General features: G+C 47.7%; 1 protein-coding gene and 1 long non-coding RNA gene across 4 annotated transcripts; one reads left to right on the forward strand and one right to left on the reverse strand.

The window, feature by feature from the left end:
- Window positions 1-4,519: 4,519 nt before the first annotated feature.
- LOC144169042 (E3 SUMO-protein ligase PIAS2-like) lies at window positions 4,520-17,367 on the reverse strand. 2 transcript variants are annotated; one of them, XM_077698048.1, is made up of 3 exons: window positions 17,120-17,365; window positions 16,929-17,079; window positions 4,520-5,545 (listed from the first exon to the last, which is right to left on the reverse strand). In XM_077698048.1, exons 2-3 carry the CDS (start codon window positions 16,971-16,973, stop codon window positions 5,216-5,218), a joined length of 375 nt encoding a protein of 124 aa, XP_077554174.1. In that variant the 5' UTR covers window positions 16,974-17,079; window positions 17,120-17,365; the 3' UTR covers window positions 4,520-5,215. The 2 variants fall into 2 exon arrangements, with proteins under 2 accessions (XP_077554174.1, XP_077554167.1); XM_077698041.1 differs by having other exon boundaries at window positions 16,929-17,367.
- Window positions 17,368-20,534: 3,167 nt separating this feature from the next.
- LOC144169057 (uncharacterized) lies at window positions 20,535-59,829 on the forward strand. 2 transcript variants are annotated; one of them, XR_013322351.1, is made up of 7 exons: window positions 20,535-20,617; window positions 20,684-20,890; window positions 21,992-22,109; window positions 22,745-22,859; window positions 39,889-40,047; window positions 45,195-45,468; window positions 59,624-59,829. It is a non-coding gene; the product is annotated as an uncharacterized LOC144169057 (long non-coding RNA). The 2 variants fall into 2 exon arrangements; XR_013322352.1 differs by having other exon boundaries at window positions 21,992-22,105.
- Window positions 59,830-71,933: the final 12,104 nt, after the last annotated feature.

The raw sequence follows: 71,933 nt of genomic DNA on the forward strand, positions 1-71,933 counted from the left end.
GCTCTTTCTTGCGCTCGGTGCAGATGACAGACAAGAACAGGCTTTTGACGGACTTCCCCTGCGGGTCTTGAGAGGGGGAGCAAGCCCCCACTCACCGCGCGCACCCGCATGAAACACGCCTTGCAAAACGAGGGGAGGGGCGGTGGGCAACAATAGGACTGGTCATGAATAGGACCGGTTGTTGACGGAGCTATTCGGGTCCTTCAATGTCTGATTGAACTGAGGGAACAAAGGCAACTGAGGGGAAAGTCGCCTTCCCTGGGAAATGTTTAGCGCGGACTCGCAGCGGCCAAAAACCACAAGTGGTGCCCGATTGGGGCTGTAATTTATCCTCGTCAACATGCTGGCGGCTGGGCTCATAACACAAAATAAACACGTGTGCATACACACTTACAATATTTGCCTCAGCGCATCTCCGGCGTCAAAATGCAGTCAAGCACTGAAACAATGCGGCTGCGATTTTTAAAAGCATTGGCGTAGCCAGGATTTTATACCGTGGGGAAGGGGGTGGGGGGGGGAAGGTGTTAGCCTCCCTTTCCGCCCTCACCCGTGAAGCTTACCCACTAAACTGCCTTTCTGTCTCTTCGTCACGATGTCTGCTAAGAACAGACAGTTGGTTTATTCGCCTAGAGCGTCCTTTTTATTTATTTCAAGCTTAATTCGAGATATCAACCAATTTAACAATAGCGGGGACTTTATTTCAGGTCATAACATATAAGTTACGCCAGGGCTCGCCAGTCTCTCCAGTCTCTCCAGTCATCGACCAAGGCTTGTGACACTTTATCGAACCTAGTTTCCATGGCGCAACGCATGCTTTAGGAGCTGTGACGGGAGGTAACGGAGGTTGCGTGAAGGCTGCGGAAAAGATTAATGAAAAGCTGAGAGAGGCACGCGTCGATCGCGGGAAAGAAGATAAAAAGGTGGCCTCTTTGGTAAAAATATATATATATATATATATATACGTGACTGGCTGAACGAGCATGTGGCTTCCAGTGGTCTGTCAGCTTAAGACTGATAATATGCTATTAGAAATTGTTGGCCCAAGCTGCCAGAGCTACTCAAACGAGCCGGAAGTTGGCCGCGGAAGACACGCCAGAGATAGCAGAATCGGTGCCGACACGCCGACGGCACGAGATGCAAAGTTCCATATATGTGAAATAAGGAAACAACCCGAAATATCCTTATCCTTTTAGTATGTCAAAATGGTGAAGAGGGAGCCAGAAGAACCGAGCGGTACGCGCTGGAGCCTGGAAGCGTTATCTGGCGCGTGCGATTCACGTTTACACGAAATACCCGTCCTAGATGACACCCCCCACCCCGCTCTACCTCCCTCACGAGAAATTTCGTGGGGAGGGCGTGTTTTGACCACCTGTACCCCTGAGGACTTAGGTAAAAGCCAGTTGTCGTATTGAGCAATTAATTTGAAAATTTCTTTAATTCTTCAACCATAACATTACTCTGCCGTACCTTAAATGTTATGCTTATGTTCAGATTTATTATGTTACCTGACAGTATTACCTTGAGCATTTTAATAACGTTAAATTTCTAAAGTTACTTCAACGTTATGCCTTGAACACTGTAATAATGTTGCAATAAAGGTGTTACCTATAACGTTGCTGTGCGGTTGCTTCCTAACATTATAATAATATTTGCATTTTTACATCCCATTAATGTTCTGCCGTGAACATGCTCTGAACGTTATTATGTTTGAATTTTTACATTACTTTAATGTTGAGTCCTGAGCATTGTAATAACGTTACCATTTCTAACATTGGTCATAAGTTGTTTTCTGAACATGCCCTGAACGTTGTTATAATGTTTGTATATTTACATTACTTTAATGTTGAGTAGTAAGCATTGTAATAACATTAGCATTTCTAACATTGGTTTTAAGTTGTTTCCTAAACGTTAAATAAATGTTGGGAACAAAACGTTAACATACATGTTTGTTTTCAACGTAAAAATAACGTTTCTAACATAACATAAACATTGAATGTTTTTTTTTAACGTTACATAAACATTGCCACATAACATTTAACGTTATTTAAACTTTCGCAACTTCCAGATAACGTTATTCTAATGTTCTGTGCTACTTGGGCTTGGTTCAGTCATTGTACGGGGAGTGGCGATGGCGTACCGGAACTGCACTACAATAGTGAATAAGGAATTGGGAGCGGTCATCGAGGTGCAGCGTTCGGTGCGCGAGGGTTGCCCCCTAAGTCCTTTATTGTTTTGTGTATACATAGAAGCGCTGTGCCTCAGCATCATTCATAATGCTAAAATAAGCGGATTTAAATTACAGGAGACAGAGGTCAAACTTCTCGCCTATGCTGACGACATTGCCGTTGTTTGCTCGAACAAAGAAAGCGTGATGTTCGCTGTGGAAACAGTGAAGCATTTTGGGGAGGTCACGGGGAGTCTGGTAAATTGGGGAAAATGCCTGGGGTTTTGGCACGGTGAATGGATGTCAACGCCAGCGGTCTTTGCTAATGTAGCGTGGGTAACCACCCCAGTAAAGTACTTGGGAACCCCTCTGGAATACTATCGCGACAGTGAGCCCTACTGGCGGGGGCAGGTGCAATCACTGAAAGAGAAAGCGGAAAAAATGAAAGCAACTGGGCTGTCAGTGTTCGCGAGAGCCACGACTTGTAATCTTTTCTTCGTGGCAAAGCTTTGGTTCGTTATGCAAGTGCTGCATTGTTCGCGTTTGAATGTCCAGAAGCTGCATCGCGTATTTGCTGTTTTTGTGTGGGGGTCCACGTGGGAAAGGAGCAGTAGGACGAATTTGTTTCGGCGAATCCGTGAAGGCGGATTAGAACTGAATCATCTGTTTGTACGGCAACTCGTAAATCGATTTTTATTTCTACGCGATGTACAGGACCCTTTTCTACGCACTGTAATCCAAGTTCGGTTAATGCGTGCTTTGCCAGAATTTGTGGTTTCTTCAAGTTGCATGCCAGGTGGTGTCCATGGATATTTTAAAGAAATTGTTTTGTCATTCCGATTTTTATCAACGCGTTTTTCGATGCAATATCTGGCCAGTGTAACTAGGAAAAAATTATATAAGGATGTATGTGACGTAGTCTTCCCAGTGCCACTGTATAGAGCTCTGTACAGCAACGGTCCAGGACAAGATGTGTTAAAAAGAGTCAAGCGAATGAAAGTGTCACCTGGGGCAAAGACTTTCTTTTTTAAATTGCACACGGGTACACTTTCAGTCGCTACTTGGATGAATGAAAGGGGGCTCTCGGTTCCATGGGGAACCGACTGCCCCATTTGCAAACAACCCGAAACTGTGGAGCATGTTTTTCTGCATTGTTGGGCCGCAGTGTTCCTTTGGGATGTCCTCCAACGATCACTCCAGAAAGATTTTCCACTTAGTCCACACGGTATTCGTTTTTTGTGCATTGATAGAGAGGATGGTGTACCATTTGACAGTGTCATGTTGTTAGGTCTGCACAGCATTTGGCGTTCTCGCATGGCTTGGCTGCATTGCGATGTCGACGCGCGACCAACGAGACAGTATTTTAGGGAAAGTGTGTCACAGTTTGTTGAAGTTCAGAGAGCGAAGAACTCTCCGCTAGAGTGGTTGTCTAAAATTGAACCCCTGACTACGCTTAGGGAATTTTAAATGACAACACCGGCCCTGGGGGGCATGGCGGCATTACTTTGATTTTTTTCTTTGTCATTGTACCTGGTACCTTGTGTTGCTGTCCGAGATGGGCAATAAAGAAAAAAAAAAGCTTTTTGGCGTAGTGGGAAGCGCACCGTGTACATAGCGTTCTGCCCGCAGGGTCGAGGGATCGAAACCGGGCACCGGATAGTATTTTCTTTTTATATAGTAGGGAGGGGTGCGGTGCGGACTACGGACGCCAACGCGGGTGACATCGTGAGTTACTGAAATGCTCTGCATTTAAAAGACGAGGGCAAAAGAAGGCAACTAGGCACACAGGGTGCAGACTAGCGACTGATATTTGAGTTAACAAACGTATGAACGAAAATTTGTTCTTCGCATGTGCGAAAGCCAAGGGCAAGAAAAGAAGCAAAGAAGGAGCGCGATACAGTGAGAGCAAGGCATGCGAGGCAAAAACACGACAAACGCTTCTTTTCATTTGTTTGCCAGGCACGAGTTTACAGAATTCTCTTCTGTGGGCGAACTTGCATTGGCGCGACGGGCCGATGTATTAATGATCGGCTGAGGGGCCACGCTAACAGCCTACACACATTTCCCGGCAGCAATTTGGCCACCCACTGCAAAGACAACAGGCCTCGATTTGAATCACGCGATGTTATCGGACGTAACAGGGGTGCTCGCACGACAGAAATCTTGAAGCGTACGCAATCCTCAAGAAGGCGAAGCGCATGTCAGTTCCCCATCGGTGTCCCTACTACGCACAGAGGTTGCACTCCTGTGACTGTCTCGATTGCGGCGGCCCCTGCGTCAAAAGCGATACCCACTGTCGCATGCCGCATCGCGCCCGTGTTGCGCTCCGTGTTTGCTTTTCTTGCCATAGGTTCTCGCGCATGCTAAAACATCCGTGTAGTGAGATTTTGCCGCGCGTTGAAGATCCTCAGGGCATTGTGAATGTCACACCGGAAAAGAAAAACATTGAAGGAAGCAATCAGCCCTGAAGGGAGACCAACGTTTAGCAATGTCGAAAAACATAGGAACCTTAGACACCCAAGAACGATTCGAACCGATAGCGCTAGATGAACGAATTCGTGGTTCGCATGATTTTGCAGAATTTCCTTTTATTATCAATAAAACCACCGCCTACTGGAAGGTTGTGGCCACGCAGATGTTTCCAGCAAACCACATTTATATCACATTCTCAAGTTCCTCATCAGTGAAGGCCTGCGTGACTCGTCGCCTGCCACTTGCGGGCACCGGCGAGAACACGTTCTACAAACACGTACAACCGACATAACCTAGAAACACATCGGCGTAGCGCATGGGCCGCTACAACTTATCAAGGGCTATAAAAAAACGGCGAAATTTAATATAATAAATTAATATAATATAATAATTTAATATAATAAAAGCGAAATATAATAAACGGGCTATAATAAAACGGCGAAATAAAACGGCGAACGCACCGCAACCACGATGCGGTGCGCCATGCAGGATACTTCTCGTGAAGCGTCGTCCTGACTAAAATATTCTAAAAAATCCTCGTACTGCGCGTTCGGTGACCGACATGTCACACGGGCGTCTTCACAGGGCTGTCCTCGATGATGATGCGGTCCTGGTCGTCCTTCCTCCATGTCCTTGCCCGACGCCACGTTCTCCCACCGGCCGTGGGCGAAGAGTGACGTCATCGCAGTGTACTTGAGCCTCGCCGAGAATGTCCAGCATGAGCAGGTCGACGCGCATGTCTTCGACGGGCAGCTTGCGGTCGCACACGGGACAGAACCAGGACCGCTTGGGCGTGCTCTTGTTTAAGGAGAGGTACGTGTACGCGTCGAAGCACTGCACATGGCGGCAGCGTACTCGCCGGCAGGGAACGCTCATCCTCCTCCGCGACAGCGGGCACACAAGCGACACCTGCAAGCACGGCTTGAATCAGTTGAGCGATGACGTAACGGGAACAGGGGCACGTGCCCGCTCTTCCGAATTTAATTCCCCCTTCTACTTGCAGCGCCTGTGTTAATACATCTTGATGACGTATGGGCACCTACAAGTTGTAAAAGATCAGATCCATGGGGTAAAGCGAGCTCCGAGACCGTACGAATCGTGGGCGCTGACATGATACAATTCCCATGGTTGCCAGATCAATTGTAGTCAGCCTTCTAAAAAGTTGTTCCGTAATTATTTACCTCAAACAAAGAACTGAAGCAAAATAGTTACAAATAATTGCCTCAATAATTAAAACCAGCTCTCTAAAAAACTTCTAGTGTAATTAAGCTCTAATTAGCGAACAAAGAGTAAGTGCGCAGTTCAGTTTTGGTTTTCATTTTCTTTTGTGCTAGGAAGTGGCGAGGCCCTTGCGCCTTACGTGCGCAGTGTGTGTGTGTGTGCAGTCTCCCGCTCAGATCTGCGTGCGTACAAAATGCGCAAAACTCGTACAACTCGGATGCACGCTCTGAGCAAGTGCCTCCCCGGCGCTTGCGAGACTCATTCGTTTCTTCACGTTGATCACCCTATCTACTACATTGAAGGACTCTGCTATAGGCTACGGAGTGTCAGCCAGCCATCGTTCCCGTTGGAAGAGAAATAAAAGGAGCTTTTATAATTGTTCGGTTCCAGTTGTTTTATTCATTGAACTTCTTACAGCTCTTCGTGCTTCGAACTTTCGCGCAAACGTTCGTGCAGGTAGAACGAAAAAATAGGTAATGAAATGCGGTTTCTTTTTTAATCAGGCACAATAAGTCAATAAGTCAATGTTCTCTCCTCGCGCTCCCTGTGCGGCAAATTAGTGCCCATTTAATACTGCCCATTCAGTCCCGTAAGCTTTCCTTTTGAAGTGGTGGAAAGCAGCTAGAACTTGACGAACACAGACAGAAAGCAAAACGGGACACGCCGCTGACTGTATTTCGCATACTCCCTTGGCATGCATTCTTCCACTCCGTTGGCCTGCGATCGACCGCGCTCTTTCGTTCCTGTGCTTCAAAGGGCCGCGACTCACCGGCAATATCAGCGTTGGCCCATGCGATGACGCTTTTTTTGGTGTCGATAAAGGTTTTACATTCAGCTAAAGCCACAGTTCACTTCACTTCGTTTGAAAAGCATTGAGCGAGTCGCAAAATGTCACAGAATGGCAAATAAAGCGGCACAGCGCAAAAAATGGACAGAGATCATGACGGAGATTCATTTTTCTGCGCGGCCCAGTGCGGATCAGCTGATTCCTTGGCGTCCTCGCGCATGCAACCAGCCGCATTCGAGTTTGCGCGCAAGTGTTGTGTGAACGTTGCCACATCTTGCTCAAATAGTCTCAGTACATACAAGTCACGCTAAACCGAAAAAACGTCGGTTACCTACCCACAGGAGATAAACTCAATGCTGTCGACGGCGCCTAACAAAATCCGCCTGGCCAGCGGTCCGCCATGTTACAATTAATACCGGCATGCTTCGCTAGCCGGACGCGGAAACGCCACAGTAGCACGTTGCCAGATTACAACCCATCACTTTCGCTGTTTTTAGTAAGCAAAAGCTCAGCTGGCAACATTTAAATCGTTGTATCATGTCTGCCACTGTGTGTCGTACGGTTCCAATGCATTGGCTCAGCGGCGCGCTTTCCCTCTAGAGTCAGTATATTATATCTATGATCAGATCCCTTCCACCATGAAGATGGAAGGTCAGCGAAGTTGCATTCATGGATAACTATATTGGGTCATGTACAGTGATTTACGACGAATATTGATCGAAGAAAAACACAACTTCCAGAATTTTCATGCCCATCTTCAACAGCCTGCTGCAGGACGAAGGGCTCCCCGATTGACCTCCCCCTCTTCTGTGCTTCGCGTCCCGAGCACATTCTTTGAATTTAAATTCTTATTTTACTGAGCTAACGGCCCGCCCCTTAGTCCTTGTCTCTAATAGCATCCTCGATAAACACGCACCGGTGTTGCCCCCAAAACCGGCGCGGCGCACGGTGCCCAACGATGGTGCGCACCGGCACGGTGCATTGATCGAGGACAAAATGGGCGGTTCTACCCTAGCGCCATCTCTTAAACTGTGAAAGCAACTCATCAAAACGTTCACAAGTTGCTAAAAAGCTATATGACCCAGCGCCACTACAAAGTGATATTTATTGAAAGCTATTGATTATATGTACACCCAAGCCGGGAGGTTCCCGTTTGAACCCATTCCCATTTCACCCTTCCCACTTGTTCCGTCCCGTTTCAACCCGGCGCAAAACGACCTTCCCGTTTCGTCCTTTCCCACTTGGCCCGTTCCCATTTGAACCCGTTCCCATTTCAACCTTCCCGTTTGTTCCTTCCCATGTCAACCTGAGGCGAAAGAGCCTTCCCGTTTCGTATTTTCCTATTTAGCCCGTTCCCGGAATAACGTACCCAGTTTATGAAACGTTATAAAAAACATTTTCATATTGTTTTTCATTTATTTCCGTTTGTTCACAGCCGCTGCGATAGCATGCATATCCAGAGTCCTTGACTGCTTTTCAAACCTGGGCTTCACTTTTAGAATCTACAGACGACGACATTTGGTTACAATTCGTCATACCAATTAACAAATCTTTTAAATTAACAAAGCCTAACAAAAAATTAACAATTAACAAATTAAAAAATAAATCTTTTAAATTAACTAATAAGTCTTACATTAACAAACCAAAAAAGTGATATAATCAAAAAGCCCAGAAAAGCGCCGCGGAAGCACAAATAAACATCGCAAAAACGCCCTCACTTTGAAAGAAATCGTATTTGGTGGACTAACACATTCAATCGTTATAATAGCGCAAGTGTACATCAATGTCGGAAAGAAACAGATGAAAACTATAAAAGATAAAAAAGGTGTACAAAGATAAAGTAACCGTATGTATCTGGATAGATATGCCACATCTGGCTATAAAAAAATCGCAGTCATGAGAAGCGGCGAAAATTATAAACTTAGCTTTGCGTTTTATTGATTCTGTTCATTGCCGTCACTTTAGCGTACTCAATTTGCATAATAGGGCAAACCTTCAAAAACGTAAGCAGCGCAGGGTCGTCTCTAGCCTAAATTTTCTTTACTACAGAAACTTAAAATTGTCGTAGGAATACTACCTCCAAGGGCCTTTCAGACGTTCAGCGGGAAGACATTATAGTAAGACTATTAGGCAGCCAATCAGCTGAATTACTATTCGAAAGTTCTTTGTTTCCTCGTGCAATTTGTTACTGGAATAAGTTAACTGAACAAACAGTCAACTCGGTACCGTTAGAAGAATTTTCCCCACGTGTTGTAAATATGTGTTCTGGTTGAATCGTCGTATTTTAAAATTGGAATACATTACGAATGCATATCCTTGTTCGGACCCCTTTGCGTCTATTAGATATTTATGTCTTTTACTTAGTTGTGTGGGGCGTTTTTAAACTACGCCAACCAATACTGATGTGTTTTTATGTTCCCTCCGGCATGAGCCCGACCGGGCCGTAAAGTATTAGTAAATAAATAAAAATATCTGCCCAATTATTACCCACGTAGGAAAGGCATTTGTAGCCAATTCTCAGATTTCTGCACATGTTTTTGCCTTCTTTAAAGTCTCTCCTACGGACATCTTTGATCTATAGATCTCTCGAACCCGAAGACGAAGCTACGCTCCAAACAATGAGCATAAGAAATTTCAGCCGCACGTACGAACACCAACTGCAGAAAAATCCAGTGCGTGCATTCCTGAAGACATTGGGTATCTTTATAGTACACTTTCGGAAATATCGATCGATTCCGGAAAATTTGGTGCATATAAGATTTTAGTGCATGACCCGTTGCTTGTAAGCACATTTTGGGGAACAGTTTCGAAGACGGTAACGCATACTTTCAGAAATTCAACTGCGTTGCAACGATGCGGGTTCAAATGAGAAGGGCGCTTTGGGAGCGGGTTGTAACGGGAAGGGCATTTTGGGAACGGGCTGAAACAGGAAGCGCCCAAACGGGAAGGTCGTTTCGGGAACGGGCGCACACGGGACGGGTCAAGCGGGAAGGGCGTTTCGGGAATGGGTTCAAACGGGAAGGGGTCAAACGGGAATGGGTTCTTTCGGGCTACCCCACAAGCCATATCTGTCACACATGCGCGACAACGTACTTCACCGCTTCCCCTAAACAGCTACCTACAGGCCTACAAGCTGCTTCTCATCTTTCTGAGAGCCATAACGCGAGTGCCTGCTATGTTCCGCCCTTCCGACACTGCAAAGCATGTAGGTCTTTGTGGTCTAGGCACCGTAGGCACTCCAGTAACTGTTCGTGCAATTCAATCGAACGAAACGAATGCAAAGCTACAACTGATGATGATGATGATGACGATGATTGCTATTGGTTTCCCCTTTGAAGCGGGGCGATGACATGTCATCTTACCAAAAAGGACTAATACAACCATGTTTTACACTCTTGGTTTAATACTAGCGCTGCTTAGGGCAGGCACTAAAGCTTATTAGGCCCGAAATACTTTTTTTTCCCTGTTACAGGTGGTAACTGTCCTAGGCAATATTCCCCTCTGCTTTTCGTCCACCAGCATTCTAATCTTTTCGTCCCCTGGACAGCTTTGAAGTTAACTTCCTCTCTGATACCCTTAAATCCTAGGGCTTCTGGAAGCCCAATATTCCCTTCATGTAGATTTGGATGGATACCCTCGCATTCTAACACTATGTGCCGCTGGCCATGCATTCAGCCTTCTTTGCAGTACACGAAGTTCACGCCCTCATTTTCAATCTCCGGCCCTTATTAACGCCCGTTATGAGCCCGTCGCATCGCTGTCTGATTAATTCGCAAAAAATTCATGCTTGTCAGCCACAATATACAGCCCGTTCCGCCTTCACACGAGTGCACGCACCGATGCTACAATTCACTGTACCGATGCGCCGTCGCTGCAGCAGACGGCGGAGGAAGCCGCTTCGCTGGCGTCGTCCGCGATGCATCTCGGGATTGCACTCCGTCGCACCGTCAACTAGGGCACTGCACGGGCCTGATTTTAAGGCCCGAGCCCGGCCCGAGCCCGCTTTGTGAAGCCCGAGCCCGACCCGGGCCCGTAACACCGAGCCCGGGCCCGGCCCGGGCCCGGGCATTCATAAGTGAGCCTAGCCCGGGCCCGGCCCCGGCCCATCGTCTCAAGCCCAGGCCCGGCCCGGGCCCGTCGTCTCAAGCCCAGGCCCGGCCCGGTCTTTTTTTTTTTTTTTTTTTTTTAGCCTACGGAGGGCCCGCATGTGTGTGACCAGGCCTGGTCTAAGACGTTGAAGAAAATTAGTTTATTATATTTAGTCGAGTGTCTTCGTAGCGAGAAATCACACGGAGCATCTCCGTCTGTACAAGCACGCCCTGAATTGTAACGCAAAAAAAAAGGGTTTAAAAGTAAACGTGGTTTAGATCACACCGTCTGCAGTTCACGCCACATGAGCGTAATAATATTCTTATACGAGAGACACCATCCCCTTTGATGACCAGACTCTTCGCAACTTCATGTGGTTGTTTCGGTCACAAGTTGGTATTAATGATATTTCTTGCTCTCCATTTGAATCCACTAGTATGTGCGTGCGTTGAAATATTTTCCCTGGAGTGGTTGCTAAGCGGTGGCGCTTCTCTAGCACGCGAGTTTGATTTCCAGCCACGGCAGCCGCATTTAGATTGGTTCGACATCTAAAACACACGTACATAGACATAGGTGCACAGCTCCACGGTGGCTTAATTAATTCCTTCCCCTCTAGGGCATTCCTTGTAACCGTATCTGATATGTTATACACCAAAATATAAAATCTTGATGCAGTACATGAAATGTCATTAATGTTACAGTATAGTGACTATCAGCTAGCCCTAGCAAAACACGTTTTTAAAACAATGTGTACAACTAACACCAAGAAGCGCGTGAAAGTATACTCAGAATATTCAATTTTATGCTCTTTTCTACACTTCACGTCGGGACTATTAACGGCCGGGCCTATGAATTCAAGCCCGAGCCCGGCCCGGGCCCGCGGCACTGAGCCCGAGCCCAGCCCGGGTCCGCGGCACTGAGCCCGGGCCCGCCGATAATCGACTTTGGGCGGCCCGGCCCGACCCGCGGGCTGGGTCGGGCCCGGGCTTCCGGGCCGGCCCGGGCCCATGCAGTGCTCTACCGTCAACTCTCACGGTGCGCGAGGGGGCAACAAAAAACTGCCCCGCGACGGTGCGCCCCAGTTTATCGAGGACAGATGGTGCGCACCGGTGCCCACCGGTGCGGTTTATCGAGGATGCTAAGTGTCAATTCTGTTGCCAGCCAAAGTCCATTTCTTATTCCTAATTTTAACTATATTGTAAAATTTCTTTCAATATAGTTTCCACAAAACAAGAGTTACAGCCGTTTTTTATAACTCTGCATGTACAGTCGCAAGCTTTACGACAGTAAACACGGGAGCGTGCGTCTCTCAGTACATGCAGAGTAGTCTAGCGGCGGGACGGCGAACTGTCGTAGTTCGTACATTTGGCGGATCCACCCCCTGAACACGGCTGATAGCAACGTGACATACCAGGAAATGATTCCAGAGAATACATGTGCAGATGAGGGTCTTTTCGTAAAGCGCGAAACCCAGCGAACACATTCAAACGTTTGAGTTTCTTTGCTCGACTGGGTGATAAGAAATGCGTTATCACCACGTCTTCATATTTCCTGGCGCCGTAACATAACTAATGCAGCAGGCATCCCCGCTAAACGCACAACGTGCGAGAGCGTGCCAGCCTCTTATCAGCACTGCGTGCATTGAGCGGCACGCGCTCCCGTGCTTGTTGTCATAAAGCTTTCGACTGTACACTCCTTCCGTATGCGGCCAAGTATCGATAGCAGATGGGAATTCTACAACCCGTTCAACTTCAAAGTAAAAAAGCTACTAATGACAAGCTAATGAAACTCCGCGTATCTATAAAGTCGTCTTAGCGGCCAATTTCGGTATAAAGTTTTCCCAGGCACATTCCATTGAGAGCTGAGGAGCCTTTAACACTAGCTGTGAGGTGAGCGAGCGATTCCTTGTTGATGCGACCCGATAGACGCATGCAATTTTGATCAGAACCCAGCGCAAGATAGCTTCGCTGTAAAAAAAAAAAAATAAACCAACGAATTGAATCCACCACGAAGTTAAAAACGTGCCACAACACTACATAAGTCGCGGAAACTTTGAACACTTGAACAAAAACAGTGGACAGACGATCTGATAAGGTGCTCATTTAGGCGGTACTCACGGGCTAGAAAAATACCTTAAAACCCTTGAGTGGCTTCGTTCAGCGCGAAAAATTCAGGCACAGGAGACGTACGAGCATAGACAGGCATGAATATAAAATTCAATTCACTGCGTTTGTGTGTTGCAAATTGTGGCGTTATACAGTCACGCCTCGGTTTTTAAATTCGTGCATGTTTGACTAAACCTCAGTAAGAAGACGGCGCTTGCGCTAATTTGGCTCTTCTATTCGTATCTGTGGTTCTTGTATTAAACGAAGGCCGCTCTACCAAGTTTCAGACGGACTTTGCGAAAACCTCTGTCACATGCCCTCTCACTGTGGCCCTTGGGTTGCCTCCTCTCCACGTCGTTGAGCAGGAGACGTGGCTGCGTAATAGGCGACATTGGGCGATGAGGTGAGCGTGGTTTAAAAGCTATGACGGACACTGCGCAAAGCGTGTGGGCGCGTCAGGCTTGTCTATAGGCCAATCGGGCGCATAGTTCCGGAGCATGCTGGCGACATTTGCTGGTAGATGCCGGGTTGGAGATAGCTTCGCATTTCGCGTGCGCGGATCCCAGCCAGGGTCGGGTTAGTGTCACTAGATAAGATACAGAGTACCGTCACTGAGGCATGCAAGTGAGCAACGGCGGCCATTTTGATTTTATCAGTGTTAATAGATTGTCGTTTCTGCGGCCTCTAACTTTGACGAGGTAATTTGCAAACAGCACGGCTGAAGACGCAGCAACACGGCATCTTCGGACGCTGCTGAAATGCTGAAGCGCGTTATCTTTGATTCGCGTTCGGAACGACGCCAGTCACGCGCAGCTGCATAACAGGGACGACAAGGTGAGGTTACCCCCGTTGACCGACCGAAAACGCATGAACAACAAAACGGTGGTGCCCATGGATCGTCGCAGTGTAAACGAATGTCACGTGATGCGAACTGAACAATGATCACGGTGGCGGCACGGAACAATATAAGAAAAGAGTGCTGGTATTCTGTCTAACCTTATCTAGTGAAATTATAGGTCAGGACAGTTGTCGTTTCGCATGTACCACTCATTTCCAGACGCCACAACCTACTAGGGGAGTTTGTCTTGCACAGTGCCTAGGGTGCCTAGGGTGCCTCGATGCCAGCGCCGCTGAACAGGGTGGAGACACCCTTTGGACGCTCCCTTGCCGCCGCTATTGGGTCAAAGTGCTCAACGCGTGGTTTCCGTTTCCTACAAGACCTATGACGACTCAAACTTCGCGAGTAAATCCGTTGCGGCGAAAATAGTAGCACGGTCTTGCATCCGTGACTTGCTGCTGCGGCCAGCGAGTGACCCAAAATGGCGGCGCCAACGCATACGTGTCTCCACCCTGTACGGCGGATGCGCGTGGATCGAGGCCACCCTAACAGTGCCAGCCGTGCGCGTTGACAGGCCAGACAGACGCGTCCTTCCACGCAGTGCACCATCACCGCAGGCGGTTACGTAATCGCACAAAATTACCTGCACTAGCATTCTCAGTCTGACCTGTAGAAAACGAAACAAACGCATTAAAAGTTTACTGCAGCGCTATGGTTGTTAGCCAACATAGCAGCGCTTTCGGTCGAATTTTTTGTGCGATTATGTAACTGCTGCGATGATATGCACGGTGTCAGTCTGCGCTTATCTCCCATGTCACCGCTTAGGGCTGGCACTGCAGAACAGACGCGCCCCTTGGGTGTGGTGGCGTCTGCAGATTTGAGTGACCCATGCGAAACGACGACGAGCCTGTCCAAGGTCTGCGCATGCGTGATGGCAAGCTATCTCCAACCCAGCAGTCGTCAGCAGACGTCGCCAGCATGCTCCAAAGCCGCGCACTCGCTTGCCCTAGACAAGCATGACACGTACTGTACGAGTACAAAACATCGTTTCAGCGCCGTGTTACATTTTAAAGCAGAGACTCCGCGCAACCCGCGAGTGAGATGTTGTGCCGCAAACCATTATTGACGGATTCAGTTGCTGAAATTAGTTACCGTTCAGGGCAGTGGCCCTCCAACGCTTTCAAGGGAATTCTGAATAAGTCCATAATGCAGGGCAATAAATACGTATTCTGGAAGTCCTCACCCTTCGGTCATGTGGAACAGATAAACCGTGCCTTCTGAGTTTCTTCAACTACTTGGCGAGGTGGCGCGTCGACTGTGGCAGTGTCGTATATGCATCCGCCAGTCAAACAACCTTAAAAATGTTGGATGCAGTTCTGCACTTGGGGCTCCGCCCTGCGTCCGGGGCATTTCGGACAAACCTCATCCAAAGCTTGTACGCTGAGTGTGACCAGTGCTGTTTAGAGCACCGGCGCTCTCATACAGCAATGTTGTATGCTCTCAAGGTGGAGTCACTGACTAATCGTCCATGTAATTCTATCATGACGGACACGTCGGCAAGCAATCTCTCCCTTAAATTCCCATCCATCACCATGCCATTTCCCTTGCGAATGGGCAAGCAGACACAGGAACTCTATGTGACAATGAACATCTCATGTGACGTTCAACTGCTCCCACGGACTTTGCATGCCCCGGGATATATGTCCAGTGTCCAGATTTAAAGTAACTCACAAAAAAAAACGCACCGAGAGAAATTTCACAGCATTCTCTACACTTGCAACACACGTACCCATACACCAGCTTTTACACGGACGCCTCAAAGTCGGTTTCTGGTGTCTCATGCGCTGCACACGGTCCCAAATTGTATAGTACAAATAGTACAAAGACACTGAATGCAAAGTGCACTATTTTTACATCAGAAGTGCGCGAAATTTTAGTTGCGGTAAAACACATCATGGGAACGAACATACAAGTCGTATCTTAACAGATTATCTCAGTGTTGTGTGGAAATTAGGAAAACCAAGTAAAGTCCTGTTTTAAACCAACTAATTAAAAATATGTTGGCTTATATTTCAAATATCACGATTATAGGGGCTGGGTGCCGGGGCACAGCGGCCTTGGTGGAAACGAAATTGCCGACCATTATGGTGCGGCGTACGCTCTTCGCTGGCGTGAACGAACCTCTGGTGCCGTATCTAGACATGAAGCCTATACGACAGACTCCGAGAACGATATTGCAGCGTTAATGAAACAAAGATTCGCATAACAAACTACACTATAAAAAACATACATAAAAACATACCTCACTGTGAAACACGATAGGTGCACGGACGTGACCATTTGAAGATTTGAAGGCTCACGCCACTCACGCATATCTTTTGAATGGCACACTCCCATTTGTTTGTGACAAGCGTGGGGAGCGCCTTTCTGTGCTCCAGGTGCTGAGTGCACATTCTGCAATGCCGCGAGAAAACGAGACTTCCCTAAAATCTGCACATAATGCATTCCACTACACTCTTCACTTTCCTTAGGAGATGTACCAATGTTCATTTACGAATGTGTACAACTATCTTGCATATATCATGTTATTAAAACTCGTATCGTACGGGGCGGGACTTCAGACCCTCTCATACTTGAGGGAGATCCTGATGATTTTCGTGTGCACAGGGAGCCCACTAGCGCATCACGCTCGGAGGCTTGAAGCGATGTCACGTCTAAACCATAATCCCCTTCCATCCACCATTATGAGCATTTTCATGTTTTAGCCTACGGGGCCTCTACACCTATATATGCAGATTTTTTAAGCAGTACTATGCGCGTCTCATATTTTATGCTTGAACCTTAACTTGCGCCAATAAACACAAACATACTTTTATTACTACTAACCAGCACCAAGCCAAACGCGTGCGCGACATTTCCACCGAGATGAGGACCATGCCGCCACAAATGCCGGCCTTTCCCGCATCTTACAAGGGTCCCTGAACTGACTCAGCTAGCGATTTAGGTTAGATTTGCGAGACCAGCAGCATGCCGAAGCTCGAGCAAAAAGATTGATTGATTGATTGGCTGTTTATTGGAGGAGGTCATAAGACCCTGAAGGGGATGGGGGGGAGTGGGCAAAGCTTGCACCACGACATGTCCACTTGACCCGCCGAAGTGGCTCCTGACGAGATGTTTCGTGTCGGCCCGCTGGTGAACGTAAGAAACATTTTCGTCTAAGTAAAGGTAGAACAGCAGTTGCGCCTCGCTTACGTAGAAAGGGTGGCTGGCAGTCGTCCTGTGGAGAGCGCGAGCCATGGCGAAGGCGTGGGTAGTTGCGGCTGTGTCCCACGGTCTTGATGAGTCGAAGTGAAGCGACTGCCCGTGCTCAGTACTCGGCTGGTTTGTGTGTAGCTGACGACCGCTGTCGCACGAATTCAGTTAACGGCGGACGGTGTCGACACTGCGCACTGCAGGAGCTAAAACTAAAACTTCGCTTCCCTTCGCTACAAGATAAAATCAGGAATTGCGCGCGAAAACGGCTCTACATATTGACGTGATTGCTAGGGCGCCGGATGTAGGACGTGACCAGAGGAAACCGTTTTTTTGGGGGGTCACGTAAGCATGCGCGTGATGGGTTAGACGGCGTTGCACTTAGTGATAAGTGAACAGCATGAGCGATCAAGAGTTCGTTGTCTTAGACTGTGTGATAGTATGTTTGGCGTTATTGATAACATGGCTCCGTCCGGCGAGGGGTGGGGGGGAGGGGTAAGGAAAGAGCGAAATAGTTCTTAACATTCGAAATCTGGCGACCTGACACAATTCATGGCAGAATGCAGGCTCAAACATGGCGAAAGGTTTGTGCACGTCAAAGACAGGAGTGCTAATGTTTGGATCGGTGCTAAGTTTAGAGAAGGGCGAGAAGCAATGAAAGCACACGCTTAACCCTTGTTGTCCCGCGTCCACTTCGTGCTCTTTAGTCCCTGAATATGCTAGCAGAACAACTAAACACCTCCGGGGCAAGGCGCATGTTGCAGCGGCAGATTTAGCCATCGCAAAGGTCGATTGCACGCAATGTGTGTACTCTCGCAAGCTCAGGGATTGGCTGTGTCGTTTCGAACTGTTCAAACGATTGCTAAGAACTGTTAGGGAGATTGCTGATTGATTGATTTATTAATTGCTAGATTCATTGATTGATCGTGGTGTTTAGCACCCCGACGCTAAAAAAGCGATGAGGCGCGCGCCATAGTGGAGCGCTCCGGATTAATTTTGACAACCTGGGGATCTTTACGTGCGCCGAAATCTCGAACACACGGGCGTTTTCGGTTTTCGCCTCCGTCAGAAAAGCGACCGCCGTGGCCGGGAATTCAACCAGCGTCATTGGGTCAGCAGCACAGCGCCTTAGCCACCGAGCCACAGCCGCTATCCGCCGCCTTCCCAAGCAGTCAACGGGTGGCTAAGTGCGTTCGGTTGCTTTTTCGAGGAACTAAAAACGACAACGCCCGTGTGTCGACATTTCGGCACCCGTTAGAGATCCCCTGGTGGTAAATTAACCCGTAGCTAACCACTACGGCGGGCCCCACAGCCCAGATACCTTCGGCGTCAAAACAGCGAACATTTATTACTTCCATAAAAAGATACGGCCGAACTCTACAGAGTTCTGCCCGTTTCGTGCCCGCTTCAAATTGTAATGCATAGTTCCAGTTGCCGGGCATCCCTCGTGCATGCTAGAAAACCTTGGCTGTTTTTGATATCCATGCCGTCCGCCTTCGGACAACCCCCTGAACACGGACTCTTTTGAAGTGGACGCGTACACTTGGAGGGAGACACAGCAACTCAAAATTCCATCCCTAGAGTCTCTCGCTTGCTTAATATTGCCGTATTTGGGTCTTCCAAATGAGCTGATACATTTTCTCGTTCGTCTGAATGAGTCCGCAAGAATTGATTTCATTTGGTGGCGCATCATATATCACTGGCAGCGCCCTTGTCGACAAAAAAAGAAACAGTGCGTACGAGGAAATCTGTACGTACGTTCAAACAGCCTAAATAAGCAGAGCAAGCAGAGCACGGTGCAGGCGCTAAACTTCAAACACAGGATTTCTTGCAGGGATGGAGGTAAATGGAAAGCAATAACTGCCTTGTGTACAACGAACGTTCAATCATAGGCGTGCGCACAGGGGGGGCAGGGGGGGCGGTCGCCCCCCCTAATCATCTGAAGGGGGCGCCAAATTGGCCCATATTTTGCCAATGTAACACATTAAATTAAAAATTTCTGCTCAGAAATATTTTGCATGTGTTGCAATTCCATCGCATGAAATAAAAGTTTTATTACCATCCCTCTTTGCACTGCGCTCGGACCGCTAGGCCTTCAGTGGGAAGAGGTCGGGAGTTGCTGTAAGGGGGGGAGGGGGGGGGGCGCAGCGGTAAGACTTTGCCCCCTCTAATTGACAACTCTGCGCACGCCTATGCATTCGGCAACATTGTCACCACGTTGTGTAACGTTGCCTAACGTTACACAACATTGGCAACACGACAGAAACGTTGCGGCAACAATTTGAGGGCTACTTGGCCCTTCGAACTGCCGTGATCCATGCTTGCCGTGTTTCCTTTTAGTAAGCTTTTCGAGGGAATCTGTAGAATTTAACAAGTGGATTCTTATCCTTCGTCTTCGTGCTACTGTTGTGGCAGCCGACCACGCATATTGTGGGCGCTCCTTGGCTTTTAGTTTCACCACCTCAGGCATCGCGAAACGACTGCGTTTGGTGAACGGCTTCTCAGCTCCCAAAGGAGACGCCCGCCGGCCCGCTCCTCCGCGTCTGGCAAGTGCACGTGCAGCTCCGGGTGCACGCTGTCGCACATCCGGACCCAATTCTGTCCTTCCGCACCACCTGAGGCATCCAGCCCCCCATACTCAAGAATGCGAGCAAATTTCCGCCGGCCGCACGAGCCAGTACGTACAAAGGGCGGCGGGAACTCTCCTGACTCCCTCGAAACTAAAAGGACGCCGCTTCGCGATAGAATCAGCGCTGCCCTCGCCCCGCAAACTTTAGCTTCGCCTCCCTATGACGCGTGAGATATCGTGTTCCACGCCTGCGCCGCCGCCTCATCGGGGACCGGGGGGGTTTCACCATTTCTCTTCGCTTAATAAAGGCACTTGAGCTCCAGCAACCGATAGGTGTGTGCGCTTTTATCGTCGCTCGTCATCGGACGAGACACTGACCCCCCTCCCCCCTTTAATTTTAGCTCCAAGAAGCGATCTTTTCTGCTCTGGTTGACACATCCAAAACAGCGCATTATCAGTCAGTCAGTCAGTCAGTCAGTAAACTTTATTGATGGGAAAGGGGAGGAGGGAAGGGTAAGGTGGGGCTAGAGAAGTGAGTGGAGCCCTCTTTCCAGGGCCCCAGTTTCAGCTGCCCCGATCTTCGCTCTCCGGATCAGCTTTTGCTGAGTCCCCCGAGGGCTCTCAAGTGTGGGCGACTGGCAACAAAGAGCTCCGGAATTTAAAAGCAAAAAAATACTATATAACTCAACCATAACATACGTCGTACAAATTTCAAGCGTAATATAAAATTGTAAGTAAACCTAACCTTAACACCACAAGTGTTAGTTTTTGTTTGATTACGTAATTTGGGCAACAATGTCTAAATACTTATATTAAGTTCTGGCAACATGCAAATATATATTTCAAAATATAAGTTTGTTTATTTTATAACGTGTATATTATGTTAAAAAAATGATAAGTTCTGATAAACTAAACTAAACCGGGCCCGACATTGCACTTTTTGTTATGGCAACAGAAGTTCAGCCACTATGGCATGGTTTTGATTGTTAAAAATCTGGCAACACTGGAGTTGACAGTTTCAAATGTTTCAAACATTTCAAATATGCAGGCATGGTATGCAGGTAATACAGTCATTGTAGGCATTGTGAAGTTCCCACAGGCAACATTCACTACATATTGCGTGCGTGTTTCTTCACTAAAGCCTCGGCTCATTTCCTCAGCCAGTAAAATGTCCCCTTTCCCTCAGGAATCGGGGTCGGCCAGCCGTTTCAGCCATTGTGCCACCGGCCGTCTCTTGTTCCTTGATTGATCACCGAGGCTTGTCGCGCTCATCGTAGTACGAGCGAGAATGCGTTGACAAGACGTGCCAGGGACAAAAGGCGAGTGCGAGACACTCTGGCGAGTCCAGCCCCGACCACCAACGCCAGCGTGGCCTCAGATTTTCCCTAGCCTGGTGCGTTTCCCTTCTCGCACCACGCGCGCGTTGTTCAGCGTGGGCACCGTGCAAGAGGTGCTAACAAATTTATTTCGTCCCATAAGTCTTTACCCAACACCTTCCCAAAGAGTCTGAACTGGCCCGTCACTTCGCCTGTCAGTGGGGCTCTTCGATTTAGTCTCGGACTCACCGCGGACTCCCCGAGAAGCAGTCCGGCATTCGATTTTCCCATGTATCCATCCTCGGACTATCCGCGGTGAGTCCGAGACGGTAAACCGAAGGGCACCAGTATCAGGATGTTCGGAGCGGTCCAAAGCTCGATCTTGGCGGGAGCTGGTTCGCGGACGCATGTGATGTGGTTGCCGCATTCCAGGGCTGGGTCTTCGTCAACCTGTTTTTTCTCCCAGCAGTTTCATGCTTCACGCTTTGTGTGTGGGTGGACTGTTTCTACATCGGCGATTTACCACAGTAGGAATAAATATGCCATCCAGCACTTTATCAGTGCAGAAAGCGTTGGATCAAGCAAATTACCACAACACAGTCCTTTTTCTCAGTTCAACAGTGTCGTGTTTTGTCCGCTGTAGTAGCAGTTGCAAAGCGTACGGCGGGCATGCCAGCCGTGTATTTACTGTTTTATTGCCATTACGTGTAAACCCTAATTGTGGGATGCACTTTTTTTTAGGCTGTGGTGGATGAAATTCATATGCGGTAACAAACTGTGGCATGCCTGGCGCTAAAATTTTGGCGCAATGACGTAGGCGGCAATGCGCGGCAATCCATGACTTTAGTTTCGGGCCCGTGGGATAGTTTTGTGGCTAACTTTCCAAAATTAAATTGCTGCCAGACTTTAACATTCATTTATTTGCCAATGTAATGATCTACTATCAAGGTAATTTTCTGATTCTTATGATTCAGCGAGAGACAGAATTTGGTACTAGGTTGATGCCTCATTCCATCTGAACTGGCACTTCGGAGGGCACGTCGCTTGATGCTGATTATCGAAGTTTGTCCACTGGTGCGTATTGAAAACAACGCCCTGGGGGTATAAATTATCCTGCGCCCCTCCACTATGGCACACCTCACAGCCCAGGTGTGGCTTTGCTATTGTACGCTTTGCAGGCATGGGCCCATGTGTGCAGGGTTGGTGCAAGGAGGTGGTGGTGCCCATGCTCCAGGGGCATGCAGTCCTGCCATGGGTCATGGAGGAAGTGCAGAGGAGCGTGTTGTGCCAAGGTGGGTAAGTGCCTGATTCTCTATGTTAACCACTGTATTGACCTGTGGGAGATAGGCATCTCAGGAGGATTGACAATGAAAGCGCGTTTAGAATGGTCATGCTTTGTAGCGGACATCTGAGGCCAACAGTGTATGTACTCCGGTTCGTACTTTTGCAACTGCACCAGAAAGGCCAGGGTAGTGGATGAGTGGCCGTCTAGCTGACCATTATATGAAGGAAGCTTTGTTTTGGTTAACTTTGGCAGAAAGCTTAGTATGAGGCATTTTAGAATAACGAGCATGTCTATTTTCTCCTGTCTAACATGGTGCGCTCTCGTTTATTGTAACTAAGCGATAGAAATGAATAGCTGTTGCTTGTGCCTCATTATTCTGTGGTCTCTGCTCTGCCATGGTAGCTATGTTTAAACTGAATGCGTTATATGCATTTCCTTATTCCAGACAGAACCACTTTCTTTCTAGCAAGCTTGTAACAAGCAACGATGCCACGTTTGGCAAAAAATGAGAAGTAAATGTTAAAAATTGCCCATATTTATGAAGTAGTGCTGCAATCTTGTAAGCTGCTGTTGCTTATGTGATTCTGGTGATGTTAGGCTAATCTAGAGAAGCTGCCTTTCAGGAGCATTGCACTTCCTGCTGCAGGGTTTGCATGAGGAGAGAGCCAGCGGTTCTGCCTGTTTTGGAGGAGCGCCTGGTGCTATGTACTACTGGGGCGGCAGCTGACACCTTCCCCGAGAAGGTTGGATCTCCAAGGCAGGTGCGGAGAGAGCTGGGAGATGTCAGCGCAGTACTGTCATTTACTGTGTAATTTATTGCAGACGAGATTTGCATAACAATGCACAGACCCATAGCTGCAGGCTGGTTGTGAGTCCGGCAGTATAGATGCATGTAGGCCTGCCTTGATGCAGAATGTGAGTGTGATTGTCAGTACGTTGAGGAAGAAAAAAGCCAGATACAGACACAAGTGCACACAAGCATAAGTTATGAAACCAGCTGGGGCATAAGACAGGTACGAGAAACATAGCATATTATCAGTTCACATAATTAAATGGTACGATTGACATGTGGAGGGGGCAAACAAATTTGTTTGCTGGCTTTGCACCATAAAAATGCACATACTAATTAAACAGAACAGTGCACTATACCCTTATTTAATGGTGTTTGTGCTACAAATGACAAGATTATGTACAAAATATAGACAATGTGTGCTTCACTCTGCCATAACAAACATTTTTTACTCTACAAAGAAAACTTACCTTATCTTTTATTAGAAGGGGTATAGTGTCCCGTATTTTGATGAGACTATATAAATTGCCGTATATTGTGCACCATGCACATTGTTAGTTGGGGAAGACACAAATCACCCGGTGAGCAGCTTACAAAGGTGCGGAGCAGGCTTCAAACAGGAAATGGATGACCTTACTGATAATATTGAATTCGGTAGAGGTATGAAGGCAGAATTTGAAAGTTGTTGAAATTGTCTGCGCACCCCCGTCATGTTTCATCAAAAGTTTGCAAACTTTTTTGTTGAAGCAATAGCATGCCGTTCTGTCTACTGGAACTTGTCAAATTTGCGCTGGTGTTTGCTTTCTGTACATGCCTTTTTTTTCTTCTCTCTGTGTTACTTCCTTTTTTTTTTTGATATACTGTATCTTTATGTCACATCTGTAGTCGCACCTTTTTATTCCAAATTACTGCTAAAAAAATCGCAACCTCTCAGTTTCACAACTGTATTTGTATTCCTATTTGCTTCCCCCTCCCCCCTACACTAATGCCTTTGAGGGCGATGTAGGTATGTGTATAAATACATAAATAAATAAACAGTGGGTTATTGGCATAATGACGGTTAGAATAACTTGCAATTCTTAGTACTGGATTTTTCGATCACTTTATAGCAATGCAGGCAGGTTTCTCCTCAAGATTTAATACATACACTGGAAAATGGAATGCTGCATGAAATGAAAGTACAAAATTTGAAGTGTGGGTATGTCAGATTGCTCACAAGTGCTCACAAGCTTGATGCAGGGCGATGAAATGCAGCTTAGAAAGACACCAAACTGAGCGAGTTGGTCTTCTTCTACTGCGCAAGACACATACACTTTAGAAGAGAGAAAGGATGGCACGAGAGCTTATTTTGTCCTTTTCCTCTTCCAAAGTGTGTGTGTTTTGTGCAGTTTTTCACTATGGCATGCAGAGGAGAGTATTGAGCTCACTGCATCATGAATCTGGTCTTTGCCAGCCCAGTCAAAAAAGACCATTGGGTTTTCTAATGGGACTCAATTGTACCTAGTCTGATTGCGTTTTCGATCCCAATTGGACCGCAAAACGTCCCTTTGGTCTGCCAAAACCAATGAGGTCCCATTGGACCCCATAGGACCATTGAGGTCCCATTCAGATGATTACCCCCAAATGCACCCAACAGGAGTGAGACAGCTGCACATATTGCACAGTTTTGATACAAATTCATTTTCCTGCACCAGGCTGCTCTGAATGCTTGAAAATTTGGACAATTGCGCCAAGCTGCTCCAAAACGGTCCGAGAGCCAAGGATTTTAATGCTCCTGAGAGTTTCAGTGGGGCAAATGCTTCCTGACGGCATACTTTTCCAGCACCTCCAAGGTGATGCTGTTTGTAAAGGTTTAATTGATTGATCATTCAATAAAAAACCCGCACAAAATTGGCCCGAGGTAATGTTTTCGAAAGTCGCAATGTCGGGTTGCAAATGTTATATGATGCGAGTTTTTAAAGTTTTTCCATTGAAAACCATTGCAAGGTCCTGTAGAAAAAAATACTGCTGTGTACTGAGGCGGCAAACTACTTGTGCAAGTTGATGAAAAAACGTAATTTTTCGGAGCACCGTATCTCCGGAACGACATTACTGGGCACCGCCATCTTGGTGTGATGAAGATTGCAAAACATGGCCGCCGGGCAGAGCAGTTGCTCATGGTTCAGGTAGAGTGCTTTTCGCTGACTTCTACCGTGGTTTTGCTTATGGGAGTGGCTGGCTTTTCATTTAGTTGGATCTGTTGCGGGGAGTTGCGCGACTCGAAAGACGGGAGTTCATGAAAAACAACGTGGTGCCCGCGAATTCGCTGTGTTTCGGCCTTGAATGTGAGGCGCGGTGCGCTCTTAAAGAGAAATTTCGAACTCATTGCAGTGTTATAAAACGCCGAGTTATTGCTGCCTTTGACAGCAAGCTTGCGAGTGGCGGCAATGGGACGATCGACACTGCAGAAGCGGTGGCGCAGGCTACATCGCCGCAAAATGTTCGAGCAGTGTCCGATAGCGGGACGGGCTATTATCGCACCCTAGTAATAATGGTTCTTCTATCAGAAATTTAGTGCCAAAAGGGAGGTACGTGGCTAAACATACCAACGTTACTCAAATTACGATCGTAGTGAACGTGCACCTTGGGGATTGAAATGGGAGGGCTGGTGGGGTGCGACGACTGTTACCTCGTTTTGTGCAACTTTTGCTGTGGCTCTACACTTGTACGTAAAGCCAAGTCTGGGATTACAAAAATAATAATGTCGGTATTCACATAATAATAAAAGTGCCTTACGATTGCTTAGTTTTACAATTCGATATTTTCAACGGAACTCCACGCTCTCTATGCATAGAGGCTAATAATTGAAAAAATGCTTTGTATAAAGGTAATGCAGTTCGCGCCGCGTGATACTCTGGAAGAAAAAACCTTATTGAAAGGTTGTTTCAGCGTTAATATGTACATTAAAAACGTAAGGAAAAGTGCACTTTTCCCCCGAGTTGCCGAAACTTTGATTTTTAAGGCTCTAAGGTGATATTATAAATGTCGATCATCTGCTCCAAATCAAAGTTCTTCTGCTTCAAAATCAAGATTTTGCTGCTTCAGAAACTGCTCCCAAATCTGACTCAGCTGTCTTACCCCTGACCCAAGCTTGCTTTGAAACAGAGCTAAGTGGAATACTGCACAAAATTCGACAACATAATATGATTGTGCCTGTTTATTTCTGCTTATTCACAAGAGAAAAGCACCTGGGTGATGTTGCTCATCTTGCCACCTCCATCCGTAGGATTGCCAGTCGGTTTGGTCCTGCATGATAAAAAAGGGACACTATGAACACGTATCACCTGTTCACAGAGAAAAATTGTCCCTCATCAGAAACTGACATGATGCAACTAGCGCACTAAACCAAGCAAGAACTCTAAGACGTTGACAAACATACATCTTCGCCAAGTTTTAACGTAGGTAATCTTTTCGCTGACGTATCAGTTAAAATCTTTCATCTCAGTGGGCCAGAACAGTTCATTCAGGGCTTTCTGCAATCTGCAAACGAAAAAAATTACACCATCTTCCCGTGGGGAACCATGAGGAGGATGCGAAGCATCATGGGGGTTCTGTGTAGGTTCCATTGTGTTGCCGTTATGTTGTTTCATTTATCGGAGCACGAATGGGAACGTAGTGTGAACCTCCATGTAGAGACAGCGAAGAGACCGACACCGGCGTTACCGCGTGGCGCTTCCCGCCACAGCTTTCCCATGGCAAATTCAACATCCTCCTCTAAAGTTTTCAGTTCGTCGTTTCCGTTGACGTTCAGCTTCGCGTGCCTTCGTTGTATCAGTAGCGTCTTGGCGTAGTTTGAATGAGTGAAGGACATAAGGCGCGTTCGTAGCACATGCTCTCGTCTCGGTTTGTAGCGCAGTGGGAAGAGCGCCACGTACCTCCCATTGCGGCAAGAGAGTCGTGGGATCGAAACCGGGTGCCGCCTAACTATTTCTTTTTATAGTGGACTGCGCTGACGTCAGGCCAAACACTGAAGAGACGCGCATGCGCAGTAGAGTGCGGACGGCGGACAACAACGACAACAAGGGAGGGAGGGACACAGTCCCGAGCATGAGATGCTTTGCATCTAAAAAAAAGTTAAAAAGTCACTAGTTAATTGCCCGATAATTAATTTCTTGTGATGAATGGTTGTTTCCTGTTTAAAGGAGTAACAATGTATCACACCGATGCTTGGTTATCTCTCCATGCATAAACAGTGAATTTCAGATCTCAAGTATGCGCAGTAAATTACCTCTCAGCTAGCACACCTAACTTCCGTGGCGTCAAGGGATCCTTTTTCGGGTGGTCTGGGATCACAATGTTTTCCTGCAAATGAAAAGTAACGAAAGCCCATAGCAGAAATTCATGCTATGGATTATAGTTATAAAAGTGAGCCAAATAACATTTCAAAAAGATTGAGCCCTCAGTGTTACAGTTATAGCAAGAAGTGCAACAGCAAATCAAGGGATATAGTTGCAGCGAGGGGTAAAGCAGCAAATACCTTCCCGGATTTTCACAAGTAGGTTTTTGCGAAAATGATCTTTTTGTTGTTCTTAGACATGGGCCCATGTCTCTGCTGACATTAAAGGGACCCTGCAACACTCTTTGAGCAGTGCAAGTAAACCTGTGCGACATTTAGATAACACTCCCAGGAATACCTGAGCCAAATATTACACGTGTATGTGAAGCGGTAACCGCGCAAATCGCAGTGAAAGACGCGGAAAAACCAACCGCGCTCCTTTCTATTTTCCTCATTATGCAGCTCTGGCATGGCCTAAGGGACGTCACTCGGGCCGTGCTGTTGACGTGAGAGTTTAAAGGATCAAAATGACAAAAAAGATCTTTTCCCTTCGTGTTTCCGGTGCAATCCGCTGCCGTCGGTGGCGCTGTGCACTAAACTCATCTAGGCCCGCAACCTCTGGCAACCTCTGCCAAAATGGCGCACAGCGAGTCTGCGCGAGCGCTTGCGAGCGTAGAGTCGCCCTGTTTCGAAAAAACGGAGTTCCGTCGACGGCGCGCACTGTGGCTGCGAACGTTCCCGCGAGTGTCCCGCGAGTGCGCTTGCAATGAGCAGTGAAAAGGATGTCCGTCGTTCTGTCGCACTACCGCATTTCGTCGTCGGCCTGGTGGTGTGGCTCCGGGGGACCGCCGCCGGCTCTTTTCCTGACTTTGCGGCGAGGAGTGTCCACATACGGGTCGAAACCCATGTCTGCGCTCGCCGCTTCGAGCCGCGCTCGCAGAGCTGGGTCCACTGCACTACGAAACGCACGGTAGCGAAAGCAGGTATCCGAAAACACAACAGTCGGATAACCCACATGAAGGCAACTATGCCTGAATTGCCGCACCGCTCCTTCCGCACCGGAAACGAGCGACTCCGCGTTGCGGAGATAAATAGAAAACCTGCCGGCCCATGACATATCGAAGGCTCCCAAAGAGAACGTCACGAGGCTCCCCCTTCTCCGGGAGAGAGCATGCAGCCTTGGCCGCGTAGTCCATGCTGAGTTGAGAGGGAACGATTATGCGCGATTTTTCATCACGCGTATCTACGGTGATACTGAACGGATTTTAATAATTCTTGGGGGAGGAGATTCCTGCGACAATAGACTTTATCCTAACATGCATTCCAATAGCCACGTTCGCCTACAACACGGCAGTTCAGGAGACCACAGCAATTACTCCTTTCCAATTAGTTTACAGCCGCACTGTTACTACTACCTTAGATTCCATGCTACCGGTTCATGAAGATGAAGAGAACATCGACATTGATAACTTCGTGCAAAAAGCGGAGGAAGCACGCCAGCTAGCACGCCAGCGGATCCAACGTCAGCAGTGCGCCGACGCAGCTCGCTACAATCAGCACAGGCGGTTGGTGTTTTACGAGCCTGGAGACGCTGTCTGGGTTTGGACACCAGTGCGCGCGCGCGGACGTTCAGAAAAACTACTGCGTCGGTACTTTGGCCCATATAAGGTCGTGCGCCGCCTAAGTGACGTCAATTACGAAGTTATACCGGACAGTAGCGCTTCTTCCTCGCGACGCAGGACAACTTCCGAGGTTGTACACGTCGTGCGAATGAAGCCTTACTATGACAGAAACTGACTTCACCCTCATCAACAAGAGCGAGAAATTTTGGCTGACGCCAAAACTGTCGTGTTACCAGTTTGACGGCAACCCGCTGCGCCATCTCGTTTTGCTATGATCGTCTACAGCCACAACCTAGCATCGAGACGATGCTATCTTAGAAGAGGGGGCAATGCCACGGCCTATCGATTCAGCGACAGCCTAGAAAGGAGCTCTACACTGAAGACTATCAATGCCGCCAATCCCACCACAGCACGAAACCAGATGCGCGTGTTCTGGCGCATGGATGTGAAAGAAGACGAAACTCGTTTTGTGTGTCCCGCTCGGTACTGGCATCGCCATTAGCTCTGTGATTTAAGCCTAATTCTGGCATTAAACTAATTGCTTACGAGTAGCGAACCCCTACATAACGCTACAATATAATGAAAAAAAAAATTGTCGAAGTTATGTGAAAGCTCGTTGATCTGAAGTTCAATAACTCAAATTCATGGGTAATTCGAACTGCACGATTCGGTACTGCCAACCTTCATGGAAGTGTATGCACAAAATAGCCCGTGAAATCGAACGTATGTAGCACCTAGGATAATTCGAACTATGTGCCACTGCACCGGTGGCTTGGCACTGGGCACACGGCCAGAGAAGTGCACCCACTGCGTGCATACTAGGTGGTATCGCCCGGGGAACAGAGCACTAAAAATAGGGAGAACGTAGCATTGTACGGAAATTATCCACCGCAAAGATACCAGCCACCTGCGCTTGAAAGGGCTCACCAGCCCCATAGCGGACACTTTGGAAGATGTCTCCTTTGCAGACTATGCCGATGGGCACGCGATTGCAGTGGTGTGTGGTGCGCTGACATACAGGCCACCATTTCTCAGGTCATAAGCGCTGAACCTGCAGCTGCCAGGGACGAGGAGGAGGCAGAGGACGAAGCACCGGTGGGGTGGCCCTCCGATGCGAAGTCGGGGCCAGACTGAATGCCACTGTGTCTTGTTCAGAGTTGAAGAAAGCACACGGAAGGCCTTCCACCACATTCACTTGTTAGGGCAAAAAGTGCTGGCTGTCGCCTTTAATGACAGAAAGCACACTGCAATCAGAGACTTTTTCAAGCGTCGAATTGTTCGTATCCCTACTAATCCCCAGTCACAGTGTAATGTTGTTATTCTTAACTTCCGTTAGTTTGAACTTTCATTAATTGGTGCTGAGACGACCTCCATTAGGGGCTAGGATTAACGAGCTTGGACTGCACTTGGTCTTCTGCTTGTAGATACTGTGGTGGAGATGCACTGTTATTCATAATGACTGTGGGATGATGGTCATGATGATTTTATGACAAAATCAGGGGTAATATTGCAAAAGCCATAGTGGCATGATTTTTTATGGGTGCTTAATTCGCAGTTTGCGCTGCTTTCTATTAATCTAGAAAGATAGCAGATGGTAGGTGGCATTTCTGTAGCATCGTATTGTTTGTCTCAGTGAGTGATAGGACTGCAGTAAGTATGATGTGATGTCTGCATTGCGGAGTGGACTGAGTGTCAAGATTTACCCGCCGCGGTGGCTCAGTGGCTTAGGCGTTGCGCTGCTGAGCACGAGGTCGCGGGTTCGATTCCCGGCCGCGGCGGCCGCTTTTCTGATGGAGGTGAAAAGCAAAAACGCCCGTGTGTACGAGATTTCGGCGCACATTAAAGATCCCCAGGTGGTCGAAATTAATCCGGAGCCCTCCACTACGGCGCGCCTCATCGCCTGATTTGCGTTGGCGCGTTAAACCCTACAATCACTCAGTGTCAAGATTTGGGCATACATAATAGATGCCTTGGTGGTCATTATTAATCCATAGCCCTTTAATATGGCCGGTCCCTTACATAAAATAAGGGCTATGAGGTCACTGAGAAAGACCATTCATATATAAGATGAGGGAGCTATGCCTCGGCTATGAGACCTTGGGCCTCATGATGTAGGTGTTGCTTTGGCATGTAAAACCCGCAATATTAAAAGTTGTTTTCGTGCATAGAGTTATCGCAGCATTTGCAAGAGCTCTTCCGAAAAAGTATTGTTAGAAAGGTCACTAAGAAAAAAAATGCGGTCAGGTTTGCAACCTGTAAACATAGTATCTGGATTGAGAGGTCTGTTTGGCTTGGTTTTACAAAGTACGTGCACACAGCGTTTCATAAAAATTCATCTACTAAATGATTCGGTTCAGCCTGTCGCTTGTGCTGAAGCGCACACAGACGGCTCTGCCAGCGTGCCATCCATGGCATGACAGAGTGACCAAGCAGCAGACGTTAAACCCTCACCTACTGACGTGGCACCACGCTGGAGAGGCTCCCAGAGAGCGGAACTGTGCCGCCTCTCCTCAATGGATCACGTGGCCGGGATGTTACACCTGCAGCACTTGCGTCCCAGCGGCTCAGAGGTCATTGTGACACGATGAATGACCTTGCGAGACATGGCATAGTAGAGCTTCCGCTCTAAAATTGGCGTGACATTTATAAAGTTGCATTGATCACCATCATTATACCTTGGCATGACTCTCAGTTTTTAAACATGACAGATATGTTGATTTATTAACAGAGTGATTTACATGGTGGCCTCATAGCGACCCAAAGGGCCGAAATTGCCTGTATGTTTTTCCACTGTAATGGGCTATACAGAAGCTGATAAGAGAAGCTGCGATAAGCTTGTATGACATGCAGATGCATGCGTTTGCTGTGAAATATATGTGAATGGGTCTGCTGCGATTTCTTTGTTAGATCACAATTTTTAATAACGGCCTCTTAGCGACCCAAGGGGCCGAAATTGCCTTTAAGTTTTTCCACTGTAATGGGCTATACAGAAGCTGATAAGAGAAGCTGCGATAAGCTTGTATGACATGCAGATGCATGCGTTTGCTGTGAAATATATGTGAATGGGTCTGCTGCGATTTCTTTGTTATATCACAATTTTTAAAAATCATTCTTAGCTTGTATTTTGTGTGTTTCTGTTTACATCATGTGCCTCCTGTGTGGAGAGAAATTTGTTCTGCATTGCTATAATCTAAGGAATACATATGCATATTCTTTGTTACATCTTTGTTTGGGATGGCAGAAGTCATTATATGTATAATAGCTGAAGGGTAGCTTTGTTCATGAAAGGACAGAGGGGCGTACTCAAGAGATATGTTGACACATTCTGACTGGCTTTTGAGATCTCACAAGCTACGGCATACATGAGCATTGAGAATTCCACACTGTTGTCATGGTAAATGCCAAAGTGAATTGACATATACTGCTGTTACATAGTTTTGTTGTTCATGTGGTGACAAAGGATGAAGTTTGCATACCGCTCTCGGTAAATAGCTACGTGGGATGAAAATTGGTGGTGGTGGTTTGAACTTGAGTTGTTGTAAGCTCCAGCAGCTATGCCTAATGGGCAGTTAATTAATGTGAGCATTATCAGTTAGTGTGGCGGATAAGGTTGCTAGTAAGGTTAGGTCAGCAAATAGGTTTTGAATTTTAAGTGACCATCAAAGTACTTGATGCACTATTAGTGTTACTGCACGTCTCCTACCATCACAATGGGTTCTTTATAGTCTTGTGCTGGTGCCCAAAAAGTGGCATGAAACTTATTACATAGGGAATTAAGACGAAAACTAGCCTGCTCGTGTGACTGGCATAGTTCCAATTAAGAAAAAGTACTACCATCAATGCCAAAACAGTAGAATACACATGTTCACAGTTATACCGTGTAGTCCATTTATAACGTAAACGCTTATTGGCGGTGAGCGCGAACACAGGCGGCGCTGCGAAGCGCGCCTCCGTGACGTCAGCTTAGGGATTCTCACATTTGTCGTCTGCTTCACTCAGGATCGCTCTCCCTGCTGTTTCTTTGTGCTCGGTCAATGCCTGATGATTGTCCGCACCAGAATTGGCGTGTGGGTAACTTTTTATCATAATTAGGCTTAAAATCGCATACACTAGCTCATGGTGTCAATTAAAGTATAGTTTTGGATACCGCTACGGGAGAAACATTGCCGGCGCCACCCCATTCCTTGCGAAGCCAGTCCTGTGCGGAGCGCGAAGAGTCGGAGCTAGGCGTCAGATTCTCATGTAAGCATTCGAACAAAAGGAACAGTCAGCTGCTAATAACCGACAACAGCGAAAATGGAAGACCAAAACAAATTCTAGGCCTTCAGGGCTGTCGGCTTTGGCAGAAGGCATCACGAGTCCCGGTACCATATGTAAGGTAAAACAGTTCTTGCAACCTTGCCGAACGCTCAAACGCGTTTTGTCACATCACTTTAGGTTGTCAAGGCATGAAAGTTTGCCGACATCAGGGGTGAGGCAGCTGCGCATATTGCGCCTTTTTGATACAATTCCATTTTCCTGCGCCAAGCTGCTCCAAAAGCACAAAAATGGCAAAAATTGCGCCAAACTGCTCCAGAAGAGCCTCAACGGCACGGATTTTGATGCTCATGTCAGTTTCGGCGCGGACGAAAGCCTCCAGCATCCCGGTCACCGCTTTTATCGTCGGTCAATCGCAAACACAGAAATGGCACAAATAGAAAGACTGAAACGAAGCAAGCGATAGCTTCTAAAACTCGATTCGCTTTCCGTCCGGGTTTGCTGAAACGGCCTTCTCAATTAGGCATTGCTGTGGCAACAAACATGGCCGCCGCCTGACCTGGCTGCTACCAACGCGCTCAGTGCGCATCGCCGATATTTTCCCTGGTTTATGTTACGCTATCAGCTCGGTTCCAGTCTATTCATTCTATCTGTTGTGGCTCTGAACAGTGACGTTAACGCGAGGATATGGTTTGAGATTGGTGCCAGATTACGGGAAGTTGCGGGGCTCGAAAAAAAGTTCATTGAAATGTGGGGCCTACGACTTCGGCGTGGTTTGTCCTTGAGTGCGAAACGCGGTGCGTGCGTCTATAATCGGGTTCGTGAAGTGAACTTTTTGGCTCGTTGTAGTGTTATAAAATGCTGAGGTGTTGCGGTGCTTCGAAGCGCGATCGCGAGCCTCAGGGATGGAACGGTCGACACGAAAGTTGCGGGCTTTGCTGCGGCGCCGCGACCTGTTCAGGCAGCGCCCAATAGCTGCAGGACTGCATGTTTGCCACAGCACGCGACTAATAAAGCCCCAACCACATGGAGCGACTTTGCAAGCGACTTCGGGAGCGACGCGACTAGCGACGAACTACTTTTCGCCGCGGACCAAGTCGCTTATCGAATCGCTCGGTTCTGGGTGTCGCCAGAAACAGTCTCTCGCCTCCCGATGTATGCGAAGTGAAATTTAATGCCAAAATCTCGGTGGTTAAACAGTAACGCTACTCAAATGACCATGGGGTGAACGTGCGCCCCGGGGACTGAAATGGGTAGGCTGGTTGGGCTATGCGATTGTTAGCTCGAAGTTCCTCAGCTGTTGCTGTGACTGCACTTGTTCGTAAAACGCAGCCTGAAATTACAAAAATAATAATTTTACCAATGAAACGGTAAAAAAAAACTCCCCCCACCTCCCCGAAGGGGATCGTGTGTAAATGCGAATGCATTGGGTGCACCGATGAGTGCGCTGCGGCAAGCAGTAACGGAGAGAGGCGTGCGCTCCACTGCATTTATATACATTTTCCAAGCGCAGCGAGCGGAGAGAGGGTACGCGGAGAGGAGAGAGAGACCCGCGCAACACGCCCGCTCCGCGCGCGAGCTCTCTCTCCCGCCGAGCTCCGCGATGCGAGCGTCCTCACATGCCCGAGCGCGCTCCTCCTCTCCACTCACTCTCCGCTACTCCGCCCGAGCTCCGCGATGCGAGCGCCCTCACACGCCCGAGCGCGCTCCTCCTCTCCCCTTGCCCTCCGCTACTCCCGCCCGAGCTACCACCTGCTCCGGTTGCTAGGCATGCCACAGCTGTTGCTAGGGGCGAGGAGGAGCGCGGAGAGATAATACCTGCGGGCGCACGCCGACGGAGCACGACAACCCCCGACTAAGAAATGCATTCGCATTTACGACGCCGACGAAGGCAGAACTACGAGGCGTGCGCTCGTTACGACGACGACGAAGGCAGAACTACGAGGCGTGCGCTCGCGCTGGAGGAATGCAGGCGCACGCCGGCCAACGGAGCAAGACAACCCCCGGCTAATAAATGCATTCGCATTTAAAAAACACGCCACAATTGCAGAGCCCTTAAATTTGATAATGTTAGCGGCAGTTTTGTTGTCTGTGTTGTGTACAGCATCAACGCAATATCACGTTAGGAAGAAGGTAGTGCAGTTAGAACTTTGTGATACTTTTAAAAAATTCTTTCACGTAAGGAAGAAGGTAGTGCAGTTAGAACTTTGTGATACTTTTAAAAAATTCTTTCACGTAAGGCTGTTTCAGTGTTCTGTGTATTCAAAACTGATTGGAATGTCTACTTGACCCTTCAAATTGCTGAAACAGGGGTGATCCAGCTGCGCCACTTGCGCCATTTTGCTACAATTGTGCTCTCCTGTGCCCAGTGGTGTTTTACTTGCGCCAAATGCTCCGAACCGCTTGAACCCGGTCTTTCGGCCGAGAGTTGTCCCCTCAAACCAGCTGAAGCGAGAGACGATCATTCTGCCGCTAACCAGCACGATGGTTCCTAGGTTGGCAACTTGGAGGAAGCGGTGCGCTCGATTATTCGGTTGCCCCAGTCGAGCTCTGCTCATGGTGCAGCCACAGTGCAGCAATAGTGCAGCCACGGTGCCGCTTCGGAGCAGAGATGGTGATTCGGCATACACTCCGGTGGCGTGGACCGCAACGGAATGGTGCCATAGAGTTTCATACTAATATATAGTATGAAACTCCATGGGTTTCCCGCTCTGCTGCAACTAGCGATTGACGTTCGGCCACTCGTGACAAGATGCTCAAACGAGAGTCTGTACTTTTCTGCGCTCGCGGCGAATCGTTTTATTACTGTGCTGCCTTATATTTAGGGCTACTGCAGTGGAGTAGCGCTAGCCAAAACTGCATCAGCGTACGTTTAAACAACGTGCCATTTGGGATTTTCGCAGCGGGTTTCTCTTTGTTTCTGTTTTTTGTTCTTTTTTTCTTTTTTCTTTTTCATTCCGCGTGACGGTATTGAAAATAAAGCCCCTTCATATTGCTCTTATCCACCGCCTGAGTGGCCGGGAATGTGGTGCTGATGTCGGCAACGAAAAGCGGCTCAGGTGGAATTTGGAAGAAAAGGGGATCTCATGCCGTGCTTTGCTGAAAAGGGCTGAAAACATTATTTCATCAGGGCAGGCTTTATTAGCAGAAGGCAACTCTGCCTTTAGCCACACCCTCTCCGAGCTGAATGAACTTAATAAGAAGGCAAGCAAGAAGCAATAGTATGGTGTGATGTGTGTGAAGTGCAATATTTTCTGTCTAAATATTGTCGAGCCGGACCCTCCGAGCTGGATGAACTGAAAGAAACGGCAAGAAGCAACAAACCAGTGCAATATGTTTGAGATAGTGAACTAATTGTGTTGTAAATAAAATGGGCCCCCTTTTGGTATCAGTAAGTTTTTGTAATGATTACTTGGTGTTTTTTTTTAAGTTAAAGAAATGCTTGTCATCTGCTTCACTTGCAGCGGTGTCTAAAGGCTGTGGGGGCACACATTTTTAGTGCTTTAGTTACCAGCTTCAGAGTCTACAACTGTGGGGAAGTAATTAGCGTTGCCTGAATGGTTGCCAGCCTTCTTTATCTCCAGATAAATGAAGCTGCAACATAAGTTTTGTGCTGCTCCCAAGCTGCTCCAAAATCAAGCTCTGATACAATAGTGCTCCAAAATAACATTTTTCAGCTCCAAAAATTGCTCCAATAGTTCGAATGGCTGGATCACCCCTGCTGAAATTATGTTTTTTAAGCTCACAAGACGATGTATTAAATGTCCTTAACTGCTCCAAATCAAGATTCTTCTGCTCCAAAATCGAAATTTCGCTGCTCCGAAAACTGCTCCCAAATGTCTTTGGGCTGTCTCACCCCTGCGACATGCACTATAGACTGCAAAAACTGTAGGTTGAGTTCCAAATAACCCAGTGTGTATATACGCGCGTGCTGATTCTATACCAGGCATCTAACCAGTATGGAGGTTTATTGAGCAAAACGAGTCACGTCTTCGTTAAATTTATAGTAACACATATGTTTGTTAAGATCTGGAGGGATATTTCGGAACATTTTGCACTGCCATATCTTCCCGATATTCGGATATGCGTTATAGGAAAACTGCACTCAAGAGGAGGAGTAAGGGGAGGAGGAGAAAATGTTTAACAATTAAATCGATCTGGTTAGTGGGCCGGGTCCTCAGTCCAGGACAAGAGAGTAAAAGTAATTTTCTTCAAATCATATAACGCCATCCCGAGTAGAATAGGATTTGTTCTTCACGCCTGGAAGGGTTGAAAAGCAATAAAGAGCTACTTGGAATTCCTCTTCGGTTTCGAGTCTTGTAATATATGCAAGTATACTATTTATTACTTTAGTTAGCGAGTATATCAAGCCTTCAACACCGTAATCATGTCATCATTGTTCGAGTTGAGAGTCAGTTCTTTATGATAACGATATAATTATGATAGAAATTCGGAGCACAAAAGCCGCCTTCGAGTACTGTGGACCACGTTGTTTAGGGCGCGATCGCGGTGGCGTAGCACAAACCTTCTCATTGTATTTGCATGTGAATAAACAAAGCACGCTGCGGATATGCACCTTCTTGCATGCAGCCGTAATGAAAGCCAATTTGTGAAGAAGGGAATGTATGCCATACAAAATGAAGGAAATATCCACACGACCTTTGTGAGGCTCCCAAACATCCCGAAACCTCCTAATAAGAAGTTGGTGACGGCGCAGAAAAATTAATGCGTTGGGCAGAAAAAAAAAGCAAGAAACATTAATCCGATACAAGACAACAACAAAAGAAACAGAAGAAAGCCGCTTTATTTCCTGCTGTGCGATGAGCGTGTAGAGGCCGCTGCTTGGTATGTAGTATTAGACTGTTGAGTCTTCATAGGAGCATCTCAAAAATACTGCAGGGAAGCCTACGCATTTTGAATACTTATCGAGAAGCTCTGATCCCTGATCCTCGCGAATAAGCAAGAAAGGACGAGTTACACACGATCTTCTGACCGATACTCTGAAGAAAGTTGTTCTGTATCTCTTCGTGTGTTGCAAACTTGTGGGGGATACAGCTTCAAATTATTCAGATGCGTCAGAAGCTGGCAAAATAACTGAGTCGCTAGAAATACGCTTTTTAACGCACTACAGCAACGAAGCGGGCGATTTCTAGCTAAGGCACTGTTGCCCCTCACAAGCGGAGTGTAGCAGACGACAGCGGCGCGAATCCCTAAGCCGACGTCAGAGCCAGGGGGCGCCACTCAAAGATCTCACCGCCAATAGTGCGGGACCGGATATAACGCGGGTTTGTGTGACTACCGGCCTGCCTCTCATAGAACTCAATGCATACACATACTGATTAAAATGCGGTTGGCCGAACCACAATACCGTTTATAGTGTGGTTTTTCCGCGGGTCTGCTGTGAGACTGGCGCAGCAGGGCATTGTTTCAGGGTAGCAAAAGAAAAAAGAAAGGATGAAATCGGCCATCTGACGCAGCGAGCACCCCTTCCTCTCCGAGCACCGCGGGGGCCACCTGCCACGCGACTCCCGCGCCGTCCGGCGCTATTTATAACCCACCTGCCCTGCACCTCGCGTGCACAAGATAAAGCTGATGTAGTCGAGCAGATTGAGAGGGGAGAGGGCGATAGTGTGAAAGTGCCACGGCCAAGCGAAACGGATGACAGTACAAGGTGGCGATGGAAAGAATGGCGGCAAAAAAGAAGCGGAGCTGCAACGCGGCTTTGAAAGACACTTATAAGCAGAGAGCAGAGGGCCGGGCAGAGAGAGAGCATTCTGAAAGGAAGAAACTTGGATTGAGGGGGCAAGAAAAAGCGGGTGTTCTGCCATCGCCATAAGGTTAAGTTGTATATGTTTTCGCGTCCGTTAGCTTCATAGGCGCTTCAAAGTCGCGGTTCGCCGGTGGGGCCATTCTGCTGCCGCGTGGGGCCATCGGAGGTTAACTCCCACTTGCGATTACCCGCCTGCTTGCTTGCGTCTGCTCAGCTAGTGGTCGGGCCCACCTGCACCTGCGCATCAAGCAGCATCAGACGGGGGTAAGAATTAAGGAGGTCAGGAGGGGCGGCAAAGTGGTGTAAAATATGGTAAAAATGCCGGTTTATCCGCGCCAGGGTCTGTCGTATGAAGCGGATCGCATTCACCCGAGCGTCATATCATCGGGGATTTAAATACATTGTTTCTATAGGGAATTTACCCGGACCACGATAATCCGTCGCAAGAAGCGGGTTGTCGTAAGTCCGGGGGACGTAACAACGGGGTTCCACTGTAGTATTAATCATGCCCAGTGATCACCACAGCTCACAGTCTTGATTAATACTGGTCATGATTAATACTACCTTCATCTAGTCTTCTAATAAGTCTGCTAGTTGGAATCTGAGCTTCATTTAATCCAGGAACAGAAGGGCAGGCCTCACATTGTGTGGTCAAATAAGCCAAGTTACCTTTTTTATATTTGTTTCATGTTCCCATAGCCAGTCAGCAATGTGACAACCAGTCTGTAGAGTGTAGGACTCAGCTGTACGCAATGGACATTGGTTGGCTGGAAGATGCAAAATAGGTTGACATGAGTTTTTTCTAGCTTTATACAACCGTAAGATCTTGATTGCCTGTTTCATGAATGGCTCGTGAGCTTTGACCCCTGAAACCCCCATGAATTCCTAGTTCTCCTGTACGACTTGATTTCCGAACCACGATCTTGTGTTTGGGGCTCAAATGATTTCTGGCATACAGGAGTTCATTGTGGGGGAAGGTGTGTTTAGTCTATGCTTCCACGAGTCCTGCCTGTCACAATATTTGATGCTTGTGTAGGTGGAGGAGCGTTGTGCACATCCAGTGAGGGCTGGTCCTCTTCACTACTGCTGGAGGGACTGCTGAAGGGGGGGCATTGCCTCCACGAGACACTCTTAATGATGCACCACAAGCCTTGCTGCCAACGGGAGAGCCTCAAAGCAGGAATGAAAGAGGGCTGTAAGTGCCTCTCAACCGGTAATTCTTTTGTGCCGTGACAAATGCATGACTTGAAAAGCCGTTGTTTCTGCAGGTTTCCCCGCAGGTTTCTGCAGGTTTCCCCAAGATTACCTTGAGTAATCTTGGAGACGGTATTGGCGACACCACGGACCCCGAGCCCCCATACTCATGCTGTAATCTACCGTGGCTAGGAGTTGTAAAGGCCCGTTCACACTTGCGACGAAAGCAAGCGAAAGTCACGAAAGCGACAAAAATTTCTGTCACTTTCGACGCCCGGCATCACTTTCGTCGCGCGACGAGAGCGATCGGTCTCGACCAAATTTTTTCGCCGTCGTCGTTGCATCGTCGCTTTTGAAGCAGAAGCAGGAGGCGAGACTTCCTGACGTCATATCCTGCCAAAGCACCCAGATGCTCTGTCTCCACAAGCGGCGAAACTTCTGTGAAGTCTCGCTCCTCGCGCGATACAATAACAAGAAAAGCAAAAAATCGTCGCCGTCGCTCGATGTCTCGTGCAGGTGTGAACAGCAAGGGTGGCGATCGCGCTCGCTTTCGTCGCAAGTGTGAACAGGCCTTAAGGTGAAGGGCAGAAACCACAAATGGTGGCTGTCAGAGCCCAGGTCAAGCTCCGGCAGATGGGCTCCCTGTCTGTTTACCAGGCAGGGAGCTCCAGTACCTCTCTCGGTATCAAGGTAACCCGCGAAAAAAGTACCCCGGTCCCCTGCTTCTATACTATAGGCACCAGACACTGCAGTTTGCGTGCGACTCCAGCGCCGCCTCTCGCCGCCGCTTAGCAACTCTGTGTCGGTGGATGCCGCGACCGGCCGTTCAGCGCACGTAAAAACACGCGCTGCGTGCGGTTCGACGTTGTGTGGCGGAAGTTTTTTAAGAAACATAGTTATAATTGCAAGTTGCAGGGTCCGAAAGGATCAAAAAGCTGCAGGAAAGAATTAGTGGCAGCGCCGCTACTGCTGTGCGAAGGAAAGTAACAATCGCGAAAGGCAGCCTGCCATCGTTCTGTACAGGTTTTTCGCTCGGGCAGCCGTGGGAGAATACGCGTCGCAAGAAATGATTTTAGTAGTAAGAAAAGTCAAGCAAGTAAGAAAGTCATGACATTTTTTGTCAGTGGAAGGAGAAAACTTATGAGTACGGTTACCGTTTATGCGCAGCGCAGACACGAAGGGCTGTAAAACTAAAACATTTGCTTTCAGTGTTCATACACATCACGTGCTGTGATGAATCGCATGCCGTCATAGTAGTTGCATAACACAAGGTATTACCGCTTCCGCCACTATTGTTTTATCAGCAGTAACCTTTTTTTAGCGACATTCCCGGCACCGAATGGATACCAAAAGGCGGCACAAGAATATGCATTCGCAGCACTTAGCAGTTGATGTCAAAAGCAATGTCAAGACGGTCAATACGCATCCCGCTTACTGCCCTACTCTGTTCCCCGAAGTGTACATAGTTCGGCCACACATTCCAAGCGAGAGCGTGGAAAGCTATCAAAGGCAAGGTTGCATTCACTCGCGCTGACTTCTTTAATGCGTTTTGCGTATTTTGAATGTTGAGGTTATTATTGTTTAAGCAGAGGATGGGGAGGAGAATTCTTTAATGCATTTTGCGTACTCTGAAAGTTGAGGTTATTATTGTTTAGGCAGAGGTTGTGGAGGAGGAGGAAATACTTTTTTGGAGAATTCCGAACGGCCTGAACAAACTGTATCACAATTAGCCGCTAAGACGGCTCTAACATTACTCACAAGATAGAAGCCGAAACTAAACTAATCTTCGTAAAGACAACCGCCGCTCCGCAGCAGATTTCGAACTGTGTGGAACTGGGTTTACTTTGTCAACACCTAATAATGTTTGGAATGCGTTGTTAATTAGTGACAACACCAACTGAGTTGAAGAAGGGCAACCAAAAAAGTAACTGTAGTGTGGCTGCACAAACAGAGGAAACAATAACACAAACACGCTTCTTTCGTGGAGCGCCGTTGTATCCGCTGGCTACTGACCTGAATTGGCGCTGTAAATAACCTTCCCTTGCTGAGAATGGGACTTTGCAACGATGTCTGTCCCGTAAATTTCTGTCACGGCACGCGCGTGGGAACGTACAACCCCTGTAACTTCTCGTGCGCGCGAGGCCGACTGTAGTAGTTCAGCCCCGTAATTGTCCAGAAATCGCACAGAAGCACTTGAGACACGGGGAAACTATTTGCCAGAACAGTTTTCAAGGTCGAGACACCTTTCAAAAACAATTGCAGAATCGCAAAAACAAACCGAAAGGTGCCAAATATATGAACGCGCGGCCGCCGTCTGCCTCTCACCGACCCAAAGTTAGCTCAAGCTTCCGCGGGCGGCGCTGGGTGTACTTATTCGTCGCGCCTTCTGAGCAGTGACCGGTGCCTATAGCATATGGTATTTTCAACCCCCCACCCAAACGTGATCGGTCCCTGAAAAGGGGCCGCACCAAAGTTTTTTTTCCTCCTTTTCTCCTTTGCCTTTGATCTCTCTTCCAAAGCCCGGTAATTTCTCCGCGTCTTTTTCATAATGGAATCCCTGGATAAGTCAAAACCCATCACCTCCCAGTCTGTCTTTCTGATTTACAAGTTTCTCGAAAGCCTTATCGGAAAGTCGTACAAGGCTAAGAAACTCACAACGGGAGAAGTTTTGATTTAAGTAGAAAACAAGCAATCCTCTTACCTCCTCAAGCAAATGTGCATGGTCGATGTTGACATCAAGATCACGCCCCATCCCAGCTTCAATAGCTCATACCTGCCAGGTTTCCCGAATTTTCCGGGAGACTCCCGAATTTTCATGGTTTTGTACGATTGTACGACCGAAACAAAAATCTCCCGAAAATGCACCCGTCTTCGGCTTAATCCTTTTCCCAGTATGGCCACAATGCGCCGGAGGTATACCTGACGCATCGTTATCAGTGAAGTGCTTAAAAAGCGTAGTCACCCATGCGCAGACGATGAACCTGTTCGTCCCATTGTTAGTTTACTGTTTATAGAAACGCAGCGCCGCCGCAACTTTCATTTACGCACGAGCACGGCCATTCTGAAGTGGTGTAGCTTGTTGTTAGTTTAGACGAAACAACAAAACAGTTCAGTTCCTGCTGTTTTGTATTGCGCTTGCAGTATGTACTATTTCCAGGACTTTCTGAAAAGGGCGGCGTTAGCAATGTCAAACAATTAAATGGTGTACCTTGTTGGTAGTTTGGGCGAAGAAACAGTTCATTTCTTGCTATCTTGTAAGTAAATAAAAAAATGTGTGTAAAGTTACTCATTCTGTTGTTGCATTCTGTTGTTGCCCCCCCCCCCCCCCCTTCCCCCTTCCCGGTAAGATCTCCCTAATGCCATCCCGGCAAATCTGGCAGGTATGATAGCTGCCAGGGCGTGATCTCTGATCGGGATCAAATAAATGAGACTAAAGCAGATCTGCTCGAGGGCCTCCGAGATCAGGGCGTGACAGCGTGAGGTGAATCACCGTACACCGAAATGACCAATTAATGCCAACCATGCACATAATCTTGACGTTTGACCGCTCAACACTTCCTGAGTCGGTCAACGCAGGTTTCATGAGATGTCCAATCCGACCCTACATGCCAAACCCACACCGCTAATTTCAAGTGTCAGTGGTTTGGGCACGACACAACCTCTTGCCGTGGTAAACTGACATGCGTAAAATGTGCAGCACGTGATCACTGAACTGACAATTGTCCATCCGAGAGCTTCACCTGTACGAACTGCCAGGGACCGCACGCTGCCTATTTTAGGACTTGTGAAAAGTTCAAACAAGAAAAAGAAATCATCATCTTAAAAGTCAACGACAGCATCACCTTCCCAGAGGCGCGAAGAGGTTCGCCTCTTTCTCTCTGGGGAAGTAAGCCGACGCAGCTCGCCGGCGGGCGGAGCGGCGTCTGGTTTCGGCAGGGACCCAGTACCGAGAGTCAAACTTGGTCCCGCCCCCCCCCCCCCCCCCCCCCCGGGTTGCCTCGGGCAGCCCAACCCGTCACCACAGTGTTCGCTGAGCCAGCAGTGGTTGTGGTGGCAATAGCCACCATTGGGACTGATGCCGCTCCTGCCCCTGCTTCCTCACCCTCCCTGCTTCCACTGGAGCATGCGGACGAGATGGACACGGGGGGTCCAACATCGGCTCCCAGCCAGGCTGCACCGCCTGTGCTACCTGTGGCGCACCCGACACCTTCGGCGGTAGTGGCTCAAAAAACTAAGGGCACCAGAATGGGTGTGAAGTCCTGGGGGCCTGGTCCATCGGGCACCCCTAGGACATCCGAGGATGAGATGGACGTGGGTCTGTTCCTGTCTGCATCGCAGCGGAAGGAACGGGTCTCTGCATCCAAATCTCTAGAGAGGCCGAAAAAGCCACCTCCGAGAGTCCAAGCCCTGAAAGACGATACATAAACAACACACTCCCGTAGCTCCGAATACTTCATAATGAGAAGAGAAAACATAATCCAATGGAACTGCAGAATCCTTCTTAAAAATCTTGACAATGTATACGAAATACTGCATGCTAATCAGCCAAGTGTAATGTGTGTTCAGGAAACACATTTGAATTCCAATCACACAAATTTCTTGAATAGTTACATGGTATTCAGAAAGGACAGTGATGGCTGCACACACTCTTCGGGTGGTGTGGCAATAATCGCCAGGAAATCCTTAGCATGCCACCCTGTCAATTTGGACTTTTTCCTTGAGGCTGTAGCAATCCGCACAATAATATTTAATAAATTGATAACGGTATGCTCCATATACATTCCTCCCGATTTTGCATTTTCGAGCTCGACTTTGAGGCTCTGGTTGACCAGCTGCCTGAACCATACATCCTCACAGGCGACCTTAATGCGCACAACTCTCTTTGGGGCTCCTCCAGAACGGATGCCCAAGGTCGCCTGATAGAGAAGTTTTTAACATACTCGGGAGCATGCCTTTACAACAAGAAACACCCTACATACCATAACTTAGGACACAATACATACTCACATCTTGACGGCTATTGGTTCTGCAATTCTCTTTCCATGTCTTGAGTAGGGTGTGGGCACGGACCCATATGGTAGTGTCCACTTCCCCACTTAACTGACACGCCGCCGCTACACTGTGGTTACAATGCGCTTTCTCGTGCAGGCCCTACTCGTATGGATCTTCACGTCAACGCCGGTGCCCATCGCCGGCCAAAACTTCTCCCTGCGCGAGCCTACCCTCCTTCGAGTTTCACCACCGGACGCAACAGCCAAAGCCCCAACCAACCCGCCGCACCCAACGCTAATCCTGAGCCCCGTCTGGCAGCGGTGAACAACAAGAAGCGACAGAAGACTACTTAATTAAGCAGCCCCCGTCCCGGAGCCAGTCGGGGCACGCCACCGCCACCACTGTGGTTACAATGCGCTTTCTCGTGCAGGTCAGTTACCTACCCAGGGCAGCTTCTTTTCGTTCAAGTGACCACTTTCTGCTTGCGGTGTCGTGTCCCCCTGGTTTTCTGAATAGTTGGTGCATAGTTCTGTGCTCTTCTTTGTGTTCCTTCTGTGCAAACCTTCACATTGTATGCCTCTTGCAACTCTTTTTAAACAGGCCGTCTATTTCCTTAACTTTCTCTCTCAGAGGGAGGGAGGAGGCTTCTGTACTCAATGTCCCCCTTTCAGACACGCACAAGACACCCATCCATAATTTCATTCCACCATGGCATCTTCGTCCTATATCATGCGACCTGTCATTCATGCAACTAGAAAAAAATAGAGTACCGAGGAGTGCGATTCTTCAGCACTTCCTGTTCCTGCAGGACAGGTACAGGTGCGCAGAATTCTTCAGCGACGTGTCGAAACCTGCTTCTACTGTTTCTTGTGCAGCACACGGACCAAATTTTAGCGTTAGTAAAACAGTGAATTTTCATACCAGTACTTACACGGCAGAAGCGTATGGCATCTTACTCGTTTCAAATCACATCATCAAACAAAATTCCCAAGTCCATCGTGTACACAGATTTTAAGTGCGAATGCACTTCTTAAGCGACCCTGAACCTGCGTCCACCGGCGATGTCCGCGCACGTGGAGATGGGCGCGCGCAGCCTGGCCGCTGACATGGCACATACCCACGTGGGGGATTGGCCAGGAATCTCCTCGTCTTCCTTGGCAACGGGGGGAGATAAGCGCGCGCTGCCTGGCCGCTGACATGGCACATACCCACGTGGGGGATTGGCCAAGAATCGGGCGTGAGAAGGGCTAATGCACCTGCTTAAAGGAGTACTGACACGAAATTTCAAAGCTGAGATCCGCTCTAGCAATCAAGTACAACGACAACACAAATAGGTGTCTGTGAATAAATGCATCTTTCTTTCTTTGTAGTTGTGTGTGTGTGTGTGATCTCTCTTTCGCGAACATTACCGAACCGCGCAAATTCAACTCGTGCATTTGCACTTTCACATTCTTCCCCTCGGGGAAATGCGGGGTATTTTTTCTAAGTGTTGTGCAGGCACTGTCATCAGGAAGGTCGTCTGAAAACTATGTGATCAGTGTTCTTTTAAAGGTTATAATGACTGCATATGCTTCAAATTTAGAAATAACTGTATGCTGGGTACCAGAGCACTGTGGGATCCCTGGAAATGAAACCGATGATCAAATGGCTGGTGCTGCTGCTCTCATGACCGCAATTGACATAACAACAGTACCGTACACCGACCTAAAGACACACATCAGACGACATCTTCGTAACACATGGCAACTACACTGGAGTCAACAAACAGACAACAAACTGCACGTGATAAAACCACAATTGGGACGCTACACAATTGACTCACACAACAGATACACTGAAGTCGCCCTGGCTAGGCTGTGGATAGGCCACACACATGTAACGCACTCCCACCTGCTCACCGAACCTTTGTGACCCATGTGTAGCAGGTGTGGAAGGGATTTATCCGTAGTCCACATACTTAATCACATGCAAGGCACTTAACACAACACGACACAAACATTTCCCTGAATTATACAGATGACACATTCCACTGCACCCATCATACTTTTTAGCTGACGAACCAATGTTTTCTAGTCAACGTGTTAAGTTTTTAGCTGAGGTAAAATTCCTGCAGCTTTTGTCATATCACGTGCAATCATCCTGGCCCTATACACCACCCATCTCCATTGCCTTTTGTTTTGCGTCACTTTTACTTCTACTCACAGGTTTTAGTATTTACGGTCTCATCAACCATTAAATAACTTTTTCTCTGGTGGTCTTTGCCCTTGTTGACCTTGCACCATTAAACACCAATCACCATCATCATATGTTTCTGCAGGTTTACAGGATGAAGCCCACCCTTGTTTTCAGAAAACAGCTCTCCTTTGCTCTTTGTTTAAAGGGACACTGAAGTGAATTTGTCAAGCTCCCGTTTTTGCTTGCACTGCGTAGACTGGTTTAAATTACCACACTTTTCATCGTTTATCTGGTTGATAAGTCATTAATTATTTTATAAAGCGGGAAAGAAGAAAAACTACCATGCGCGGTCTGTGGTGGCCGCACCAACTAAAGCTGTGACGTCGCGAGGAGATGGCACCGTGATTGGACGATGGCCTTAGCATTCAAACAAGTTTCGGTTTCGGTTCTGTAAAACAACATGGTTGACATTCAACGGATGGGCCTTCTCGATATCTCGGTAATCGTCGTACCGCGCTTCTGCAAAGTTGTCGTCTGTAAAATGCCTAAGATAAGCCTTCCAGGACGGCTAGGCATCGTAGAAATCACTATCCGAGGCCTACGCAGTGGATGACGCCCTCCGCGTCACCGCAGACGCTCAAATGCCATTTGGTTTTCCCGCATATTCGGAGCTTGCCTCACTCATGCCTGTATCGTAAAAAGCGTGTTCGCACCAGGCCAAGGGTGTGCTGATTCAGGCCTGTGCCCACTGCCCGCAAGCAGCAGCACGGTAACGAGAACTCAAGAGCGTCAGCGGCAGTCTGCGCGCGTTCTGGAAACTCGCCCGTGGAACAGTGAACGTTACGGCCCAAAAATGGTGAACTCAGTTTAGAAAACATCGGCCAAAAACGAAAAAATCAACTGGCAAAAAAAAAAAAAACGGTACACCCTCGGGGATTCCAACTTGCGACTTGCAAAACGATAACCTAGCGCCTTCTCGGCCACAGGCCAGCTCTGCTAAGTCTTGATATATAAGGTATATAATGTATAACCAGTTTACACTTTTATTTAGCCTTATCATTTGAAGTACTTTAGGTGACTTATTTGTCGTATAGCGCCCGTGCACTAAGCGTCCTCCAAACTTCCACAATATCTCACGTCTATACTCGGTTACAACTCAAGAACGGCACCACCTCATGTAGCGTATCACTCCGCCAAAGCGCCGGACCCGTGACGTCAGTGCGCGCGCATTTTGAAAGGGGTTTGCTATGAATGCGTGATATCGTCTGCCTTGTCTCACGCAGTTTGTTTGTCGTCACTGGAGTCGTTTATAAGCATATTAAGTCCAAAAAATCATGGGAATGGCTCATGCCATGTTCAAAATATTCCCAGTAACGCCCTACTTGCGCCGCGCGGAGAAACACCCGGCTACGGTGATAAGGCACAGCGGCAACTTCCGGTGCCGTTCTTAAGTTGTCACCGAGTATAGCAATTGCATTTCTTGGACGGAAAAGCGTTCGCAGATGTGCGGTCATGCTGCTGACCGCTGTGCTTGTTCACCCAACGCAAAAAAGTGCTTCCTGCTCCCTAGTTTTGCGCTGTACAGTAAAAGTTTCAGTTGATTTTATTTTCTTAGTACCAATATTGACTTCGTTGGCTCTTCTCCCGCCTTCAAGTAACCTTAGATTTTCCTACTAGCATAAAGTCAGTGAAGCGTTGCATGTGCCCTTGTGCAGCACTTGTGTGAGGCGACCTTGACTCGACTTGGAGCTAGATACAGTTTACAAACTAACAAAGTAAAGAAAGGCGCATTCTTTCATTCACAAACGTGTGGTGGCGTATTGAGCGAGCCAATTTCGACGAATTGTCGGCGGCCGGCAGTCGGCGGTCTAAACGCTGTGCCGACTGACTCGATTGGAAGGTCGGCGAACCGTGCAGTAGTGCAGCCAATTGCCAGCTCATCTCCTCGTGACGTCACACGAAAACGCCACAAAAAATGGGCGAGGGTGCAAAGAGGAGGACAGCGTTTTCGAATTGCTTTTTCTACTAAATAAAATCGCGTAAACGCGCCCAGAGTGGTCGAAACATGGCCTATGGACTCCGGACTACAATTTGCGCTAGTAATCCCGCAATGTTTACAAATCGCTTCAGTGTCCCTTTAATATATGTAAGAGTTAGACCACCATAACTGTGCTGTAAACCGTAACTGTGCACACAGGGGAATGCCTCCTGTGCTGTTGGGCCCTAGCAGTGGCTAGACAATTAATATGCAGACACAGTTTGTGTGCAGTCGCACTGAACAAAGCGCACAACTGAGGGGATTAATACAGGCTCACTACATCGCTGACACTTAGCAAAAACTGTGTGGAAAAGGAATTAAGGAAACAGTACCCGAGTTTCCCAACCACCCATGAAGCACGTGCCCACTTAGTGGGCACATGTACCCTCGTAGCAGGTATATGTGCCTGCCACATGTGCACAGGTCTGAAGCAGTGAAACAGGGCACCACCCCAGCCCCTTTTCTAATCCATTTCCTCAAAAGCAGGGACATTTCTTTGTTTGAAATGCCCATTGAAGGGTGACTGATGCACTGTGATCTTCTTGTCTGAATGTGAACTGCTTCATTGAACTCTCGTGTTGAGCAACTGGAGTTTTTGAAGAGCACTTCATGTATGAAAATCCCGGTTCACTGCTGAAATCAGCAAAAAGCAGGGTCACCTGCATGTAGGGTCATAATCCAGGGTCAAGTGTGTGTAGGGTCTTCCTTTAAAGGGTAACTGATGGTCCCTTACATGCACACTGCTACAATGACTGGTTTATCTCGCATCCACGTGGCCACAGGATATCAGAACATAATACAAAACGTTCTTCTGTGCCTGATGGTTAGGGTTTCCAGGTCCTCCGAAGGAATAGTCGCCAGAAAACAAGTCGTCAAACTAAAGTGAATGTTTGAACACGAACCACAAATGTCGCCATTTTCAGCAAGATGATGCTGGTAGGTACTTTTTAATTACCATCACGGAATATGCAGAAATTTTGAGTATTAGAAAACAGTATCGCCAAGTTTATTTGTTTGCTGTCGCATGGGCCAGCGACAGCGGTTGGCTACTGTCTACAAAGAAACGAAAATATGCAGGCTTCGGTAAAGCATTCAAAGAAAATGAATGACTTAGAAAGGGCACTTGCTGCACACCATGTTTTACCACTTCCACTGTCTCTTTACATTCCCATGGGAATTATACATCGTCGTACACACGTCGCACTACACTGCATGAAATCTCAAGCTAGCGTAAACTAAGAAAAGCATTACACTTTAAACAGACGGCGTTGCTTGGAGGTTTTTACATTATTCATAGGACATCAGGTGCCGGATATTAAAAAGAGCAAGGTTAATTTTGATTTGTGCGGGTAAGTAGCACAGCAAGGCGGTATGTTTGAGTCACTGATTCATAGGAACTTATTTTAGCTTTTGCCATATCACTGTAATCTGCCTTAAAGTTCTTTTTTTCTGTTTGTCTCGACGGCTAAAACGCACTGAAATGTCATATGAGGCCCTTTTTGTGGAAAGTGGGGCGTCGGAAGGGCCCGGAAATATATAAAATCACAAATGCTAAAAGGAGCCAGAAAGTAGCCAAGTGACCACACCGGAATTTCTAGCGCCACGAGTCTCCAAAAGTCGCCAATCTGGCGACAAATCGCCAGACCTGGCAACCCTTGTGACGGTACAACCTTGTGTGGCAACGTGTTCACCAGCATCCAGCCTGTGGCTAAACATCGAGCACATGGTGCCCAGCTTGCTCTTGGCAGAAAAATTCACCTTTAGACTGAGTCAGTCAGCTGTCTTATCTCTCGATGTTACAGCACATGCACGTACGGTATGACCAGCACTTTGTTGCTGTGGGCCAGTTTCTGCTAGGGAAAACGGGACCCCGTCATTAGTGGAAAAGCATGTGCCCTACAAGTGCCCTAGGAAAAAGTACCCTTTTAGGCACAAAACCCGGTTACATGACTTAAATTAAAAAGAAAAAACAGTGGCAGGAGTGGGAATCGAACCCAGAGATGCGTGGTAAAATGCAGGGGTCTGAACCACTACTCCACACCTACGCCAAATTCTGTACAAGCTATGCCTTCTTACAGGCTTTGAATGCAAAAGTGTTATGCCTTTCTTTCGTGACACTTTACTGCTAAATCGTGTTTGTGCCATGGTGGTGCCAGGAAGCTACCACAATAGAGATGTCTCAGTACGGTGTTCCGTATGGTCTCTAGACTTTTACCCATATCCGCTGAAGGAGATTGGCCAATGGGGGACAACGGCTGCCGTCAGAGAGAGAGAATGAAGCTCGTGTCTAATTTGCCAATTCTCATTTGACTGCGACGTCAGCATATCCCCCACTAGGGGGATTGGCCAGTGAGGATGTCAGCTGCCGTCAAATGCTCAGGGCCAATCCGTCAAATCTCATTGCCGTTCACATTGAAATCATGTAGGCAAACTGAAGTGCCACCAGTAATTTTTTGTAATACAAATTGCTAGCAGGTGGTGGTGGTGGTGGTGATGTTAACGGGTGGAGCTAACCTGCCGTGGTATGCCGGCAATTACTCCCCAATCAGCACTTTTTTACCGCTGTGTGTGAGAAACCACCAAGAGTCACTGAGGCTTGTGCCTTAAAACAGGAGGATCAGGTGCAAAATGAATCTCCTTGTGATCCGATGGCTTTTAGGGAAAATGACATCGTCTCAAGAGGTATGCAGAGCGGGTCTCCTTCGAAGTTGGTTAAACAAAGCTCGGAAGTCCATAAAAAAAAATGTCCGTTGTCACCTGTTACACCATGCCGGGCACAGAGCTGAGGAGATAAGGTTCAGCTTACAAAGCCACGCCAGTGTCCATGCCGAGTTGGTCTGGATGTGAAACAGCAGGGCTGGGCAGTATCGCGATACAGGGGAACCCCGATAAAATGACTTTCAAGGGACCGCATGAAAGCATCGTATGACCGGGGTGTCGTATTATCGGGTACAGGTAAATGCCGGCCTAGTAGACAGTCTCACGTGACAGCTGAACGAAGAAGTTATTTAAACGACTGTATTTAGCGCGTTCTTGTGTAATTTGCGAACCCCTCACTGAAATGTAAATTTTATAAAATAAAACGCCTATTTTATGCCCTCCTTCCTCCATGGTGTCTGCACTAGCCCACCAACCCATGTACCGTGGGCGACGCGACCCCCAATTTATAACCCACCAGCCCTGCGCCTAGCGCCCTCAAGATAAAGCCGGCACGGTCGAGTAGATTGAGAGGGGAGAGGGCGATAGTGTGAAAGGGCCACAGGCAAGCGAAACAAATGACAGTACAAGGTGGCGACGGAAAAAATGGTGGCAAAGAAAGGAGCGGAGCTACAACACGGCTTTGAAAGACACTGATAAGCAGAGAGCAGAGGGACGGGCAGAGAGAGATCATTCTGAAAGGAAGAAACTTGGATTGAGGGGGCAAGAAAAAGCGGGTGTTCTGCCATCGCCGTAAGGTTGCGTTGTATGTGTTTTCGCGTCCATTGGCTTGATAGGCGCTTCAAAGTCGCCGTTCGCCGGCCACCTGGACTTTGACTTCTTGCAGTTCGTGCACTGGCATTCTGCTGCCGCGTGGGGCCGTCGGAGGTTAACTCCCGCTTGCGAGTACCCGCCTGCTTGCTTGCGTCTGCTCAGCTAGTGGTTGGGCCCATTTGCACCTGCGCATCAAGCCGCGTCAGACGGGGGGTAAGAATTAAGGAGGTCAGGACGGGGCGGCAAAGTGGTCTAAAATATGGTAAAAATGCCGGTTTATCCCAGTCAGGGTCTGTCGTTTGAAGCGGGACCACATGCACCCGAGTGTTGTATATTCAGGGTTTTTGATACATTGTTTCCATGGGGAGTTTGCCGGGACCACAGCGATCCGTAGTAAGAAGTGGGTTGTCGTAAGTCCGAGGGACTTATCAGCAAGGTTCCACTGTACTAGAATATTGCGATAGTATTCTCGGAGATACTTTTGAGTATCTGTATTTCAGAAAGAAATACTTTTGAAAAATGAATTTGTATCTCAGTAGTGAGATACTTTTACGGTGTATTGAATATATCATGTTACTCTGGCTTGTATGAGTGTCTCGTTAAACTTGTTTGCGTGGCTGAGAAGACGTACGCTGTTTTTTTGTTCTGTTGGAGCCATACCGCCTGCTTTCCTATACCCTCTGTCAGTTTTACATCTCCCAGCTTGCTTCTGGGGATGACAGCGTTAGCTTGAAATGCTGACGCATCAATACAGCAGCCGGGTAGCTAACACAAGGCACATGTGTACGTTCTGGCTCTTCTTGGTTCGGGCAGTCGCACAAAGAAAAGCGAGGGACTCCGCCCCCCAAAGCGTCAACGGGACGCATGTCGGTTAGTCACAGCACGGTGGCAATCAATGACTTGGCGCGCATGTTAAGGCACGCATCTGTAGCATTCTTTACAGGGTACCCCCACAGCAAGGACCGTGTAGTGCACTGCGTTTCCACAAAAATGCAGATTTGGCGGAAATAACAGTTTTAATCATTACATAGCGTGATTGGAGGTAATTTGGAAGCTACTAGTTTTGAAAGCTACCATACAGTTCCAAACTGATTTTACAATTCGATCCTCTATGTGTAGTGAGGTGTAAGTTACAGACCATATATTCACAAAGCTGTCTGCGCGTAAATACACAGCAAAAACAATTTGATTGATTGCCACCCGTGCTCGGTTTGTTCCCACCAAAAAAAGAAGAAAAAAAAAACGGCTGATAGCCAAGTCACCGGCTAACCAAAGCTTCTTTTTGATACGAGCGAACAGGCTTGTACATCTGGACCTGTTTTTTTACTCGCTGTGTCGGGGATTGCTATTTCGGCAAATATTCTAAGGCAAAAAATAACTGCCGACAGCCTACTTCATCTCGGTTGATAGCAGCGTGAAGTTGGAATTGCGCCTAACTTCATTACCCCAGCAAAATGTCAGTAGAAATTCATCTGTGGAAATCACAGTGCACAACGTGATGCTCCCACGCACATTTGGAGGCTGCTGCAATAGGCCAGTGGCACAGGCACGCCCGCTTCTGTTCCATCACCTATGTTACGTCCGACCGCCGGTATTGGCTTCTGGAAAATGCCAGTCTTCACGAGTCATTTGCGTTGCCCGTGTTCCTGTTTGAAACATAGTCTTTTGCAGTTAGCACTCATTTTATTTGTACTATTAGGTGACATTGTATTTACGTTGACTAAAATTTGAGTGCAGTTGGGGGCCTTTAAGCCAACTGCACTCCTGAGGAATGCTCTCGTGACATGGATATAGGAAAGCTTGCATTCTTCAGCCAAACCGCCAGCTTGTTAAAACTGGGTTGCGCTAAATGGCGACACCAGTTGGTGACTGCAAATTTAAGGCAAAACATGGCTATGCCATTCTTCGCTAGCTTGGAGTGAAAGGAACTGAAACTTGGTAGTGGCTTACTTGACCAGGTGCATACTGTATCATTTGTGGGTGGCAGTAAGACGACACATGAAGTGGCTGAGCCAAAGCAGATGCGCACAGCTTTATTAGTCTTGCTTATATAGCCGCATGCACAGCCAGGGAAGGGAGAGGGTGTGACAGTGGAGCTCGTTATCAACTTGCGGGCCGCGACAGCCAAGTACGATACACATACAACGAGCACACAGCAGAGAAGTTAAAAGTTCAGGTTGTATGATGCCAAACACCATGCATTCTGCTTCAAACGACTGTTCACACGTGTTGCGGGATGCCTGCTAATGCCGAGCAGATTGTGACCAAATACTGGTAGCAAGCTGCGTGGCGTTGCTATAGCCTTCTTAGCCATGCCCTCGTTCCATCTCTGGATTCAGTATTGTTGCTTTGTAAGCAAAAGCCTCATTGCCTCTGAGTTGTTTTCCCCCACCTCTGACGGCATTACATGCACTGATGTTGCAGACCACAACCCCATGCAGATATATTAGGCAGTCCCATTGCCACCAGCAGCTTGGTTCCATCCAGATGCCCTGGGGCTGAAAAACAGTCTCAGTGCAATCTTTTTGAAACAACCTTAGCATAGTGTGTTGTACTTGTGCTAACCGCATTCCAGCTGACAAAGGCTGGGTAACACCTCTGCAATGCGTGCTCAGTCCAGTGCCTGTTCAAAATGGAAAAAATCTGCGAGGGTAAATGGGGTACAAAACTTGAGATCGAAAGATGAGGGGAAGGGGGGGAGAAAGAGTGCTGCAGTCAGTGTCACGCATGTAAGGGTAGTACACGTTGGACCGAGTAGCCAGCCAGTCAGCACCGCATCGTGTCGAACAGTGCGGTTACTACGCTGCTGTGAAACGCCATCGCTTACTCGCAGCTCTTCATGCAGCATGCAGTGATGCTTCGTCCCCCTTGGCAGAGGTGTAATGCTTCTCCGCTGCGTGTGGAGTCACTGTCGTACAGATGTTAGACTTTGGAAAGGAGCACATTGTTCTGAAGGTGGTATTGGTCTATCACATTTTAGCCATTCCTTGAAAAGTGTGCGATCAGGTGGGAAATTTGAAAAGGTAATGACATTATGATTGGCTCCTTGCACTACTTCCTTTCTATTATTTTTATGCTTAGTTTATAGGTCGGGCAAGTTATTGGCCCACTTTATACAGCAGGTGCTCCCTGCTCGCCTCTAACCTAGACATAGGCGTGTTGCAAAAAAAAAGAAAAAGAAAAAAAAAAGACGGAATTAGCCATCATATGGAGTAGGTGGTTCCTGCTGTCTAACTTAGACACAGAAATAGAAAACTTGGCACCCTTTAGTTTGCCTGTTCCCTTTGCACTCATGTGATAACCCCAACTGCCCTAGCTCTTGGGGCACCTCTGAAGATAGGAAGATCTCACGCGCCTATTCGAACTTTATGCTACAGCCCTTTCCCTTTTCAAACATCTGGAGATAGCGAGCCGCAACGCTGAAGGTTTCTTCTGTTTGTTGTGCTAATGCACCGGGCTCGGGAATCGTGAAAATTGTGAAAAAAAAGTATGGCTTGCGTTCTTGTCACATTGTCTGGCCAGCATGAGCCGGGCCTTTCCCTTACTCCCTGCGGCATCCATTCTAGACGCTAAGAAATGCAGACGTGCTTCCTCAAAACACAAACACAAAGTAAGTTGAAGCCATGCTACCGGTTTGCAAGACCGTGCAGCAGGCCCTTGAACCAGTAGGATTAGCAGTAACATACTTCAGCGGGCAAAAGTATGCTACTTTGTCATCTGTAGTCTCGCTTCTGTATGCAACAGATATGATTGTAATGAAGGGCCGGTGCAGAGTGGTGGCCAGTCCGCCAGTACCAGTGGCGTAACGTTTGCGCAAGAAAAAGCGGCATCGAAGAAGGGGAAGAAGACAAGGAAGGAGCTCGGAAGCGGTCGGGAAAGACGACAGCAGGACGGCGTCCTCGCGGTGTAGGCCCGAGGTCCGTCACCGGCATTTCCTTCCAAGTTTCCGTGCGTCGCGGTGTAGGCCCAACGACAGCCTTGGATGCCGCCGGCAGAAGCCGGGGTCCTGCCCAAGAGTGAGCGGTGTTCCGGTGGCGTGGAGCGCGGGCAGCGAGGCCTCACCATGGCGCAGGCCTAAGCCCTTCCGTCCCGCCGCTAGCCATCGGCCACCGTCACGTGGTTGTCCAGCGAGACACCTCCACATCGACTCGAGTAATCTGCCCTGTGGCCAGCCAAAGAAGTGCGGTTCCGAGTCGTCACATCCAGACCGACTCATCTCTGCGATCCCAGTCTGTGAGCGTATAACTTGATGACTTTGTCCGCAATCATCCGCCCCTGTGATTTCCGCGTGTAGTCTGCCGCTTTGTACGTCAATCCAGTTATTACAGTTGTGTGCATTTGCGAGAAAGTAGTCTAGGCTCGTGACTTTTTACGCGGTCTGGCCCAACATTCATTACAAAGATACTGAAGGACTGCGTAGCGGCAGTCAACAGCAAATCTGTTTGCGAACAACACGCTCAAAGCCATGAGAGCAAGGTTCGCTGGATGCAATCAACAAATGGCCGCTGCTTGCGACCCGAGGTTCAAGATCTTTTTCACTGGAGCTACGCAAGGAATGGTTTTTTTGGAAATTGTGCAGACTGAGCTGCAGAAGTCAGCACTAGCACCGTTTGATTGTCCGGAACCCTCTGCAGCTGTGCCATCAACAAATGAGTGCAGCACCGGCATATGGGAAACGATTGAAAAGTTATGCCTCCAGTAGCAGCAGAGAGTTCTGATAGTACTTTCAAGAACCGACTTGCAGCAGGAATGAAGGTCCACTGGCGTATTGTTGAACAAGTGGAAAACAAAAGCGCCCTAGTGTGAGCACCCTGGTCATGAAGTTGTTAAAGCATTCCGCCCACGCATGTACTGAGTGAGAAGCTCTCTGCCACTGAAAACATTGTCACAGCTCGACAAGAAACGCTGGCTCCAGAACACATGCAGCAGCTCCTCTTTCTGCATGAGAATTTGTGAACATGGGTTCCAATAAACACATATGGCTGCTGATTATTTGCCTTCCAATTCCATGGCTGTATATGTTGCAGTGACCACAATGGAGCGGGCCACCAATCATAACTCCTACCATAAAATTCCGAACAAGCACCCCCACCTGTGCAAGGGCCCCCCACCTACATCCACTAATTTCGAATTTCCGCGACGTTCTGGGAAAGTGCGCCACCCCCCCCCCCCCCCTTCCCCTCCTCGTTCCAGTGTGTCCACACCTCAAAATCCAGTGCACACAGGCAATACTGGCATGCCGCCGCAAGTTTGTAATCCAGTCCAATCCAATCTTGGTTAGCAGCCTGATCTCTACGGGCAATTTCTTGTTTTTCTTTCGGTGGTGGTGGTCTCTTTGAGTGGCAGCATAGGCTCAATTTTGTTGCCGAGGCATGGGTGGCTGTATACTCGGTTACAACTCAAGAACGGCACCACCTCATGTAGTGTATCACTCCGCCAAAGCGCCGGACCCGTGACGTCAGTGCGCGTGCGTTTTGAAAGGGGTTTGCTTTGATATGAATGCGTGATATCGTCTGCCTTGTCTCACGCAGTTTGTTTGTCGTCACTGGAGTCGTTTATAAGTATATTAAGTACAAAAAATCACGGGAACGGCTCACGCCATGCTCAAAATATTCCCAGTAATGCCCTACTTGCGCCGCACAGAGAAACATCCGGCTACGGTGATAAGGCACAGCGACAACTTGCGGTGCCGTTCTTAAGTTGTCACCGAGTATACTTGAGGACACCCTGGTATGGCCCTTTGGGTGCGGCGGCATAAACCACGCACTGGATGCCTTAAAGGAGAGGGCAGCGGCACCTGATGGATGAAATGATAGCTATCGCAATTCATTCTGTGTCTGTGCAGTGAAATGGCGATCGCAGCGACCGCGGAGTTTCTTCACCTGCAGCAGATGCCTCTAGCTTAACCTACGACGAGCGCTTGTGACATTATCTGGCCGCACTAGGAAGCCTCGTTTCCCCCACTATATTGTTCTTGCTCCGTGCTTCCAAGACAAGGCAAAGGCGTCTGGTGACTAGTCTTACGAATGGCCTTACAAGGCTTGCAAATGAAACATTAAGAGATGGGGGGAAGGAGAAAGATGAAAGTACATAGTCTGTGTTTGCACAGATGATTAGAGTGATTAAGCAACTTTGAGTGCGGCATGTGGTCTACAACTGTTGGCAGCATGGAGCTCCCATAGACGGAGCATGCCAATACGCCATCCACCTCTTCCAGCGGCTAAATGAAAATGGCCTTAGTGCTCGCTTCCAGTAGCCCTGTTTACTTGTGGGAGTGCTAGGAAACGAAGCCGCTGACAGGTTGGCCCAGCAAGTGCTGCCAGAGAAATGGTGATTCTAAAGCAGACCATTGCTGAACATTTTTTTAGGTCCATTTGGGCTGCACATTTCCAGCATTGTGTAACTTATCACCTGTGTCTCACGCTGGGTGTAACAGGTGACATCGGACTTTTTTTTTTGTGGACTGTCCAGAACATGCAATGACTCCACTGCATGTTCTGGGCAGTCAGTAATGTTTAAGGAACTTTAAAGGAGAGCTGCCCCACATTCCTCCTTTGTGGGACATGCTCCTGCTGTACCCAAACAGACGCTGGAACTTGGATGAAACATCTTGTGCCTAGTCCTCCCATTTTTTGGGGACACAAACTTTTGTGATTCTTGATTTGCCGACAGTAGTTTTAAAAAGGTGCTGCTCAGGTGGAGCAGTTGCCGGCCCACCTTCCACCACTGCTCCACCTGTTATGGTGTACAAGCTTCATCGCCAAGGGGGCAAGCTGCAACAGGTTATGGGTATGGTGAAATGTCAATACATATTGTGTCAGTTTTATTTTGGGGGGTTTCTACTGCGTGAACTTAATGTGCTTTGAGCGATGCTCATTTCCTGCACGCCTCGTTTTTGCAGGTCCACTGTATCTGGACACCCTGAATATATTCATCAGGATTGCCGTACTGCTGGCCACTGGTGGTTCGCGGGGGAAGCGAAAAACGAGCACGGTTCAAGAAACGCAGGCAGCAGCTGCCGTTTTGACAAAATTCTGCACATTTCAAGCAGGAGTCTGGAACAGGAGCCGCAGCTTTTAGTTATGGAACGCTGCAAATAAAGGATGAGTTCCCACAAAATAGGCCTGGCCTGTGAAATTTCTAATGCTCTTCCCTGGAGTTTGGTGCGGGCCTTAGAGCACCCTGAAAAAGATGCTGTGGCCTACGTCATTAATTTTACATTTTGGGTAGCTAAGGTTTTTAGCAGTGGCTGGGGGAAAGTCCAATCTAGCTGAAGGCTTGGTGAGAAAAACCTGGCAATAGAACCAGCAGTCAAGTTTTACTTCAAACAATATTCCTCACTGTTCCAATTATTTTTGTATTAGGCTTGTGAGCATGTGGCAGGAGAGGGGTGTTTGGATGTGTGGACACAGTTGGCAAAACGGTCTCCTTGTTGCGTTCGTATCTCAGCTGGCATGGTGTGAGCAGTGGTGACCGTGTCAACTTCAAGAAACAAATTGCACAGCACGACTACAATGTTGGGGAACATCAGGACTTCAAACACTCTGGCTGAGGTTGCAGGAACCTCGAAAAACTAGATAAACTGGAGCACTGTGCACATGCTTGAGAAAGAGAGGAAAGTGAATCTGAGCCCTTATTTGCGATCATTGATAATACAAAGAAATGAAGCTAACTTTGAACCAAATCAAGCGCTATGTGCCTCTGATTTATTCGCGATGCCTAGGTCCCGTACTTGCATAAACATGCCTCCGTGTACTGACTGTTTCATCATGAACAAGGCTCCTCCTATGTGGAGCCAAGGTGTCTGATTCCCTTGGATATTCTGGTTGACGTTTTTGTTCTCTGCTGTCGCCACGGTATGAAGTAACGCACCTAATGCAGTTATTGTACTCAACCACGGCAATTTGTTGCACATTACTGCCTGAATGATATAAGGGGTGTTGTGAGGCATGCTATTCCCCCCTCAAAAAAAAAAAAAAGGGCACACACAGGCATGGGGCAGTGCCCCAGCTACGCTTTACTCGTACTGTTCTCCAATTTTGTCTGTTCTGAATATCTGGTCTTGCACTGGCATTTCGTAAGCAGATTTGTAGATACTGCTGTCTGCTGACTTAATTGGCAGCATCTTTTGGCAGTGTCAAGGTATGCATAGCAGCGGTAACATTTGCAGGTATGGCAATGTGATTATAAGGTGCTGTAAACAAGGGCTGGTGGTGTACGAGGGAGATTCCTTCTAGCACTCCAAAAGGTGTGGAAAGGTTTAGGAAGGCACTCCTTGTGACAGTGCATGGCCAAAGGATCTCTCCTGGTTCACTGTATGTTTGATCCAGAGTGCAGCCTGCTTTTCGTGCCAAGGCTAAACTACTTCACACTTTTTGCCCCCAACTACAAGCAAAACCGTAGTCTCGCTATACTGGACAATGTGCAGTTTAATTTCAAGTTGCTTGCTCAGACTTTCACCAAAGCTGACTACCAGCATAACCAGTTGGCTAAATGTTTGTAACCAGAAATTGGAAGCATGCAGATGTTTAATTAAGCTAAACTTAGGCCATCCACAGATTTTCTGCCTGGGTGTAGTGTACATGCTTTGTGCTTCCTTGCAGAGCAGCCAGAGACCTCTTGGTCATTTTGGACTGGTCAGAACAAAGCGAGGGAGGCTAACACATCGGCAGATGTTTATTTCCTGAATTAACGAAGCAATTTCTTCACCCAATGTCCACAAATCAGCCATGTCCACATGTCCACAAAATTGAAATGCATTCCATAGGGTTACCTCTGAATTAGCTGCTCAGAGCAAAACCCAGCCTAACCTCCTTCAAGGCCAGTGCCAGCCGGGAGGGAGGCGAAGCTAAAGTTTGCCGGGCGAGGGAAGCGCTGCCCTCTCCCCTCCGGGGGAGTACGCCAGGCCGGCGGCCTATTCGGCACGTGCTTTTTTCGCTGCGCGCATACTGCATTTCTCGCGCTAGGAAGAGGGCTGGGTAAAATTTTCTTTCGACTTATGAAAGCATACACATTAGCACGTGTCCAGCAAGTTCGGTTTACACGTAGAGTAGTTATTGAGTTCATTTTTGTCGACGTTTGTCTTGTCGTCTGCTACAGACGCGCCGCCTGCTTCCCGCCGCTCGACCGGCAGACTGCCCCGATTTTAAGGGGGGAAACGCATTGTTCGGCGGTCGTCGGTTGCTCTTTTCTTCTGCAAGGCGACAGCTGTACAGCTGGTTACAGCGTACTTTTCTCTTGTTTGTTACTCCCTTCGCGTGCTCGCGCTTCTGACATCCGGACTTTCTGGACTGCAGAAACACTGACGCTTGCAAGAAATGTAAGATAAACGTGATTGACTATGGTTAATAGGTTATTTCTTACTCTTGAAACAATCAGCTGCATCTTATAAAAACGCATTAGAAAGGCACACGCTAATAAGGGGTGCGCTGACAGCGCCGCATTTCCATTTTACTTGTCCTTGAAGAAATTTTTGTTTGCAATGTTTGTCACCCGCTTGGAGTACAAGTATGGGTTAGCGTGACAGTTCGCGGAAACAACAGAACAGCTTGTGGCGTATAACTTTTAATTACTATAATATACAGAATTTGATGTATACCTCTTCTAATTACCAGTATTGCTAAATGTGGGAAAAAAGCGAACAACGCAGAAATCCCGTCCAGAACACAAGTCACAATGACAAGACGGACCAGAGCTACTACAGCCAGGTAAATCGCTAGAAACTATTTTTTTTTACCCATGCAAAATGTCAACCTATTGTGTTATATATGGACGATATCGAACGGCACCAGCTAAACAACTCCGAAGTTCATTTATTATAGCGGAAAACAATCATTGGCAGCATGCATTAAAAAAAAGTAGAGGGGAGGACTCGTTAGAACACTAGTTCGCATTTTCAAAGCCGGGTAATGTAAACTGAAAGCACACAGATACAAACAAAAATGTGTCAACTTATTTCACCTTTCGAACCGCAGTGATCCATGCTTACCATCTATCCTTTTGGTGCACTTTCGCGGGGAATATGCAGAATTTAACGAATGGATCCTCTTCTTTCGCCTTGTTACTGTCGTGGCAGCTGACCATGCAACAATATGGGGGGTTTGCTTCACTTTCACTTAATATTTTCCTTTCGGGCGAGTGAGGAGTGTTCCCGCCGCCCTTTGTACGTGCTGGCTTAAGTGGCTCGCGAAGCAGGCGGTCGCTTTCTTCGCATTCGTGAGTAGGGGGCTGGATGCCTCAGACGGTGCGGGAGACAGCGCGAGCTGCGCGTGCACTTGCCAGACGCGGAGGAGCGGGCCGGGAGGCGACTGCTTCACAAGAGCACTCTTTATCCTGTGAAACCGCCGGGGCGCTCGGCCGTTCGAGCGGCGCGTAGCAGACGACGCGTCTCTAGCAGACGACAAGACATGCACCGGCAAAAATGGACCCAGTAGCTACTTTACGTGTAAACCGAACTTGCTGGACACGTGCTAATGTCTATGCTTTCATAAGTCGAAAGAAAATTTTACCCAGCCCTCTTCCTAGCGCGAGAAATGCAGCACGCGCGCAGCGAAAAAAGCACATGCCGAATAGGCCGCCGGCCCGGCGTATCCGGGGAGAGTGCAGCGCCACCCGGCGATCGTTCCGGAGCCTATAACAGTGAGAAGAGGGAATAAAGAACTGAGAATTCCACACTAACATTTGAGCAAACATCAGTTCGTTATGAAGGAAAGTTGCAAGTAGGATGGATACATTGCACTTGTCGTTTGGGAAAAGAAGCAGAATAAGTGGCACATTTCACAGCAGATGCATATTTATGAATATCAAAGCTTATCAGCGGGAGCAATGCCACAATTGCGCAATTGTGCGCATAACTTGTCCTATCAATACGCCTGCTGCCTGTAGCACCGTTTAGCTATAGCACCAACAAAGCAATCTAAAGCAAATGCCTTATGAAAATGCTGTGAAACAAACCACTTGTTCAACTGCAGCCATCCTATCATGAAAACTACAAACCATCCTCTGCTGCCATCAGCTTTGCCACAGTTGGGCAGGAAAGCATAATTTTTTTTTTAATTCATTCAATAGCATTTACCAAAAAAGCGATTCCTGCAGCATGTAAAGGTAAGTCTGGTAGGAAATTGATCACTGTTGGTGGCATTAGCGTTATGTTCAGGCAACATTTCTATTCTGTGGACGCATAGTTTACTTGTGCAAGAGGTGAAATATGCTTCATTTCATTGATTGTACTCCGCTCCTGGAAGCAAAACGCTAACTTGGCAGCGGTGTAATAGCAGTTTAATTTTAGATAATGTCTGAGATCAAAATCGTGTACGAGCAAATTTTTATTGCTACTCCAGGTATTGCAAGATTTTCAGGATATTGGTACCCTTAGCACTGTGATAATAATTGTTGGCAATTACGTAAAAGCTAACAATTGGTAGTGTTGCGCTAATAGTTTGTTAACAGCGGAGTATCGATAGCAATGTATACCAAGATTTTCATTGTAAAAAACACGGGGAATGCATGTGAGCGACAACAAATTGACATCTTAAAACAGTGTGGCACGCGACGAAGTTGTCAACTTGTCGAAGATGTCAATTTGTTGTCGCTCACAGCTCCCCATCTCTGCCAGCAGAGGATGGCCCGCGCAGTGGCCGCGGGAACTTGAGGTGCTGCAGTAAACCCTTGAATAATCAAAGCGGGCCATACGTATTTATTAGACACGTGTTGCTCATTGGTTAGCTCATGCCAGGGGTGATTTTCGGGTAATTGGTTAATTCCTGCTAATTCATTTAACCAACTGCTAAGTTAAATGAACAGCCATTTTTCAAAGTCCCAGCCTGACAAAAATAAAGAAAAAAAAGACAAAAATGATGAAACGAATTGTTAAGTGGAAGGCCATCTAGAGTGTGTGCACACAGATTTTGAATTTACCCCTCCTTCAACACCCCCCCACCAAATGAAATTGCGTATACATGGCAATAGCATGTACTTGTGCCCCCCAGCCACCACCCACAACTTTGTCTAATTTGCCACTTGTGCAAAAGACTCGGGACAATCAAAAACAGTGATAAAATTCGACCCTAGCCCACACCTACCTCCACCTCTCCACTGAGCTTCTGAAGACACCCTTGGCCAGCTCCGACCTCTGATATGCACTGTACCACTGTCAGTGCAGCAGAGGTCGGCGAACTCACTCATGAGTCCACTCACTCAGACTCATTTGGACTCAAACTCACGCGTGAGTTTGAGCGAGCGCGAGGCTCGAACCCAGGATTCCTGCCCAAGCGCCTCCGCGGAGAGCAGCGCCTTCTGTCGGCGTGTGGCGGCGCGACGCTCCGTAACTGAAGGGAGCGAAAAATGAAAAATCAATAGCTCCTCACCCAAACCAGTGAGCTAATTGCTCTCCCGGTTGTATGCACAACAGCTTTCACTCTCCATTACTGTATATTTTCAATCATGTAACTCGAACGATGCGTGTTACCTGGGCATATAACTTTTTGTCAATGGCGTCTATGGGCAGTCTCTGAAAAATGGACCACTTGGCTCTCCTAAATCGAGCACTGTGTCGCTGCAAGATCAGATATCCAATTGCTCTCCCGGATTTGAGTACTACAGTATGTTAACTTCAAGACGCCATAAAATTCCACGTGATTGGTTCACAGAAAAATGTTACTGGGCACTTTTTGTCTGGAGTCTGATGCCAGGTTAGAGAGTGGGAACGTGTGGTGCCCTCTCTCGTAGTGGCCGGCATCCTCTACAGCCCCCATAGCCTCCGCGCTCGGCTGCCGGCGGCGGGCCGCCGGCAGCCGCCCCGCTCGGCTCCGGTCTTTTCGGTGCAGGACGTTTCGGTACAGTGCGTTTCGGTACGCTCTTTCCGGCGCACAGACCTTTCGGGACACGGGCGTTTCGGGACACGGACCTTTCGGGACACGGGTGTTTCGGTACAAAGGCGAATTCCGGCATGCGCTGTAGGCTGCGCGCGTTGTTTACGTGGTGGTTGCGAGCACGCAATTCGTACCTAATTATTACAGATGTTCTTGTTCGCACTTCTGCGTTATTTCAGGCCAGCAGTTGGTTGTGCGGCCTTGCCAAAAAAAACTTCCGTTTATTTGTTGAATATTAGCTGGGATATTTGTAGCATTTATAAAACCTAATTGTTCATTATTCTTTTTGTAGCGACTTATAAAGTATTTTATATAACAAATCAGTGACAGTATCACCGTATTTCCTCGGTCGTGTTTTGACGACTTATTATCGCTTTTTTTTTCAAAAATCAGTGAGAGTAACTATTTTATTTTCACACTTTGCGGATCCCCTACGACAAAGGCTGCGGAAATGAGGGCCACTGCGCGGGAAAAGGAACCTGTGCCTTTTTAGACCGCTAAATGATGTAGGGCGATTTCTCGGCATTCCGTATTTGTATGCGTTGGTTTTTTTTTATAACGCAAGTGCTTAATAAGGCGTTTTTAGAAATGCATTACGGAAGGTACCTATTATATTCGTCATACCTGTCACCCTCTCCATCTATGCTCTTTCCCCCTTGCCCACCCCCACACAAAGTAGCAGGTCAGAGACTATACGATCAGGCCGACCTCTCTGTGTTTTCTTTCCATGCAATAAATTACTCTCTCTCTCTCTCTCTTTTTATCGCCGCACACTTCCGTCCCGGCTTCGTTGTTAGCAGGGGCTGCGGCGGGTTTGCATTGTTTGTTTTATCAGAAGTTGGAAATGCTTTGTAATAATGTTTTCTGCAGCATACGTACAGATAATTAACTTCTCAAGGACTACTCATTTGGAATTTTTCTAAGGAACAATGCAAATATATGTTATGTATTGGTGTTTTATTTCAAATATGCCTAATGTTTTGTTTCGGCTCAACAATAATCACAAGTATTGACATTGCCAGCGGACTTGATTGTTTAGAACTCTCCTCTGCATTAACTTTGGCCGGGCGGCTGAATCGAAGAACAGAAAGACAGGCTGACAAACAGACCAAGAGAGAGACCAAACTTTCCGCGTTTAATGAGCCCCTCAACCGTCACGAAAAAAATAAAAAGGAAAGAAACCAAAGTGCCTTTTAATTAAAGCACGTGTGCATTCGCCTTTCCTGATATTCTCTATCACCCCGTCGTCGTTGCATTCGGTGTATTGAAGGACTCTGGTTCTACTCAAAAATAATCAGCGATCGCACTTACAGTGGCGTTGCTAAGGGGATTGACCAGGGAGGGGGGGGGGGGGGTTGTTGCTGGAGAACCAGCCTCCTATGTCGGGGGTGCCATTTGTGCTTTTCCACTGTGCAAAGTGGGCGCCGAAAGCTTATAGACAACTGTTGCAGCTCTCGCCACACCAGCCGATTAAAAGTTCCTTCCTATTATACTGGGAACAGGCGAGGAGACGTCTGCATCCAACAATGTCGGAAGTGTTATTATACCCGGCTTGAAGCCGCGGAGGCCAACGGGGCGAAAAAGGAGCGATTCCTGGAAAGGGGCGCCATCGGTATGACTAAGGCCCTTAGTTATGACGGCGACGCGCGGAAGGGTGCAGGGAGCAAGCCTGTTCCTTGAGATGGGCGACACTGGGGCGAATGAGACTGGTCATTGTGTCCTCGGGGGCTTCTTCGGTGGCTCTTTGTTGTGCAGTAAAGAGATTATGTCAGCTCATGGTGCATGTATAGCTATAGCACTGCCATGCACCCGGCCACAGAAACGACTTCGTCGGGACGGCCATCGTCGAGAACGAAAACTTGGTGGCACAACGTCACGATACCTTAATCGCTACCTTGGGACTCCCACTTTTGTGTACACGCATGGCCTGCGCTAGACAGCCTGCGCATGGCCTGCGCTTTGTGAGATACCTAACGCGTTGAAAGGCTATCGGACGCGGCAGCAGGCTGACCCCAGTCACCCCTGAGAAAGAAAGCTGGTTGTGAAACGTCGGCTTCTCCATTTATTGTACCATTGTTTGCAGTGTAATTATAGCTTTTCATTTGTAGCCTCCCAACCAGACAGGTCGCAGCCAAAAGTTTACCTTCACTGCATGTTGTGTGGGTCCTACAGAGGAACCAATTGGTAATGGGGCTACCCAATTTCCCATTGATTCCGCTGAATGACGATCATTTGCGACCCCACAAGCACGTGTGCATACGAACTTTTAGAGATACCCGAAGGGGGATACGGCCCGTTCGTCACATGGCGTTTCGTCATAGGCCGGTTCGTAATAGGCCGTTTGGTTACATAGGATCAGTCGTCATAGGCCGGTTCGTAATAGGACGTTTGGTCACATAGGATCATTCGTCATAGGCCGGTTTGTCACTTGGAAAGTTCCTCCCAGGTGCACAAAATGAATGTTCACGTGGTGTTGTTTTTTTTTTTTTTTCGACTCGAAAGAGAGAAGCGAGGCACAAGCTTAGTTAGTTTTCTTTCCTATTATGGGCCGTACATCTAGCAAAGCTCAATAAAGAATGCAAGCCAGAGTGGGCAAGTAGAGTGACGTGTTCGGACAAGATTATAGATACGAGTTCAACAAACCATGACAGAGAAGTGAGGCAGGGACGTAGCCCAACAAAGTTGTTGGAAGACGGGCCAGGCGTCTGGTTCTAACTGGTCCCGTAATAGGGAAAGTGGTAGCACCGACCTTCTCGTTCTTGTAAATTTCTCATGGGCCATTTCGTGTCACTTATTAGTGGTTGAATACAAGTGGTGCAACTAATTATTTGATGCACCTTTCTCCAGTAGCCATCTGCGCCTGCGCGGGGCGCTGGTCCGCCGTTCTTGGCAGTAGCTCTCGGGCAGAATAAACAAACAATATCCGCTCCCCTCAGCTAGCTGCTTGGGGAGCGGATATGCCTCCTATAAGGCTGCACGTTTTTATATCCTCCTTTCGGACAGTTCGAGTGAGTTCTTATGTGCACACAAAAAAAGCTTTTCAAGGAAAGGGACAAAAATGACCACGCTGTGAGCACTTATCTACCAGTGAGGGAGCAACGAAAATGAAAAAAAGTGGAGAAAAAGGAGTGCTACGGCCACTGCAAATTAGTCACGCTAGCGTGCGCCTACTACCGTGACATTCATATGAAAGGCAAGGGGGGCGGGTGGGAGCGGTATGGACTGCAGGACCAGGATAATTCGTGCACGGGTTCCCCGAAAGCCAAACATTTTTTGTGGCATGCCTTACTGCCAGTTTAGGATCGCCGTGGCGGCCGCTAAGATGACCGGTACTGCGAAAAAGTGTGCAAAGTAGTCATGCCTCATCACCACTTGCGTCTAAAAAAAGCGACGGATTTTGTTTTTGCGTTCCTGTAACGAACTTTCTTAAGCGACAAACTGGCCTATGACGAATGATCCTATGTGACCAAACGGCCTATTACGAACCGGCCTATGGCGAATGATCCTATGTGACCAAACGGCCTATTTCGAACCGCCCTATGACGAAACGCCATGTGACGAACGGGCCTACACCCATTCGAAGGCACGTCATCCCGCGGCTCACAAAACTTGCACAACATAGGCAGTTTTTTTTTTCGTACCACTGGTGTTGGGAGTCTAAGCTACTTTCTAGTAGTCGACCAAGTGATAGTAAACAAAAACAAAAGAAAAGTGATTATGAGCGAGCTCTTTAATAACAAAGTTTTACTCGCAAATAATTGCAAATCGGCACTAACAAACTGGGTGCGAGAGTACAAGCTTTCGCGCTTCAAAGGCCTTGGAGATTTTTAAAGGTCGATAGTCGTGCTCTTTTGTCTCAAACGGCATTTCAATCAAATGGTTTTGAAAAACGTTGTGTGTCAGCTCAAAGGTGGCATTTTAGTCAAATGGGGATCCGGACATTTCAGTGTAGGACATTTCGGCACAGACAATTCGGTGGACGGACATTTCGGTGCACGGACATTTCGGGGGTCCTGGTCGTTTCAGTACAGGGCGTTTCGGTGCGGTCTTTTCGGTACACGGACGTTTCGGTACAGGACATTTTGGTACAGGGCGGTTCGGTACAGGTCGTTTCGATACAAAAACGAATTCGAGCGAGCGTTTGAGGCAGCAAAATCCGCGCCCGTTGTTAACATGGGAGTTGCAAGCACGCAAATCGAACGTGTTTATTACAACTGTTGTTGCTCGTAATTTTACGTTATTTTAGGCCAGTAAAAAGATAAAAGAAAGGACGCCAAACAGGCGCTGAAAGTTTATTGACGAAACCACCATGTATATATAATACATCCATGGAACGGAAACAAAAGCCCACATATATGACATACTTTTCATGATGTCATACCTTTCACTTTTTTTTGGAAGCTCGCAGATACTGCAGATGCTCGTTTTTGGCGAGGACTTGTTTAAAGCGGTAGACACGTGAACGACCGGCGGATGCGATTCGCATGCGACTGATCGTTACGACTGATTGTTAGGACGGGTTTTGGCGGATCAGTCGCATGCGAATCGCATGCGCGGGTCGTACTTAGCGCCTGTCTTGCGTTTTTCTTTCTGTCCTTGTCGTCTGAGCTGTGGAATCATGACGAGGACAATTGAGTGCTGTTGCGGCCGTTTTCTCTATTTCCCTGGGAAGGCCGATATGAGTGCTCTTGTATTAAAACACGAAGGTTCAGGGCCTTTTATTCTTACAATTTTCGCATGCAGGAAAGTCTGGCACATCCTGCACCCCAGACGGACAGAAGGGTTTGCGTGTTGAGTCCACACAGAAAAGCTACACTTTTAAAATGTTTTGAGCGGGTTTCCAAGTTATCCGATGTAAAAGGGTTGAGATTTGGGCGAGTTGGTAATAATGCATCTAAAAAAAAACTGCGCGGAAATTAACGGGGTTTTCTGTGCTGTCTTCGTGTGTTTTTGTCCCCGTTAATTTGTGCGCAGTTTTTTTTTTAGATTATCCGATATGCCTGGAGTGGTAATATTACTGCGTAAGAATGTATGTCTGCAGCAACAATAAGTGTCGAATTGGTCACGCTGGAACATGTAAGTGTTATAGTAGATTAAATGTAGATTGATAGCTCCCAATTTTGTGAGGAATAATCGAAAAGAAAAATCACGAGACATTCCAGGTGAATGTGGATTACCAGCGAAGCTTGTCTTGGTACGTGACACGCAGGTGGCGCCAAATTTACCGGAAAGGTGTAAACAAATTTAATTTCTGTTGAAAGTTGACGATGGGCATCCTCAAGGAAGACATATACATTTATCCACGCACTTTTATTTTGACTCTAGCGAACGAGCAGACGGTGCATCATATTAACTAGTCTACTGATGGTGCGGATCGAGTGCTGAGGCGCATAAGCTTGAGGTCAAGAACGGCGAGTGACATTGGTGGTGACCGTGTACTGACAATGCCTACACCGGGACATTTTTTTTCGAACGCCCCACGGTAAAGAACGCCTCACTCTTCAGATACGTAACTTTTTGTTTGCATACATGCAAAATGCAAAAAAAAAAAAAACACTATATATTCAAATGAGCTTCGCCTAAAAAATGTATTTGTCATGAGGCGGCTCGCTGTCGTTGTTTCGGAAGCCGGTTCCGAAAAGAGAGGGTGTGGGTAAAGCGGGGCTTAGGCGTTGCGCTGCTAAGCACAAGGACGCGGGTTCGATTCCCTGCTGCGGCGGCCGCTTTTCTGGTGGAGGCGAACAGCAAGAACGACCATGTGTCCGGAATTTCGGCGCACTTTAAAGATCCCCAGGTGTTCAAAATTAATCCGGAGGAATCCACTGTGGTGCGCCTCATAAAACGTGAAGCGGGGATTTCCCCCTTTTGACCTAACGCTATTGCTCGTGACCCCCGCACTTCTTTATGTGTATCCAACATGAATGTTTACCAATTCACTCCAATTCGCGGATTGTATTCGGCCTTGTAACTGGAGTACACATATTCGGGGTGATTTAAATTCAGAATTTTTCTACAATACGTTTCGGAGTTCATATGCAGTGAGCGCTCATGTTAGCGCAGTGTCCTTGTTATTCTTATATCGCCTCAAAGGCGTTCTGCTGTGGTAAATGGTGTGTTGGCAACGGGAATTCTTATTTCTAGAAAAACAAGAAAAACGGAAAAGAAAACAGTATATGTGAATACTTTTAAAACGAATAATTCTCGCAATTACCACGGGCTTGGAGGGCGACCGACAACATAAATTAATGAAGCCACCTAAGGTTAGGAGTCTTCATGCGATCGACATCGTTTGCAGGAAATGCAGTAAAATTTAATGTTCATCAGACGCGATATCCGTGCAGT

This window comes from Haemaphysalis longicornis, unplaced genomic scaffold, assembly GCF_048455015.1.
Source record: "Haemaphysalis longicornis isolate Haplotype H1 unplaced genomic scaffold, Haemaphysalis longicornis Haplotype H1 scaffold_1, whole genome shotgun sequence".
NCBI lineage: Eukaryota > Metazoa > Arthropoda > Arachnida > Ixodida > Ixodidae > Haemaphysalis > Haemaphysalis longicornis.

Bases quoted from the DNA above. Each gene is read 5' to 3' on its own strand.
- LOC144169042 (XM_077698041.1), bottom strand. From the start codon at position 16,973: ATGGCTCGCGCTCTCCACAGGACGACTGCCAGCCACCCTTTCTAC. The intron at 5,546-16,928 runs GTAAGCGAGGCG...CCGTGCTTGCAG, and splicing joins CTGCCAGCCACCCTTTCTAC to GTGTCGCTTGTGTGCCCGCT.